The 72,089-nt window shown below is 35.8% G+C and overlaps 1 protein-coding gene and 2 pseudogenes across 1 annotated transcript; 1 reads left to right on the forward strand and 2 right to left on the reverse strand.

Moving 5' to 3' along the window:
* Window positions 1-28,583: 28,583 nt before the first annotated feature.
* LOC149818856 (uncharacterized) lies at window positions 28,584-29,331 on the forward strand (annotated as a pseudogene).
* Window positions 29,332-40,530: 11,199 nt separating this feature from the next.
* On the reverse strand, window positions 40,531-42,839 carry LOC149818857 (uncharacterized). Its single transcript, XM_089984957.1, has 2 exons — window positions 42,644-42,839; window positions 40,531-42,201 (listed from the first exon to the last, which is right to left on the reverse strand). The coding sequence occupies exon 2, from the start codon at window positions 42,040-42,042 to the stop codon at window positions 40,915-40,917; it is 1,128 nt and encodes a 375-aa protein (XP_089841083.1). The 5' UTR covers window positions 42,043-42,201; window positions 42,644-42,839; the 3' UTR covers window positions 40,531-40,914.
* Window positions 42,840-61,559: 18,720 nt separating this feature from the next.
* LOC149818858 (malate dehydrogenase, mitochondrial pseudogene) lies at window positions 61,560-62,165 on the reverse strand (annotated as a pseudogene).
* Window positions 62,166-72,089: the final 9,924 nt, after the last annotated feature.

Here is a 72,089-nt window from a genome sequence, read left to right on the forward strand (position 1 = left end):
AGTCTTCTCCGACCACCGGACGACCGGCATATCCCTCGCTTCCGTACCAGCTGGGCGGGTGGTCCTTCTCTTACTGCCTCCCCTCCCACCGCTTCACTTCCATTCCAGTTGTGAGAGGCGTACGCCTCAGTACCTGAGGCGTACGCCTCAGAGGCGAAGCGCAGGCTCAACGCCTCGCTTTGCCTCATCGCATTTAACGACCTTGATCAGCAGAACTCGTGGAAATTACCCTTTTCTTGATACTATCATACAATTTGCTGGGGCAAAATATAAACTAAAAAGATATGTCTTTAAAATGGAAACAATAGTCAGGTTGATATCCACCGCCTACTTCATGTTACATACATACAAAAATACAACTAAAAGCCAACAAGATCATTAAGGTTCTGTTTGGAAGCCTTGCATTGAGATGGAAACATCATTTCCATGTGTTGCAAAAAATATAGTTTTCCCGAAACGTGGTGTTGAGGATGGAGTTGCCAAAAACATAAAATGTAGTGTTGGGGCTTCCAACTCCATTTCCAATGCAGTGTTTTCGCAACACCAGTGTTCCCAAACTGTCAGGGAGCATGAAAGACTAGAAACTGCAACACACCTCCGATTCAAGGCTCTCAAACAGAGACTAAGAAGATTGAGAATGACTCCAGAACATGATTCAGTATAAGCTTGACGGGGCGTATGACATGCATGGGGTCAAGATACCCAGACAAAAGTTTCACTCTCGCTGGCTCCACAGCAAGCCGGGTCACGGCATCCTATATTTAGATCCAGAGTTTCTTCAAACAATGACCAACTCAGTGTAATAGAGAATGAATTACCACACCTCCGGCAGATGCCTGGTTTGCACCACGGTTGCTGCCGAAGTTCTTTCGGTTTGATTCTCTTGCTATCCTGGAGCCAAACTGCAAAGCAGAGACAGTGGTTAGCCATTTTCAGAGAACATCTTACAGAGATTAAATCCATAGACTTAATCAAGTACAAAGGACTAAGAAGTCTATATCAAATTTAACCAGATGTGTTTCATATAAGAAACATGTAATTGATATCAGTGGGAGTCTTGGGAAGTCAAAACATTTAACAGGTAAAGCAACACCTAAACAGTGAAGAGGAAGAAAGCAAGGTATATATGTAAGGATCAAGCTATCAACTAGGGCTGCACAACCAGCCGAGCCGAGCCTAGCTAGCTCAGGCTCGACCCATCTAAGATTGGCTTGAACTCGTCCGAGAAAATGAGCCGAACTTGAGCAAGAGCTCAGGATCGATACATATAAATGAGCCAAACTAGAACAGGTAATCGAGCTCGGATAAGCTCAATAAGCCAGATTAGGGTCGGTTCACATCAGTGTTGTGAGAGGCGTACGCCTCAGTACCTGAAGCGTACGCCTCAGAGGCGAGGCGCACGCTCAAGGTACTGAAGCGTTGCTGTGATGCGCCCCTCATCAACCTCAGACCAGTGGTGACCACCGACCACCGGAGTTGCTGTGCTGCAGCTGCTGCTCAGTCTTCTCCGACCACCGGACGACCGACATATCCCTCGCTTCCGTACCAGCTGGGCGGGTGGTCCTTCTCTTACTGCCTCCCCTCCCACCGCTTCACTTTCATTCCAGTTGTGAGAGGCGTACGCCTCAGAGGCGAAGCGCAGGCTCAACGCCTCGCTTCGCCTCATCGCATTTAACAACCTTGGTTCACATAGTTTATCCATGTATGCATGAGAGGAAGAGAGTTACCTTTAATAATGGAAAGACAATTTATTTTCACCATCGGAAATTAACGGTCCTCCTCCCTCTCATTGAATGTTTGATAGAAAAACATGCAGCATTTAACTCCTCGTTATAACAGTTGGATCTTAAGAGATCTCCGTTGGATCTCTTGTGATTAGGGAGTAGGTGATCTGGGAGCACCCTATCATTACAATATATATATATATATATATATATATATATATATATATATATAGCATAGTCACAAATATCGGTATCGGCTATATCTCGGCGAAGCTATTTCTAGTGATATTATAGATTTGGTGAAAAATCTCAGAAAAATTTCAAGGCTTAACATATATATATATATAACAAAAGTAGGTAAAAAAATATAATATTTAGATAATAAAATACATATATAATAAAAAAATAAGTAAAAATGCAAAATAAAGAAAAAAAACACATTTAAGATGCAGAAAATAAATAAAAATAGTAACAATAATTGATAACACTGCGATATTATCACAATATTCTCGTAATAATATCATGATATTATCAATTTGGTGATATTTTCAAAATATTACAATATTTTACCTATAATATCACAATATTTTAAAAATATCGCTGTGACTATGATATATATATATATATATATATATATATATATATATATATATATATATATATATATATAGAGAGAGAGAGAGAGAGAGAGAGAGAGAGAGAGAGAGAGAGAGAGAGAGAGAGAGAGAGAGAGAAAAGGGGGATGTTCCACCCACTAAATGGTCTACCCTCTATCATCTTCTTCAAAATCTGTATGTTATATATGTTTTTTGACAAATCTAACCATATGAATGTGATCTTTATGATTGAAACATATGAATAGACTCTTGGATCAAACTTTTTTGATGTGCAGATAAGATTTTACAAGGATCCAAAAATCAATGGTTCTAAATTTTTTGAAATTTTCTATGTTATAAAATCTTGCCTACTCATGAATTTTTTTTGATCCAAGAGTCTAATCAGATGTCAACCATGGAGATTACATCTATATGGTCAAGTTTGCCAAAAAACATATCTAGGATACATATTTTAAAGGTATGGACAGGAGGTGGACCATCCCCTTTGTATATATATATATATATATATATATATATATATAGAGAGAGAGAGAGAGAGAGAGAGAGAGAGAGACCATCCAACCAAAAGAAAGTCCAAAATCTATAACCGATGATAATTGAGCTTTTCATGGACTTTACATATTGGATTTTTATTATTCATTAAGTGAGCGATATGTTTTGGATTATGATTTTTGGATGTTTAGATGCGTTTTTGAAAGCGCTAAAATTCAACGGCCCACAATACTTTGTCTTGTAAAGTTTTAAATGCATTATGAGCTGTCAATTTTTTACATTTCGAAGAACATGTCCATATGTCATAAAGTCTTCTTGTAAAGCATATTTTTTACTAAATAAATTATAAAGAACAAATACACGAGGCACGATCAATGAGATGCTCAAGCGTTGGAGAAGGAGAGCCATCCAATCGTCATTGGTTGTAGATTTTGGACCTTAGCACACTTGTGTGATTGGCCCCAAACTGGGCTGATGGTTGACACAGACCTGTGGGGTATCATGAGTACACCCATGACATAAAATCTGATAAGTTGCATGTACATAACATAAAATAATAATGTCTGATCGGTTTAAACGTACTGGGGCATTTTCTCTGACACTCGTTGGTTTGAATGCACTACGAGCTTGCTAGATGGGTGTTGTTAATATACCAAATAAAAATATGATTGTATGACTACCGCTTTCGTGTAGTCTACTCTATTGTCCTACAAGCATGTTCTCTGTGTACCCTAGTATGATATTTGAAATTTGAATTAATCAAATTAAAAAGATTTGGATACCCATCTAGTGTCGAGCTACCTTGAAGATGGTAGATGATACAAACTTTGTGGGTTGTTGTTGTTGTTGAAACATACCACATTCTTTATCATGCTACGAGCGACAATGACTCGATGGTCCTCCACCCACAAGAGTTAGATGACCTGGACTACCAAAAATTAAATCCTAAGTGGGTAAGTCCTAAAACTTTTGTAGAAGTTGGATGCATTCCATTATCTTGACCTTTAGGGGTTATCTTTTGTCATTATACTGCTCCTTTTGAAGTTCGATTCAGATAGTCAACTGAGGTATTAAACCATTCAAAGAATGATAGACCCCTAGTTGATCTCATTTGTATCGATATATTTAAACTGCACATATCTGCAAAGGGTTAATCAAGTGAAACATAATCATTATTGCATAGTTTTACTTTCTGCATATGACAATTTTTACAAGAATGAAAATGATTGTTGTTATGCCTGTATTAAATGATGTTCGTCTAAAATCCAATGAAATTCTGGTTTGCTCTTATGTGCTGTCACTTTACTCATGTGCCTTGGAAAGAGATTTCCAACTGAGGCTCATAGAATTTGACCCCCAAATATTTACTATTTTTTAGGTCAAGATGATTGAATGGGAGCTATTGCGAGATGCTAGGACTGGAGTCGTGGTGTTCACCTCTTGCTGACCTGGGAACCACTTTTATTCGATTTAGTAATTTATTCAAAATTAGAACTATTTGTTGTAATAATTGTGAAAAACTTGATAGAATGACCTTTTTGCATTTATCTATAATTAACAAAGATTTTTCCAACTTCATAAAATTATTTATGCTATGTATTGATTAAAATAAAATTCTTGAAAATTTGGATAAAATTTTTGGGTGTTACATCAGAACTAGATAAAGGCAATCAAATAAAAAAAAATTATTTATCATTTGCCAAACAACATTTCACCAACAATGAGTAAAACCAACAAAACTCGATGGGCAATTTGGTTGTGAATCCTCTACATTACACATGTCCGCATAACTAACAAATAAAAGAAAGAAAAAGTGTAATGGCACCCATAATCCAGACTCCACAAGAAGAATGAATGTGTTAATGGAATTGAGATAAAACTCCCTGCCCAGTGGGCATCAAAGCAAAGAGAACATGAATTCTCCTTCTATATAACACACGCAACCATCACCACATGCACAAAAGTTCGACTGCGAAAACACAAGGAAAGCAATCAAACCGCGACAACAGACATAGATGATCTATTCAAGAAAGATCTAAAACACAAAGGAATAGGTACTACACTGATGCAATAACACGATGTGGACTCGGTACGCACCGATCCACGATCCAAGATCCAAACGAATCTTGACACACGTGAAAGCTTATACGACAATGAGTCTGAACAAGACTCTGGGAAAACAAAATTTTGGGACCCAAACACTCTCCTTCGACAGATATGATCCAAATAAAAGTTGTGAGCGAGTCACACAACTTTCCAATGAATCCAAAAACACAGGATTCAGATCAGAGGTGTCTGTTTCATAGACTCGGGGCTGAGATGGACAAATAAGGCTATGACAGACTTTCGGATTCTGTGGATAGTCTGTTCAAAGGGGTTTTTGACCCTACAAACAGTGGAGTTTGTAAAAACTTACAACTGAAAAATCAAAGGTCAGATTCAGACCTTTCCAACGAACTAAAATTTAGAATTTTCTGAGTTTTCTACATGGCTCTACTAATTTTTGAATTCGGGAAATGATATGAGATATTATCAAAGGAATTAAACTTCAAATATTCGACAACAACAGAGAGATTAATATTTTTGAGGCACTTAAATGAAGATTCAATTAAAACTCAAAACATAAAATTTTTAGATCTAGGTTCTAGCTTTCAATAGAATCAAACAAAAAGAATTTTCATGCAGAGAATATCCAAATAATTGAAAAATACCGAACACCACAAGGAGTGTTCTGAAACAAACAAGTGACACTGGATTCTTGTTAGTCTGAGACTTTGATAGCACTTTTCAGGTATCCAAACAGCCAACTCATGAAATGGCCTCAACTACAAAGTTTTAGAAAATTTTCTTAGCTTTTTGGGCAGCTAAAGAACGCTAAAAACCGACCAGTATCGAGGCTGATACAATCATTTCTTTGGAGTCATTCTAGACAAGTCAAGATTCGGGAATCCGAGTTTTGACAGAAAATCCGAGTTATATAATAACCAATAGAACTGGATATTTTATGAACAATAGAGTTACTTCGGAACATAAAAGACTTATATTCATTCAATAAAAAAACAACACATACCCTATTGCAACTTACAAGCAATATTTAACGAGAAACACATGAAAAAAAATTGAAAATGAAGGAACAAGTGAACCAGTGATTTTACCCAGAATGAAGATGGTAATGGATGTCGTTGGGAAGCAACCGACACCAATGGGGATTCACGAACAACAGCTTGAACAATTACTTTGAGAGCCATCAAACACAAATCTCAAGCTTTCACAACACGGCATGGTCGATCTTCACCAAAGAGATTCTAAAAAAAACTCACAAACTCGAGCTTTCCACCAGCCAAAGGGGTTGATGCTGTCAACAAGAAACTTGCTAGGGATTTTAGCGCCTTAACCAAGCCGAATCATGCAAAATGATAAACATCAAACTTGTAGGGCAAAATTTTAGCTTTTCAACAAGCTAAAGATCATGCAATTTGGACAGGTATCTAGAGAGATACAGTCAAAATATTGAGTCTGTCTTTACCCTTCAAAACACTTCTTCTCCACTAAGAAAAATTTCAAAATTTCCATCACCAAAGCCACATTCTCTTGGTCGACCTTCCTTGATTAATAAGCTTGAGGAAGAGTCACATTAAAGAGGAGAATGATCTTCCCAAGCATAGCACAACCCATGATTTTGACTAAGTTAATTTTGGCCAAGGGTCATTAAGTGACCAACAACCATATTAACTTGGACTAGTCAAGGATGAAATTTGAATGAGGTCCAAGATGGTCCACTCCAAATGACACCAACTAGAGCTCCATTGAAATGGATCGAGATTTGGATCCAGATTAAGCAGTGAATTGGATCCTACAAAAAAATGCATTAGAAAAATGCAATTACGAAAAATAAAAACTATCCACGTTCCCCATACACCCTCTAGTGCCACAAAAAGAATCCTACAAAGCACCAGAACTATTCGGATCCGTAGAATATGGCTCCTAAAAAAAATAAGAAAAAGATTACAAATAAAAGCACATTTAAGATGATTCCTCACATGCCGAAATGGAGTTGAATAATAAAAATATAATCTCTGAGAAAGATGCAAAATATCTCAGATATTGTAGCACGATAATCAAAATGGGTCTGGATTGACAAAGATCTAATTGGACCCTGATAGTCCTTCATGATTGGATCTGCCCTGGGTCGCATCCTGGATTGGATCTTGGGAATTAAATTTGGATCCAATTCATCTTCAAAGCTCAGATCTTCAGGATGCTCTGCATTATACACACTCTAGCAATTGCTTATTTCCAAGCAGAAGAAATGTAGCATCGTCTTTAACCTAAAATCACTGAACAAAATAAGAGACTATTAGGATAAATCAGAGAGGTAAGTCATTTGCATCTAACACAAAGCTCATCAACAAAACCCTAATTCTAGCAATTGCGTGTACGATGGGCATAAAACTTCTCAGTAGAAGAAAAAAGGGAGAAAAGAAGAGATCATGAGAAAGCATACAACACACAAATCTCACTGATCCAAAAGTAGAAAAGGAAAAGAGAGGGAGGAGAGGAGGTATAGACCACCATAATCATCCTTGGGGGAGGCGATGGTGCTGCAGTGGAGGGTGGGAGGCTGCCTGGGCTTGGTGGCAGAGTTGACAAAGAGGCGTCTGAGACAAGGGCGTCTGGCAAGGGGAGGTGATGGTCTTGCATTTTAATTCTAGGAGGAAGGGGAGGAGAAGAAGGGCATCCGACATGGGCGTTATTTATTTTGGGGATTTAGGGGTTTCAAGAGGGAATAAAAATAAGAAGGGAGAGATCCCTCCCACAAAAACATTTCACGAAAAATGCATGGTAAAAAATAAAGTCTTTTTATAGATGTCACTCAATAGCGGCAACATAACTGTCGTTATAGAGTAAAACCCTATAACGATGAGAGCCAGATCTCACTGTTATTGATCTATAACAACACGATTTTCTACCCATTAAATATAGCTGTTAAAGTATTTTAACACAATATCTAACAGTCAGAAAATCTCACCATTATACATATGTCTTTAGCGACAAGTGTGTAGGGGCAAGACATTCTAGGGGATATCCAACTCACTGTTATTGATGATGCTAATAACTACAAGATTCATGGCTGTAGTAGAGTAATAAGAACGAGATATTTATGTCCCTGCTATTACCTATCAATTAGCAGTGATAAAAAACACGTTGTTATTGTTTTATCAATAGCTGTGAGATTTTTTCTCGCTGGAAAAGAGTCACTGCTATTGACCCTCATCTTTGTAGTGAATATACAATTTGTAAAGCATATAGCATATTGTAAAAAAATGTTAAACATAATAAACACTAAATAGTAAATTTGATGACAAATATTAAATAAAACATCCACAACAACAACCAAATACAAATATGCATGGGGCTACTAAATGCCCATATCTACGAACAAAATAAAAAGTTTGGAATGAAAGAAATAACACAAATAAGCAAGGGGCTATGGAACTCACCTTTCGACCTAACCTGGAAATTCAATACAATGCGAAGGATACCACAACCTCGTCAGAATGCGATGAAAAAAATTTATAGGAATCGCTGCAAGAGAAGTGAAAAAAAAGCTGAGGGTTGTAGAGGAAAAAGGGTTAGGGTTCTTTCCAGAAACAAGCGAGAAAAGAAACAAAATGACTTTATATATGATTCAACGAGTATGCATATTTCACATAACTTTGCAACACATTATATGTGAATTTAGTGAAATATTTGCTAAGTTTCTAGGTTTTGGTATTGAAAGTTTGCATATGTGGTCACACGAACTTTGTACAATATATGTGAATCCTTCAATTCTTCAAAAGAAGTAGGTTATACTACCACCGTGATAGCACAATAACCATCAATATACTTAGGATTAGGTTTCTTGACTCAAGATGACCTGCATAGTGCTGTTTTTTCACTTGATCCTCCTCCTGGTTCTTTAAGTTGTGAAGGTCGATCCTCTTCAATATTTAATCGAGGAATTGGACTGGCTCCAATTCTCCATGCACTTGATCTTTGAACTTGTCTAGGGATTTGTTCTCTTGTCTGAGGTTGATTTTCTTTCTGGAAAGATTCTTGATAGCGAATCATAGCTTCAGGTTCCTCGACATCATCTTTCGCAACTTCAAACTTAATTTTATTTTGAATATCTTTCTCAAGAATTTGAGAATCAGGCAACACTTTCTTGTCTTAAAACCACCAGGATGACGGTTCATCAGAGATGGGTATATGCCGATTCTTTTATTAGGCTATTCCATTCTATTAAGGAGTATTCACACAGGTGTACTAACATCGAATTCTATGTTGGTTTGTATAAGCATTAAACTTAGCATGTGTATTCACCTTCATTATTGGTTTATAAGCACCAAACCTTATAGCCAAGCTCTTTCTCCACAATACAATGAAAATCTTTGAATTTCTCCAATGCTTAAGATTTTTCTTTCATGAAATAGACTTGTGTCTTGAAAAATCATTAATAAAAGTAATCATGTATCTCATACCTCCTGCTGATGGGTCTTGTATTTTCCCAAGAACATCTGAATGTATAAGCTACAGAGAAACTTTAGTTGAGTGTTTTGACTTCTTAAATGGTTGTCTATATGCTTTGCCATACAGACATCCTGCACACACTTTGTCTGTGAATTTTCAATCTTTGGCAAACCAATTAACTGCCCTCGATTGGACATTTCTCAAAGCAAGTTATATCCAACATGTGCAAGCCTCTCATGCCAAAGATATGAAGTCTCATGCCTTTTCATTCTATCGACTTATGCAGTTTCTACTGATAGAATATACACAAATTGAAATTTTCTCCCTTACAAAATGGGAGTACCACTAATGCTTAGGCCTCGAAAGACCTTTACGTCTTATGGTCCAAATAGAACAAAATTTCCTACAGCAGTTATTTGTGGCATAGATAGAATTTTGTTTTGTCAAACTTGAGACACAATAGACTTTTGGTATGATGCAATCTTTTCCAAAAATTGGTTGTGATCTTCATTTCTCCAACACATGCGACTGGATGCTTTGTGTTGTTGGCAGTAACAACTATGAGATTGCCATCATGTCTTCATGTGTACAAATTTGCTCTCATCATCAGTCATGTGATTTGAGCACCTAGAATCAATTATCCAATCAGTCGATATTCTCCTTCATTAATTTGTACCTCTTAACACTTGCCGAATTGCAACGCACCATTGTGTTTGGTTTTGCAAAATCTTTGACCTGCATATAGTACAGGAAGGCATTTTCTTGCTACTCATCTTGAGTTCCCCCATGCTATGAGCAATTGAAAGTCATTGCATTTCCTTCATTGATCTTCACTCTGCAATCTCGAGCAAAGTTACTTTCTTTACCACATCGAAAGCATTTTTTCTTTTCTTGCCACTGTTGAGTGTTTCATTTCTCAGTACCTTGTGTCTTAGGCTCTCTTTTCTCGAACAAACTTCTGTTAAGACTTTGTCATAGGCCTTATACTCTTCTTTGAAATTTTTTCTTTAGTAAAGAGTGTTGTATCATTGCCCTTTATCGAAAGACCTGCCATTTTCTTAGCAATGGTCTCTTGATTGACCAAGAGACTCTCTAACTTGAGCAATGAAGGTTGCTTCGGCCAACTACAAATGGCTGCTATAAATCCACCCTACTCAGGCTTTAAACCTCAAATAAGATTTCTTCTTATTCAGGCTTCACTAATCTTAGATTCAGGATCAATTTGAGATATCTCATTGCAAATATGTTTTACTTTTATTAAGTATTGCGAAGTCGACATATTACCTTGTGTAATCATACCGATCTCATTTTTTAGTAGTTCTAGTCGAGCATCCTTTGCATGAGAAAATAATGTAGCGAATGAATCCCAAGCATCTTTTGGAGTTTGTGCTTCCCGTATGTGCTCCAAAAGCTCTTTTTGAACTGATGCCTTAATAACGAACAATGCTTTGCCAACTTTAACTTTTCATTTACTTCTTGCTTCAGGTTCAGTAGATAAAGAAGTCTCGGTTCCCAATACAACATTCCACGTATCTTTTCCATGAAAATATGATTCCATGCAAGAACTACAGTAACTATAATTATTGTGATTTTCTCAATACCATTTAGGGTGAGGGCCAAATCTGTCATTTTTGTAGGTTGACTAGTCAACTTAAGGGTGCCTAACATAGCTCTCTCTCTCTACAACAACTAGGTAAACTCCACTTCTCCGATGACAAAAAGCCAATCTAGCTTTGATACAAATTAGCACTTCTATCATCTGTGATTGATTCAAAGCCAACACAAGTGGGTCCACACACCAAGTTTTTGGCAGGGCCTAGTGAATTGAGCCTTAGTGTGGATGCGCTAGAATGAACTAAACCAAGCCAAATTGAAAAAATTACTCACCTAGTGAGAAGACCTAAACAATCACCAAGTCATGCCAAGGCCCACCCAATGCTCATGTAGTGAGCGCAATCAAGATAAAGAGAGAAAAGGAGAGAAGTTTCACAATGAAACTTGTACTTCATTTCTAACTTGAATGCTACAAGACTGGACAAACACCTCTGTATATTTATACTAGTAAGAGGCTGTTCACAAAGACCGCGGTGCTAAACATTTCAGATTAGCATTAAAGTTCTTTCTCTCACTATGCTGAAAATGGTAATTAATTAGCGATGGCCCTGCAAGGCCGTCGCAAAAAATACTTAATGGTGATGGCTTTGGCAGTCACCGATTTTATTAAGTGGTGACGGCTAATTGGGCAGTCACTGTTTTTAACTTCTTACCATAACTGTCACCACTTGATACATTTGTCGGAAAAAAGGGAAACCCACCCTCCGTTTCCGTTCTTATTTTTCCTTTCACCGTTCACATACCTAAAGCCAACTCTCCTACCACACCGTTATAATAGCAACCTCAAGAGTTTTTCGAAATTCCCAACCCTCCTTCTCGCCTTATCTTTCCCTCTTTTTGGCAACCTCTAAAGAAAACCCCACGTCCCTCAACGCCTCCTAGATGACTCCTATTCTCATATGCAACCTTGAGGAGCAAGGCAAAACATCTCTCTCTCTCTCTCTCTCTCTCTATATATATATATATATATATATATATAACACAATCATCATGTGAATCAAGGTCACGTCAAATGTATTGTTTCTATAACTGCAAATGCAGTAAAATGGCAAGGTGAAAATGTAATTGAAAATAAGATAAATGAGGATACGAAGATGAGCAAATGTGCTGTTTCTATAACTCCAAATGCAACAAAATGGCAAGGTGAAAATGCAGTTAGAAAGAAGGTAAATCAAGATAAGAAGAAGAACAAGAAAAAATCTTATGATTCCTCCTCTCTCTCAACTTCTCATCTTTAATCTATTTTGTATCTGACGTGAGGGGTTGGACTTGTTTTTTCTACCTCCACAAGTCTTGTATATATATCAGGCTGTTTTTTTTTTAAAATAATAAGAAAGAGTGTGATTGTTTTGGATCGTGGATATAGGTTGAAGAGATCGAACTGCATAAAACTCTAAGTGTTATCCTTTTCCCTTCTTTTTGCTTGTTTTTCTTCATGATATCAGAGCCTTAAAGAGCAAACCTTCCTCCTTTCATAATTTTTTTTAACTCCTTGTTCATGGCTTCTCAAATATCTACCTCCTCTCAATCTCCATACCCATACCCATCGAGTCTAAACATATCAAGTTTTGTTACATTGAAGTTGAGTCAAACAAATTTTTTTGTTATGGAAAACCCAAATTATGGCCTTGGTTAAAAGCCAAGACATGCAAGGCTTCATCAATGGAGAAACTCCCATGCCGATGGCAACCAGTTTTTGAAGCACTATTGCCAAATGAATACAAGTGGTTCCTAATTCATCATACATTGCATGGAGAAGGTCTGATCGTCTTTTAAAAGGCTGGATCCTGGTCACTTTATCATAGAATGTTCTTTGAATAATCGTGGGGCTAGAAACATCACAGGAGATATGGTATGCTCTTGTTGACACATTCACCCAAGAATATTAGGAAAGAGAGCTTCACTTGATGCATCTTATGACAGTCCCAAGAAAGGTACAAGTTCTTTGCTCGAATATATTAGAAAGTTTAAGAGTACTTGTGATGATTTAGCTATGATTGGCAAGCGTGTCAAGGATGATGCAAAAAGTCTTTTAGCTTTTGCAAGGATTGAGGAGTGAGTATGAGTCTTTTGTAACCACCATGTTGAAACCCCACATTCCATCATATAAGAATTTCATCACTCAGCTCCAAAGCCACGAGGTTCGAAACAAATTACATGAAAAACCATCCAATCAAAATCAAGCTGCTTTTGTTGTTAGACGTGGTCAATATAAAAAGAGATGAATCAGATAATACAAGTTTAATTCTAGTGGTTGTGTTTTTTTTCAATCCGGTAGTGTTGGTGAATCTAAGAAAAATGAAAATCAAAATAAGAAAAAAGACCAAAACAACTTTCAAAGAAAGGGAAAAGAGGTCATTATTTGTCAAATATGACATAAAAAAAATCACACGACTATAAAGTGATATAACATATTTAACCATGCATTCTAAGATGATGATGTGCTACAAACTCTGGCAACTATGTCGATCTCAAACAACCAAGATTCGGAGTGGTTCCCGGATACGGGTGCATCGGCTCACATGATCGACAACTCAGGTAAATTGCTTAACTTGAAGCCATTTTCAAGAAATGATTATATCATGGTTGGAAATGGAGAAAAACTCTCCATTACCCATTCAGGTGAAGTTAGCTAGACTTAATTCAAGGCCTAATCCTATTTTTTTAAAAAATGTTCTCTATGTCCCTGACTTAAAGAAAGAACTTCTCTCAGTCAGCCAAATAACTTCAGAATTACTGAAAATGATTGTGTGCTGAAGGACAAGAAGACAGAGAAGATAGTGGCAACAGGGAGTAGAAGATGAGGGCTTTATGCTCTTGATGAAAGAGAAACAACTCCCTATTCAAACCGGTTCAGGACAACTTCCAGGGAAAGATGGCATGCTCGTTTAGGTCACCCTCATTTTAGTATCATTGATTTTCTTAAGAACTGAAGTTTTATTGATGTTTGCTCTCCTTTGAATAAAAATGTTATTTGTTCTAGTTGTCAACTAGGGAAAGCGTGCAAATTACCTTTTCTTAGTTCAGATGCAATGAGTGATGAATTGTTTGACAAAATACATTAACATATGGGGCCCGACTCCCATATTGTCTCGAGAAAATTTTAAATATTATCTAGTTTTTGTCAATGACAATACAAGATTTATGTGGTTTTATCCAATGAAATGTAAATATGAATTTTACGAAAAGTTTATACACTTTCATAAATATGTAGAGTGTTAGTTTGGAAATAGAATAAAAGTTTTCCAATCCGATGGGGGTGGCGAATATATGAGCAATCTTTTTAGAAAGTATCTTGATGATTTAGGAACTGATCACCAAATTTCATGCTCGCACACTCGAACAAATTGAAATATCAAAATGGAATCATAGAAGTATTACAGAACTTGGCCTTACTATTTTATTTAATGCTAATGTCCCAAAAGGATTTTGGATTGAGGCTTTCTTTGTTGCTGTATTTCTAATCAATAGTTTGCCTTCAACATCTCTCAAAATGGATTCCCCATTTTTCAAACTTTTTGGTAAACAACCAATTTATTTGAGTTTAAGGATTTTTGGGTATAAATGTTTCTCATAAAGAGATTACAACATAAACAAGTTTAAACCAAAGTCATTGCCATGCATTTTTCTGGGAGATAATGTCAGGTACAAAGGATATAAGTGTTTGCATCCTAGTTCTGAGAAAATATTAATGTTTCGACATGTCATTTTTGATAAAGATGACTTTTCTTTCAAAAAACCTGAAACTCTATATGATGTTTCCAAAGCCAAAGGGGATTTTTCCACTATGCAGGATTGGGAGATGGAGAAGTCAAACTCCAATGATGTCTTTGTTCAAAGATTTGAGCTCTTGCCAAACATCAGTTTTCAAAACTAGTCTGAGATTTTAAATGAAAATGAGCAAACTGTTCGAAGTCAAGTAGATTTGCTCAGGGAAGGTATTGGAAATGAAAATGAAAATATCCAACGTCCAGTCATTTTGAATGAAATAGAAGTCGAAGAAAATGTTCAGAATGTCATACAAAAAGGTCTTTGAGTGGGTCAAAATGAATCTCCTATCAATGAGAAACCTCGACCAAATAGTCAGTCTATGATGACATGAAGCATGCATGGGATTCACAAGCCAAATCCCAAGTATGCCAATGTGCACATAATGAAGTATGAATCTATTCCAAAAGAGCCAAAATCCATCCATGAGACTCTTAGTCATTCTGGTTGAAAAAGGCCATATATAAAGAAATGACAACTTTGGAACAAAATCACACATGGGACCTTGTTCCTTACAAATCAGATATGAATTTTGGTGGGTTCAAAATGGGTTTTTAAAATGAAAATAAAATCTGATGGAACTTTGGAAAGATTAAAGACTAGGCTTGTTGAACGTGGTTTTAATCAAGTAGAGGGTATAGATTTTTATGAAATTTTCTCCCTAGTTATCTGACATACTAGTATTAGAGTTGTTTTAATCATTGCTACTATCAAACAAATGAAAAATATGTCAACTTGATGTAAAGAATGTTTTTCTTCATGGGGATCTAAATAAAGTGGTCTTCATGAAACAACCTCCTAGTTATAAAGATAATTTTTTTAATCATGTTTGTAAATTAAAAAAGGCGCTTTATGGTCTTAAGCAGACCTCCCAAGCCTAGTCGGCTAAGTGTCTTTCTTATGGATTTTGGATTCATGTATAGCATGGCAGATTCGTCTATATTCATTTATCACTCTAATTAAAAAATACTAATTATTTTGCTCTATGTTGATGCCATGGTTCTTATAGGGGATAATGAATTGATGACGAAAGGTTTGATGGCTAAGTTACAAAAGGAATTTGCAATCAAAGACTTGGGAAAACTTCACTACTTCTTGGGTATAAAAGTTATGCATTCGAATGAGGGGTTGCTTTTATGCCAAACCAAGTATGCTTGTGTTCTTTTTGAGAAGGCAAATATGCAAAATTGTAAACCCGCTTTGACGCTCATGTCAACGAAAATGCAAATAGATAAAAGGCCACACAAAGATACTACAGAAGTTTGGTCGGAGCCCTCCAGTACCTAACCATCACTCGTCCTGAACTCTTTTTTAGTGTGAATTTTGTTAGTCAATTTATGTATGAGCCCATGATTGGACATTTTCAAGCAGTCAAGAGGATTCATATATACGTCAAGGGATCGACATACCTCAATTTAAAAATCTTGACTCAAAGTACTTTAGAATTACATGCTTTCTCTGATGTTGATTGGGCTGGTTGCCCCAATACCAGAAGATCCACAATTGTTTCTTTGAGAAACCATATTTGGTGCGTTTCGTGCCTAAGAATGCTATTTAGTGCCAAAAAATACCAGCTAGAGCTTTAACCAGAGCTTGGTTGGCGTTATTAGAAAAGAAAACTCAAGTGTTAAATAGGTAAACTATTATGCTTGCAAGTTGGTGCTATGTAATCCAAAAGATGAAAAAATAGAGCAAATTTTTTAATGGTGTTCTCCTGTTATCCTCTGTTCTTTAGTACCCTATTTCCGTTCTGTTTAAATATTTATGCTGTGTTTTATAGCAGACATATTTTAAGGCTGAATTAACATTATGATATCCGGTCTTGCTTAGGTAGTGATTACTCATCATTGGCTAGACTATGTACATGATCATCTTAGATGCAGAAAAAACTAGAGGGTGATATTGGTCACGACAATGACAGTTCCTACACAGTAAGAACAAAGATTGCCTTTCACCTTGATAGAACAATCTGACTTTGTAAACCCTTTCAGCAACTGATAATAAATTCTTTTATATATCAATTATAAAACCTATGATTTTTTGATATTTTATGAGAAACAAAGGCAAATCTTAAAATATTATTTGAAATTAAGATGAGATTTAAGTTATAATTAAGCTTTAATTTGAATTTAGAATGAATTTTAAATTTAGAAATTTATTCTGAATCGAGTTTTTGATTTTTAATTGGATTTAATCTGAAATTAAATTAGACTTTATTGAAATTTAATTTGAGTTTCAATTTAGTCAGGATTTGAATTGAGTGTGCATGTGAATTTGGAGTCTCATTGAATTTTAATTTCAATTTCTAAAATTTAAATCCGGATTTGGATTTAATTTGGATTTAATAAATGGATCTTTAATATTCTACATGGATTTGGATTTGATTCTAATTCTCATATAAACTATAATTAAATTAAGTTTCAATTCAGAATTTGAATTATACAATAATTTGAATCTTTGTCAAAATTAAACTTGGAATTTAAATTGAAATTGGATATAATACCTATGATTCTTTAGGATATTTTCAATGAATAAAATAATATTAATGATGATTTTTTTTAGAAAAGAGTATAAAAGTGTAAATTAGCCTACAATGAATGATAAAAAATATCTTATAAAAAATTAAAGTGATTCAAGTTGATTTTTAGTGAAATTCGCATTCAGAATTGAATTTATGAAAAAGATCAAATTTAATAAAATAAATAGTAAATTTTATCAAAATAAAGTAAAATATGATTTCAGACGAATTCAGAATAATTTGATATGTATGTAATGTAATTTCATTAAATTTTAATTTAGTTTTATGAATTTGAAATCCAAAATAAAAAATATGTTAATTAGTAAATTGATTTTTTATGGAATGAAAATTTTGATTTAATCAAGCTCTATAATTTAGTAGAGGTTCATAGGTGGGGCATTCCCTAGGGGGCCCAACCTATGTGAGCACCTCATCTCAGGTGGCACATGAAGTTAAAATTGTCATTCTTAAAGTTAAAAAAAACACAAGAAATTTGAAAACTTTCCAAAAATTAAAACAGGGGAACTAAGTCAACGGTTTCCAAAACATGAAAACCCTCCCAAGGGGGGAGGCATCCCATCCTAAAAGGTTCTCTAGGATGGGCTGATACATAAAAAAGAAAAAAATAAATATTATGGTAAGTATGAAAGAAGGAAAGAAAAAAAATGGCAAAGTCAATTGCTTGCCAAACAAGCAAGCCATGTTAGCTTGCCTTTGAGAATTAGTTAGTAAGCTAAGGAGCGGGACACCCCATGCTTGTGGGCTTCCATGGGCTTACTTGAGCGCATATAATATATATATATATATATATATATATAATGTTATACATATAGTTAATATAACTATATTATATAAGATATAAAGTATCATATATGTCATATAAAAAATAAGGTTAGAAAAAAAAAGAAAAAAAGAGAAAGATTAGAAAAAAGAAAACAAGGGCTAGAAGTTAGGGAATTTGGAAAGCTAAAGAAGGAAGAAATTTTATATATAGGCTGGCAATAAGGGGTTGCGTACTTATTTTCCATAAAATAAATTGACGTTCTTGTGTTATTCCTATTATTTGTGGTATATGCTAATAATAAAAGAAAATTAAAAATATAAAATAATGACCATGCAAAATAAATGTATATATTTATGAAAAATACCAAAAACGTTTCTAAGGAAATTATTTTTAGGATGACAGATCATTTTTCGATTTAATGGCTGTAAAATTATCATTTATTTGTAAGAAATTATTTTTGTTCATAGTTGAAATTCTTTTAATGGTGTATGGCATGCTGTGAGTGAAAAACAATAAAAAACTCAATTCAGTTTGAATATTTCTGCTCACCCGAATGCATATTATTCGCTACTGTGCATAACCAACCTGACCCATGTTTGGTAAATCATTCGTATCTCCCTCGTTTAGAGAAGTTTTTATCAACGATTTACTGTATTGGAAAGATAACAAAATTTCACATAATCTATGAAATTTTGGGTTCTATTTTCAAACTGTGTACAAAACAGTGACAATTGGAATAGAAAAGTGATAGTCGAAACAAAAAAAATATAGGCAAACACTAAACTATTCGTATCTCCCTTGTTTGGAAGAATTTTTATGAACAGTTTGTGGCATCAGAAAACTAATGAAATTTTCTACAATCTATCAGAAACTAAGCTCTATTCACAGATTCGCAAACTGTACATAGTACTATAACAATCATAACAGTAGGACAATTTGAAGGTCCAGCGGGTCCCAAACCAGCTAACGACTAGAATAATAGTGAACTCATATAATTAGGTAAAATGAGCACATGAAAGGATCATGATGAAAAATCAACCTAATTTGTGAATATCAATGGTGATATATCATGAAAGAAAAGTCCAGCTGCCTATTCCACTCTTTGCATTCTCTGTTGATACATAGTTGGACCAACTACTTATTTGTGGCTGCACCTTCAAATAGAACCTCGTTCATGTGTGCCCATACATGCTTCCACATGGTGACTACCCAACACCTTCATTCATAGTCATTTTCCCTCTACACCTAATGTTTTCAATAGTGGAGAATAAATGTGACTGGGCAAACTTATGTTCCAAAAAACCTAATGCAGTTTCTTGACTCATTCATACACAACAAAGAGGTGTGTCAATTGTGGGTCTTCCATGATGCAGCAGCAGCCATCTTAAAAGCATTGATCTTGAAGGTAAATTGCCCTCCAAAGGTTGTGGTTAGGTAGCCAAATAACTGAGGGAGGTCCTTGCACACGATAATGGGATGCCACCGTGAAAACCTCATCTTTCTCATGTTTCCATCATAAGCGATCTTCCCCAACCGACAATCAAACTACCTCCAAATCACCCATTATCATAACAACTGTTGTATAGAGTCACTGGTATGACGACATCCCACATGTAGTTGGGATCGACCAACTCTCCCCTACTTTTCCCCCTATTCCTCTACATATTTGAAATATGTCCAGGAACTTTTATCATAAGGAACCTCCATGCATGAGCCATACATCCCTTTAAAAAGAGGTCTTACTCCCATTTCTAACTTTCACCCTAATGCTAATTATAAAGAGTTTATAGACTTTTGTTGTAGCCCCTTCAAAAAACTGGACCCGGACTTTCATTTAAAAATTTCAACCCAATTTAAAGGCCAAAATCATGTAGCCCGTAATTGCTCTTCATTACCTCCCCCCCTCCTCATTGGCCATTGTTCACCACAATGGGTTATTAAAGCACCTTAGGTCCTTAATCCTCAACTCACCATGCAAGAGAGTTAATGTGATTACCTCTCAATTCATGGGGCGGCCTCACCTTCTTATCTTCTTTGGCCCTCCAAAGGAACCTTCTAAGCACCTTGTTGATGTTCTTAAGAACCGATTTGAGCATTAAAAAAAAAAAGGCTCGTAAAGTATTAGGCAACCGTGGCAAGGGCATGCTTCACCAAAATATATCTATTAGCTTTTGATAATACCTTTGCTTTCTACTATTTCACTTTACTATGGATTTTGTTTTTTACTCATGTCCAAAAACAAGCTTTTGTCACCCCCTCTATGCAATGGTATTCCCAAGTGCTTCATATATAGGTAACTCTTTTTGTTCACACTGAAAAAACCCTCCGGCCTCCATATTCTCGCTTTCATCATTAAAAAAAAAAACACGAAGTTGCTCTTCTCAGAGTTCACTTTCAAACCAGAAATTTCAAAAAAGATTTTAAGAATATGCCCCAAACTATACATATTTCCTTAGAAAGCTTCACCAAAGATTAATACGTGGTCAACATTTTGACCTTCATTGTTAACTTCTCTCGTGCATGGTTTAATTCTTAGTGTTGTATCAGTCTACATCTTTCTAAAATATATCAGGCATGGCTATATTATTGTTTCAGTACTTGGAAACTTCGAAATCAGATTATTTTTTGTCATCAATCTATGCCAAATCAGATGTTTTGGCTGAATACTATGAATAGGATCTGTGAACATGTGTTAATGTTACTCTTGATAATTTTAGTTTTGCATCATCCAATGGGTCAGCACAAATAGATGGCCTCCTCCTCCTCCTCCTCCCCAAGGGTGGTCACAACTTTCTATTTCTAACTTCTCTTCACATAAGCTGCAAACTGGTTTCACATTGCAGAATCGTCACGGTGCATTTCTGTGGTTGGGTTTTATAACAGTTTCTCACTCTTAATTTTTGGTTCAGTGGATATGTTGGTGAAGTTTCTTCTCAGGCTAAGCTGATAATTCAACTGTCTGGCATCAATCAAGTCCACATTATTAACGATTTACTTCTGAATCAAGATGGAAGACATGCACATCTTCAGCAGCTTGCTCAATGTTTTTGAGCTAAGACTTGTAGCATTAGACCTTGCACATGTGAGAGCAGGGGCGTAGCTAGGATTCATGTGAGGGGTGGGCAAACAGGGGTGTAGGAAAAAAAAAAATTATTTGTGCCATAGTCGGGGGTTCGGGGGCAGCGCCCCCGAAAAATTTTTTTTGAGATAAAAAAAAATGGCTACAATTATTAATAAAAATCTATTTCATATGGACAAATCAAACTATTTGCTGCAGTCAGGGCTGGGCTAGGACCGGGCTGGGCTACAAAAATGGATAAAAATCTATTTCATATGGAATCGGGGCTGGGCAAGGACTGGGCTTTAAAATTTTTTTTTTTTTTTTTAACTGTTTCGGGAGTCAGGACTGGGCTACAGCCCAGTCCTGCCCCCCCCTAGCTACGCCCCTGTGTGAGAGTATATCTCTGAAATCTCAATCGATGGGAACTTCATTTGGCATCACTTGAAACTCAAGTTGGGAAACTTAAAGTCTTATTTGAATTTCCATTCTTATTTGGATCCCATGGTATATATATATATATATATATATATATATATATATATATATATATATATATATATATATATATATATATATATCATGAAATGGAGGGTGAAGGATACACTTGGCATGTGTAGCTAGAACGTAGACCAAAGTTCATGAATTTCAACGCCTCAAGACCAAAGTTCATAGAAGCTGATATATGGATATATTCAAAGATATTCCAAGATGAGAAACTGAGATCCATTGGTTAAGACATTGTCGACTTCATGATCCAGCTATCACATCTGAATTTGAGTTCGAAAATTTGGTTACGTTTTCAGAGACGGACCTACATTAGGACTGGGGGCCGAGCCCCCCAAAGAATTTAAAACTTATATTGAAGCCTTTATGATCTGGCTGCTCACAATATAGGTAAAACAATTAAAATTTTCTGCCCCCCCTAAAGAAAAAAAATCTGGCTGCTCACCATACAAGAGAGAGAGAGAGAGAGAGAGAGAGAGAGAGAGAGAGAGAGACGATATGAAGAAGGTACGAATGTCATTTAGTTGGGGAGTTGGATCCAGGTCCTTTTATTTTTCCCATATCCTGGGATGGTAAAAGTGAAAACTAGGGGTTTGTTTTTCTGTTCACTGATTTGGATCTAGATCAGATTTTGTCCAATCTGGCTCCAGTTCTACCACCCGTTGAATTCTATCTAGCGACTGCAAATCCAAACCATTTCCTAATCCAAAACCTTTCATTATGTCTACATCACAATGAAACTTCCAAAATAACAAAAAGCAACCCAATAGGATATCAAGAAGAAGGGGATAAGGGTCACTTTCGGGGCGTGGCTGGGGGACCATAGCAAAGGGTGTGGTCCAATTGGAGGAGGACCACAAGGAGGTCTTTTGGGTCCCCTCTTTGCTTTTATGGACCACTCCATGCCAGAAAGTATATCAATCCTTTTTGTTCTTTTAGATCATGTGCTCCCAGCCTAAGGGAAAGAAACAAATATTTTCCTTGGTCATGCTCATGTCGTCGTACCATCACAAGCCCAGATGACCAACGGGGGGCTCCGTTTGGTTCGTAGGAGGTGCTCCTCTCCCTGTGGTGGGACGTTGCAGGTTCAAAACCCTAGTGGTACGTTGAATAATCACTGCTGAGGGTCTGCCTAACCCCAGCTTGCCTTTCACATTTGACTTAGATCAACTCGATCCCAGCTCTGTTCAGTTTGGCTTGGTCAAATCCTCTCCTATATCTTCATTTACTTTGCTTCGAAGACTCTTTTAGGTTGGTCAAAACTATACCACTAGAGTCTGGGCTTGGTAAAGAAGGAAGTTGCTAATAACTAAGCTCGGTTTGGTTTCATAATGAGCTCATGAAATGGAGTCGTACTTAGCTTGAAACTATTTTTTTATGCTTGTTCCATAAATATTGGAATCTTAATTTAAAAGGGCTTTGGAAGCATGCCTCCCAAACAGAAAAACTTTGAGCATCCTCAAAATAGGGGAAAGTGTGAGGAAATACGTTTTTTATTTGTGGCACTACAAGAAATTACTTTTTTACTGGCATGGCTCTTATAAAGCGCCAGTATAAAGGTATGTTATGCGGGTGTGACATACATTGCGTTAATATAACATCTTTACTGGCGCAAAACAGGCTGATGTCAGTGAAGTAAACAACTTTACTTTCGCAAAATAAGCTCATGCCAGTAATGATGGAGAGGGTGGTGTATGTTCACCCCCGATGATTCACTGAATCCCACGTCTGTGTTCGGGGGTCTCAAAAAGCACCACGTATATAAGCACATGGTGCTCGTATTCCCGTGTATGTTGACATAACTCAGCATTGGAGTCTGGTTCGGTTGCAAAGACTTAAGTACCCTTTCTTGCTATTCTTGCCATAAAATGATGGTTTAAGAAAATGACAAAAATGTCCTTCATTCAAAAAAAGAAAACAAACGGTTCAAAAAAAGGACAAACATGTCCTTCATCCAGAAAGTCGAGGATGATGTTGACTCTTCAAAGTCTACACAGCGAAACGAACCTTAGCCGACGATCCGATGGTGATCTGGCGAAACGATGGTGAACCGACGATCCGATGGTGAGCCAGCGATCCGATGGTCATCCGACGAAACGAACCTGAGCCATCAAAAATGTCTGTTTGAACTTTTCATCGTCATCTTCTTCTTCTTCCTTCTCCGTAAAACACTACAAAACCCTCTCTCTCTCTCTCTTTCTCTCTCTCTAGAGAAGAAATCAAGGGAGGCAAAGAGTCCCTCCTAGAGAAGGCCATGAATATCAACCCTCTCACAATCTCTCCCTTCTCTTTTTACTTCTGTGCACATCCAGCAGACGATCCTACATGCGCACTGACTGTAGCATCGTTCAACTTGATTCATTGTGGAGCCTGATTCAATGTTTTTGCCCTTACAGGAGAGGGGTTTGGGGGCTCCTCCCAGCGTGGGTAGCATCATTCAACTTGATTCGTTTTGGAGCCTGATTTAGAGTTTTTGCCCTTACAGAAGGGGGGTCCGGTGGCTCCCCCTTCGACGCGGGTCCCTTGTATAATTTTTTTGGGTCCTTGTATAATTTTTTTTTTATTTTCTTTCCCTCTTTTAACTATCGAAAAAGTGCAATAAAGCATTTTGTTTAATCGTGAGGCTCATGTTTCCTTCGGTTGTTTCTTGCTCGAGATTTTCGTAACACCCCTTTCCACGATTTTTCTATTTTTCTTTTTCTGTTTCTTTTCCACCATTTTTTCAATGACTCCTCTACAGCGATTTATAGTGTTTTCGGGTCTCCAACGAGCCCCACAACGATTTATAGTGTTGTTGGATCTCACTACAGCGATTTGTAGTGTCTTTCGCAAATCACTATAGCGATTTATAGTGTTATTCAGTAAACAAATCGCTATAAATCGCTACCCGAATCAGGACCAACTTGTTAGGGCTATATCTCCCTAACCGAAGGTCATATTCCAAATCCGTAAAAAGTGGTATCTTTGTTATTGAGTCTAGTTTATTTCTGTAAATTTGTAGCAATTTCTATGGCCATTTCATTCTCCATTTTAACTAAAATCTAGACCCATATTAAGGCATAATCTCCATTTTTTACTAGAAAACCTTCTCACACTGAAGCCAACTTTTAAGGCATAATCATTGTAAAATTTATATGCACCTTCCTCATTATTAAACTGCATTCCTTCTACCGAAACATAGTCAAGTGTACTTTCATGTACATTCCCAGTGCCTACACTTTTGTAGTGTTGTGCAACTCAAATAACACAGAATAATAGGGATATAGTTTTTAGTTAAAATAGGGAATGAAATGACCATAGAAATTGCTGAAAATTTACAGGAATAAACTAGACTCAATAACGAAGACACCACTTTTTACAAATTTAGAATATGACCTTTGATTAGGGAGATATGACCCTGACAAGTTGGTCCTAATTTGGGTAGCGATTTACAACGATTTGCTTACTGAATAACACTACAAATCGTTATAGTGATTTGCGAAAGACACTACAAATCGCTGTAGTGAGATCCAACAACACTATAAATCGTTGTGGAGCTCGTTGGAGACCTGAAAACACTATAAATCGCTGTAGGAAGGCCCGACAATGCTACAAATTGTTGTTGGAAGACCAGACAACACTATAAATCACTGTGGGCTCGTTGGAGACCCGACAACACTAAAAATCACTGTAGGAGAGTCATTGAAAAAATCATGAGAAAGAAACAGGACCCGACAACACTAAAAATCATGAGACCCGCGTCGGGGGGGGGGGGGGGACCCCCCGGACCCCCTCCTGTAAGGGCAAAAACTCTAAATCAGGCTCCACAATGAATCAAGTTGAACGATGCTACCCATGCTGAGAGGAGCCCCCAAACCCCCTCATATAAGAGCAAAAACTCTGAATCAGGCTCTATAACGAATCAAGTTGAACGATGCTACAGTCAGTGCGCAAGTCAGTCGATGTTTGATGGAGCAATGTAGGATCGTCTGCTAGATGTGCACAGAAGTAGAAAGAGAAGGGAGAGAGAGTGAGAAGGTTGATGTTCATGGCCTTCTCTAGGGGGAACTCTTTGCCTCCCTTGATTTCTTCTCTAGAAAGAGAGAGAGAGAGGGTTTTACAGTGTTTTACAGAGAAGGAAGAAGAAGAAGATGGCGATGAAAAGTTCAAACAGACATTTTTGATGGCTCAGGTTCGTTTCGCCGGATGACCATCGGATTGTCGGCTCACCATCGGATCGTTGACTCACCTCCTGTAAGAGTAAAAACTCTAAATCAGGCTCCATAATAGTCAATGTACAGGTCCGTCGGTGCTTGATGGAGCAATGTAGGATCTTCTGCTGGATGTGCACAGAAGCAGAAAGAGAAGGGATAGAGAGAGTGAGAGGGTTGATGTTCATGGCCTCCTCCAGGAGAGATTTCTTTCTCGGATAATCCTGCAGTGCAGAGACTTCGTATTAAATAATCATCTTCGGGGCACTTAAGTCTTTACAATCACTCTTTTTCTAGAATCGTTATTTTTTTTGGCACCAATGGAGGAGAGGGTACTTAAGTCTTTGCAATCACATCAAACTTCAATGCTAATTAATGCTGACAAACATGGGGATACGAGATGTACATGCTTAAATACGTGGTGCTTTTTGGGACCCCCCGAACATGAGATGTGGCTATCGGCCTTGTTCAGAGGGGGAACATATAACCTGCTCCGGTAATGATGTATGTTATACTGACACAACAATAGTTTGTGTCAATATAATGTTATTATTTTGGGCATATTTTTATACATTCTTATGCATGATCTTGTGCATACTTAATGTTTAAATGCCCATGTTTTGTTGTTTTATGTGTGTTTTCTATTAAGAAAGTTTTGGTTCAAATTTTGCAAGAAACGAAGCTAAAACAATCAATTTGGAGCAGTTTGAAGGTATCCAGATCAAATCCTGAGGTAAATACTAGTCAAAATCCAAAATTTGAGGGTTGATCCATTTCTAGAGGGCCTAAAATACCTTAGTGGAGAGTCAACCACCTTTTAGAATTAGTGTAAGTTTTAACATTGTTTTAGAAAATAGTTGTTGAGTTGAGGTGTTTTATAAATTTTGAAAAACAAGCCTTTCTTTAATAATTTTACAAAACTAACTATCTAACCCTAGAATAGCTCATTTAAGCTATGATGGGACATGTGAGAGCCATCTTTGCCTCCTCCTTCTAACCCAAGGCCCTACCTCGTTCATGGTGCCATTAGAGCCTCTTCTCCAGCCTAGATGCTGTCATGATGTTGGCCAAACCCTTCTTTCTGCCTAGTTGGCATCCTCTTTTCTCTTCCACATCCATTGCTCAACGAATAAGGCCACACGCAATCGAGGGAATGGTGAACCTTGTAGATTTCAACTCAGAAGAAAGGCAGCCACGTGCGTGAATAGGTACATACCACTTTTTTCTCCCCCAAGCTTCTCAAAGACGCCAAAAGGTACGCTCTTTAACCCCTTCTTTAGTTTAAGTGCATATAGATTATGATTTTTTTTTGTTTTACTTTTCTCTTCTTTTTTCTGCACATCGCATTGTATATATTTCATTGAGGGTCACATATTTGCATATGTCTTTACATTTAATTACGCATTAAAATTAGTTTTTTTTATTTTGTTAAAATATGTTTTTGAAAATCGACAGCTAGGGTAGCCAGTCGGCCAGGTCTGATCAGCCACAAATGGTCGACCCAACCTGCTTGTGTTGATTTTTTTTTGTTCTAGTGGACAAGTATTAACTTTACTATTTTTTTAGGTCAGCATAGGGTAATGATTTTAACCAAGATTCATGCGAGTTTAATGATAAAAATTTGGATTTGAACAGATTTCATAAAACTGAAACTGAGTTTCACGTGTTTTATGAAATCAGTTTTGGCAAAACTGAAACTGAGTTTCACGTGTTTCATGAAATCATTTTTTTGTTGGCAAAACTGTGCCCTAGACTTTTCCTAGTTAGAGTTATTTGTTTTCTTAGATTTAGTTGCAGCAACCTGTTATAATTTGCTTTATTTCAATTATTTGTTTTACTTAAACTAACCGTAGCTAGATTAGATAGTCTAACTTGTCTTCATTTTTTTTTTTGTGTTTGTTTCATGTTTTGCAGGTGGTCTCGGGAGTTGATTGAGTTTAGGTCATCCCAGGGTTGAGGTGGACATACCGAGGCACGTCCGTACACACGAGGACAACAAGAGCGAGTTCACATGCAAACAAAGATTTGTTATTTTTTTAGTATTAGGGCATTAGGCCAATTATTTATGTTGGGTTGTAATAAATTTTTTTATTTTTGCTCAAACATTTTAAGACCACTGCAGATCACCTATAGGCAAGACTTTCCCTAATGAGCAGTTGTTGACTGTCCAGAGCACACGTGTTCCTTGGTTTGCACACATTATAAATTATCTGGCGATCGGATCCATACCTGAGCATTGGTCTAAAAGCGAGATACAACGCTTTAAGGATCAGGAAAAGTACTATTTCTAGGAGGACCTAGAGTTATTCAGAGCATATGCAGACTAAGTGATTTGCAAATGTGTACCAGAGGTGGAGGTGGAATCGATCTTGAGTTTTTGCCATTCCTTAACATGTGGAGGCCATTTTAGTGGTCACAAGACGACTGCTAAGGTTTTATAGTTTGGATTTTATTGGCCAACACTACATAAAGATGCAGTGAAGTTCTGCAAGAAATGTGTCTGCTGCCAATAGATGGGCAATTTGTCCAAGCGAGACATGATGTCATTGGTTTCCATTATGATTGTAGAGATATTTGATGTGTGAGAAATCAACTTTATGAGACCATTTCCACAGTCATTCGGTCATTTATATATATTATTGGCAGTGGATTACGTCTCAAAATGGGTAGAAATGGTATCCACCAAAACCAATGACCACAAAGTGGTGCTTAAGTTCATTAAGCACAATATTTTTAGTCGGTTTGGTGTGTCATGTGTGATTATTAGCGATGGGGGTAAACACTTTAAGAACATCTACATGGCTTCCCTTTTACGAAAGTACTTGGTGTTCCACAAAATTGCTACCCTATATCACCCACGGATGAGTGGCCAGGCCGAAGTCTCGAACAAGGAGATTAAGCTCATTCTGGAAAAGATGGTTAGACCAGACTGCAATGATTGGTCACAGAGATTAGATGATGCACTCTGGACCTACCGCACTGCGTACAAAACTCCCATTGGCATGTTGTCCTATCAATTAGTTTTTGGAAAGTCGTGTCATCCACCAGTTGAGCTAGAGCATAGAGCATTCTGGGCAATTAAGAAATTTAATTTCGATATTGCCCAAGCAGGAGCAGAGTGATGACTGCAGTTGAGCAAGTTAGAAGAGCTACGTAATGAGGGGTATGAAAATGCCAAAATCTATAAAGAACGAACAAAGGTGTTTCATGACAAGCACATTCAACGAAAGTCGTTCATCCAAGGGCAAAAAGTTTGACAGTGTTTGAGCCACATTGTTAGAGAAGTATTCTCATATGGTGTTACATTAAGATGAAATTGACAGACTTTTCAACAACTAGTTACAACTCTTCCTAGGAAAGCTCAGATTGAGATGGGATTGACCTTACATTGTTAGAGAAGTATTCTCATATGGTGTTATGACAGTGTTTGAGCCACATACGAGGAGGATATTCAAGGTCAATGAGCAGAGACTGAAGCCCTACATCTCGGATCTCACTACGGGGCAGGATATTGAGTCTCTGGAACTCATCGATTGCCAGGACTAGGGCAAGCACTTTTATTTGTATCATAACTTAGGATAGGATTTGTGTGGTTTGCATTTTGTTCTTTCTCTTCTAGATAGGGTTTTAGTAGTGTCATGTATATATGAATCTTATGTATTTTTTTTAGTGTTATGAGTTTGTAGGTATAGGACAAAAAGGAGCCTCATAGGAGCAATTGCAAAGCCAACTCAGCAAAAAACCACACATCTGAGAATGCATGGTGGTGGTGCAAGGACATAGTGACAACTAACTCAAGTGGGTTCCAACTCATGCACAAGTTGTATCTATCCTTATCCTTACATTCCTTAGGTGTGCATTTGCTTTTTCATTTTGCATTATAGTATGCCACTTAGGATAGTGTCATTTAAGCATGGGAGATTGTATGGTATGCACACCCCAAAATTTTTCTATCCATGTATCTGTTTTCATTAAAACTCATAGAAATTAGGATTTGAGAAAACAAGTTTCAACATTATATTAGTGATTTTTAGAGGTTGTGATATTTTAGAGGATTTTTAAGCCCCATATAGAAAAATTTTCTGAAACCAATCTAGAGTTAGTGGTTATTTATGTGGAGTTCAACAAAAAAAAAATGTATATGAATGTTAAAGTTTATTTTGAACCATATGTATGCATATGCATAGATTGTGTGAAAAAGAACAAAGTAATGAATATATATAAAAAGAAAAGAGCACACATGTAGTTTGTTTTGATTGTCTTAGTTGATCCTTAGTAGCTGGGTTCAAATACAATATAAATTGTTTGCGCTCACGCGAACGGACAACTAGGATGGTCAGACTTTTTGTCTAGTCAACACCTGTGGCCTTTTGGGTTTGAGCAATTAAGCTTGAGGGGTGTTCTACACCTGGTGCCCTAAAGCCAACTGGTTTGGGAGCCTCGACCCAAAGCACAGTACATGGACCCATTAGAAAGCCAAAGAGGTGTAGGCATTGCACACGATAGGGAGAAAACTATACGTAGCTATGAAAATCTAGAGCCTAGTGACTCGAGCAATTAAGTCTGAGGGATACTCTATATCTAATGTCTTAAGGTCATTTGGCCTGAGAGCCACTGACCCAAAGCTTGCTACGTGAGTCATGAAAGCTTAAAAATTCACATAGTGCTCAGAAAAGAAAAAGAAAAGAGCCTAATGAAAATTCATTGCTTAGAAAAACTTGTGAAAATCTGTGCAGAAAACATATATGTGAGGATAAATGGGTAATAATATGAATATGCATGATTTTCTAAGAGAGAGACATAAATAAGTGCAAATTTTAAAAAGGTAGAAAGAGAAATTTTACTGTTGTGGTGGCGTGATTTGACTTTAATTTATTATGAGAGTGCAATTTCATAAAATATGTGTCAAACTAGCTTTCTTGAATGCCTGATATTTTTTAAAAAGATTAAATGCATACATGACAGAGATGTTTGTGGGTAGCATCACTGTAGACCCTCACAAGACTTTACTCATTCATTGGGATAACCTAGGGGTTTAAAGGGCTTGTTGCATACGCTAAATGCAACCGTGATTTCTACGAAAGTGAGTTAGGTTAGTTAGGTGTTGTACAATAGTTTTTGCATTTAGGCCTTTGCATTGCATGTCTTGTTCTGCTTTCTTTTAGTTTAGGAATAAAGTTTTGCTCGAGGACTACAAACAATAAACAAGGGAAAATTTGATCATGCATATTTTGCGCATATTTTTATACATTCTTATGCATGATCTTGTGTATACTTAATGTTTAAATGCCCATGTTTAGTTGTTTAATGTGTGTTTTCTGTTAGGAAAACTTTGGTTTGAATTTTGCAAAAAACGAAGCTAAAACGAGCAATCTGGAGTAGTTTGAAGGTATTCAGACCAAATCCCGAGGTAAGTACCAATCCAAATCCAAAATTTGAGATTTGATCCATTTTTAGAGAGCCTAAAATACCTAAATACACATTGTGGGGAATCAACCACCTTTTAGAATTAGTGTAAGTTTTAACATTATTTTAGAAAATAGTTGTTGAGTTGAGGTGTTTTGTAAATTTTGAAAAACAAACATTTCTTTAGTAATTTTACAAAACTACCTATCTAGCCCTAGAATAGCTTATTTAAGCTATGATGGGATGTGTGAGAAACATCTTTGCCTCCTAGGAATTGCCACCCCCTCCTTCTTCCGCTTCCCCCTTCTGACCTAAGGCCCTACCTCATTTGTGGTGCCATCGAAGCCTCTTCTCCATCCTAGATGTTGTCATGATGCTAGCCGAACACTTCTTTCTCCCTAGCCGACACCCTCTTTTCTCCCGCACACTTCTCCCATATCCGTTGCTCGGCGAAGAAGGCCACACACAATCGAGGAAATGGTGAACCTTGTGGATCTCAACTCAAAAGGAAGGTAACCACGTGCGTGAATAGGTACAAAACACTCTCTTCTTTTCCAAGCTCCTCAGAGACATCGAAAGGTATGCTCTTTTCTACCCCTTCTTTAGTGTAGGTGCATATAGATTAGGATTTTTGTTGTTTTGCTTTTCTCTTTTTTTTTTGTATATTGCAGTGCATATATTTCATTGAGGGTCATGTATTTGCAACTGTCTTTATATTTAATTTAGTATTAAAATTAGTTTTTTTATTTTGTTAAAATCTATTTTTTAAAACTGGTAGCTAGGGTATCTAGTCGGCCAAATCCAATCTGTCGGCCAGGTCTAATCAACCACAAACGATCGACCAAAGCTGTTTATGTTGATTTTGTTTTTTTCTAGTGGACGAGTATTAACTTTACTACTTTTTTTAGGTCAACATACGGTAACGATTTTAACCAAGATTCATGATAGGTTAATGATAAAAATCTGGATTTGAACATATTTCATAAAATCGAAATCGAGTTTCACGTGTTTTATGAAATTATTTTTGGCAAAATCGAAACTGAGTTTCACGTGTTTCATGAAATCATTTTTTTTGTTGGAAAAATTATTCTCTAGTTTTTTCCTAGTTAGAGTTATTTATTTTCTTAGATTTAGTTGCAACAGCCTGTTATAATTAGCTTTATTTCAATTATTTGTTTTACTTGAACTAACCATAAATAGATTAGATAGTCTAGCTTGTCTTTATTTTATTTTATTTTTTGTTTTCTTGGTGGTCCCTAGAGCTGATTGAGTTTAGGTCATCCCAGAGTTGAGGTGGACATACTGAGGCATGCCCGTACACACGAGGACAACAAGAGCGAGTTCGCGAGCATAAGTAGATTTGTTATTTTTTTTAGTATTAGGTTATTAGGCCAATATTTATGTTGGGTTGTAATAATTTTTTTTTTGCTCAAATATTTGTAATGAGTTTGATTGCACATTTGTTTACTTTCAAGACAATGAAGAATGTGTTTTGTTTGGAGTACAAGGTTTTAACCCATTTTCCTGTGTTCGACCTAGACTTCACCACTAGTGTGAACCGATTATTTATAATTTGATGCATGGTTTACACTGATAATTTTTTACTAAAAATATATTTTAAAAATACTTTTTAGAAAAGTTTTATCAATTGCCTATTTTGTGATTTATTTATTAAATGCATGCTAAATATATTTTTTTTAGATAAATGATTTAGATTTGGGGGTTTTGTATTTTAATTACCTATATTATGATTTATTTATTAAATGCATGCTAAAAATATTTTTTTTTATATATGATTTAGATTTTATGAGTTTTACATTTTAATTGCCTATTTTGTGATTTATTTATTAAATGCATGTTAAATATATTTTTTTCTCATATATGATTTAGATTTTAGGTGTTTTATATTTTAATTATCTATTTTATGATTTATTTATTGAATGCATGCTAAATATATTTTTTTTTCAGATATATGATTTAGATTTGAGGGGTTTTGCATTTTAATTGCCTATATTATAATTTATTTATTAAATTCATGCTAAATATTTTTTTCATATATGATTTAGATTTTAGGAATTTTACATTTTACTTGTCTATTTTATAATTTATTTATTGAATGCATGTTAAATATTTTTTCATATATGATTTAGATTTTAGGGTTTTATATTTTAATTGCTTATTTTATAATTTATTTATTGAATGCATGTTAAATATGTTTTTTTTATATATGATTTAAATTTTAGAAGTTTTATATTTTAGTTATTTGTTTTGTAATTTATTTATTGAATGCATATTAAATATATTTTTTCTCATAGATGATTTAGATTTGAAGAGTTTTATATTTTAATTGCCTATTTTATAATTTATTTATTGAATGCATGTTAAATATATATTTTTTAGATATATGATTTAGATCTTAGACATTTTATATTTGAATTGCCTATTTAGTGATTTATTTATTGAATGCATGTTAAATATATTTTTTTCATATATGATTTAAAATTTAGGGGTTTTACATTTTAGTTATTTATTTTGTGATTTATTTATTGAATGTATGTTAAATATATTTTTCCTCATACATGATTTAGATTTGAGGGGTTTTATAGTTTAATTACCTATTTTATGATTTATTTATTGAATGTATGTTAAATATATATTTTTTAGATATATGATTTAAATCTTAGATATTTTATATTTTAATTACCTATTTAGTGATTTATTTATTGAATACATATAAAATATTTTTTTTTATATATGATTTAAATTTTAAGGGTTTTATATTTTAATTACATATTTTATGATTTATTTATTGAATACATGCTAAATATATTTTTTTTCTCATATATGATTTAGATTTTAAGGGTTTTACATTTTAATTTTTTATTTTAAAATTTATTTATTGGATACATGCTAAAAATTCAGGTTATACAATGTCATTAAACTATAAAATTATTCTATATATATGTGTGTGTATGTGTTCATAATTCTTTCATATATGTTTATTTACAGGGCTTGCATAGAAGTGTGGTGCACCTCAGGTTCTTAGACTGTCTATTCTTCATTAAGTTTTTGAACTTCAAAATTATTTGTATATATTTATGACAAAACTTGTTTATTTTTTTGTTTGTTATTTGATATTGTTTATATGTATAATTTTTTCCATACTGGTTTGACTTTTAAAATTGTCTCATCATTCAACATGCTTTAAATAATTTATAAATGTTGTAGTCATAAATGTTGGAGTTATGGAGAATGCAATTATAGAGGGTTGATAAAAGAAATATAGAGATGGAAAGATTATTTTGATAAGCTATTTAATGATAGTCATGCTCAAGATCTTGGAGACTTCTCCATTCCTTTTCATGAGATAAATCGTGACTTCATGCGCAAGATTCAAAAGAAAGAAATTGCAGAGGCTTTGAAGAAAATGAAATCAAGAAGGGCAGTTGGCCCAGATGGTATACCTATCGAGGCTTGGAAATGCTTGGGAGAGAAAGGTTTAGAATGGTTGACAAATCTTTTTAACTTGATTTGGCGAACAAATAAGATGCCTAATGAGTGGAGGAAGAGTACTTTGGTGCCTTTATATAAGAATAAGGGTGATATACAAGATTGCACAAACTATCGTGGTATAAAACTCATGAGTCATACTATGAAACTTTGGGAGAGGGTGATTGAGTCTAGGTTGAGGAAGGTTGTCATGATATCGGAGAATCAATTTGGTTTTATGCCTGGAAGATCAACTATGGAAGCTATACATCTTCTTAGACAACTTATTGAAAGATATAGAGAGAGGAACAAAGATTTGCATATGGTTTTTATTGATTTAGAGAAGGCATACGATAGAGTACCTAGGGACGTTCTCTGGTGGACAATGATGAAGAAAGGTGTTTCTCTCAAGTACATTAGTATAATTAAAGATATGTATGAAGGAGTAGTAACCAATGTCCGCACTTGTGGAGGGGTGACAACCAATTTTCCGATAACGGTTGGGTTACATCAAGGATCTGCTTTAAGCCCTTTCCTATTTGCGATAGTGATGGATGAGCTTACGAGATCAATTCAAGAAAATGTACCGTGGTGTATGTTGTTTGCTGATGATATTGTTTTGATTGATGAGTCTAGAGCTGGGGTTAATGCTAAGTTAGAATTATGGAGACAGACATTGGAAGCTAGAGGTTTTAAGTTGAGTAAGAGTAAGACTGAATATATGGAATGTCGGTTTAGTAAGCAACGAAGTAGTGATGGGAGTGTAGTGAAGCTTGGTGAGCAAGATATACCGGTGAATGATTATTTCAAATATTTGGGATCCATCATTCAAAAGTATGGAGAAATTGATGGAGATGTAAATCATAGGATAAAGGTTGGGTGGATGAAATGGAAAAGTGCTACTGGAGTGCTGTGCGATCATAGAATGCCATTGCGGTTGAAGGGAAAGTTTTATAGGACGACTATTAGACCCGCTTTACTATATGGTACGGAATGTTGGGCTGCCAAGAGACATCATATTCAAAAAATGAGTGTAGCTGAGATGCGGATGCTTAGATGGATGTGTGGAAATACAATAAAAGATAAGATTCGGAACGAAGAGATACGTAAGAAGGTAGGTGTTGCACCCATTGAAAATAAGATGCGAGAGAATCGTTTACGGTGGTTTGGACATATTCGGCGAAGGCCTAATGATGCTCCAGTTAGAAGGTTGGAGAAATGGGAAAATATATTAGTTAAAAGAGGTCGGGGTAGGCCTAGGAAGACTTGGATGGAGATGATAGGAAAGGATATGAATGCTTTGAACCTCACCGAGGACATGGCGTTGGATAGAAATGATTGGAGGAAAAGGATTCATGTGGAAGACCCAAAATGAATTTCTTTTTTGGTTCATATCGCTGACCCCAATTGTTTTGGGATGAAGGCGTAGTTGTTGTTGTTTGTTGTAGTAGTGTGTATGAATGCTTTGCATATTGTGTTTCTTGCAGAGCTTTAATTATGAATGTTGAGGTTATGAAAGATGTAGTTATGGAGGGTTGAAGGAAGAAATATAGTAGTGTATATATAAATGCTTTGCATGTTGTGTTTCTTGTAGGGTTTCAATTATAAATATTAGAGTTATAGAGGACTAAATGAAAAGATATAGCAGTGTTTGTATGAATACTTTCATGTTGTATTTTTTGTAGGGTTTCAATTGTGAATGTTGGAGTTATGGAGAGTTGGAAGAAGAAATATATTAGTGTGTGTATGAATGCTTTGCATATTGTATTTACTGCGAGGTTTTAATTGTGAATATTGAAGTTATTAAAGATGTAGTTATAGAGGGATAAAAAAAGAGATATAATAGTATGTGTATGAATTTTGAATAATTGAATGAAAGAATGAATGTGTAAGCAAGTTTTGTAGTCAACGAATGATTTGATTCATAAATAAATGAATGTATAAATACTTTTTGTATTCAATGAATGTATAAGCAAGTTCATGAATCAACCAAAGAATAAATGAATGTATGAATATATGAACAAGTTCATGAATGAATGTATAAGCAATTTTTGTATTCAATGAATGTATAAGCAGGTTTATGAATGAATGAATGAACAAACATGTATATATTATTAAATGTATAAGTAGGTTCATGAATGAATGAATGAACAAGTATATATTATTGAATGTATAAGCAGGTTTATGAATGAACGCATATATATTATTGGATGTATAAGAAAGTTTATAAACGAATGAATAAATGAATGGACATGCATATATTATTGAATATATAAGCAAGTTCATGAATGAATGAACATGAATACATTATTGAATTTATAAGTAGGTTCATGAAGAAATGAACATGTATATATTATTGAATGTATGTATGAGCATGTTATGAATGAATGCATGTATAAACAAATTGATAACCAGAAAAAAAAAAAATCTTTACTGGTGCAAAAATTTTTGTGCTAGTAGCGACCACTTTTTTGAAGCATTTTTCGTGCCAGAAAACATCACTTTACTAGCCCAAAATACATGCTAGAAAACAACACTTTTTTGGAGTTCAAATGTATCAAAAAGAGTTATATTTACTGATGCAAATTTCGGGCTAGTTAAATGATATTTTCTTGTGCAAAAAATGTGCCAAAAAAGAGGCCTTTACTGGCGTGAACTTTTTTCAAGTAAAGATGTTATTTTTTTTAAATAAAATGCCAAAAAATCTCTTTATTGGTGCCATTTCTACGTCATTAAAGAGATTTTTATTGGCACAAATTTAGCACTAATAAAGACAATGTTTACTGGCTCTACCATTTCGCACCAGTAAAGGATATACCGACATGACCTATTATGTCACACTTAGACGTATCAATAGCGCCAGTGAAACCCTTTACTTGCATGATTTTGGTGCTAGTAAAGGTTGAATTTCTTGTAGTGTGGGGAGCACCCTATGTAGTGGGAAGAACCTTTCTCATGTGCTCCCCAATTTCCTACCATTTGATATTCAATCGCTTCTAACTTGCTTCCTATTTGCTTCTTAGTTCTACGTTATGTCACAATATTACAACTAAAAGGATAAGAGATGCCATTTCTTTGTATTTTTTTCATTAATAATAGTATATAAGTACACACGATGTGAGGGCAAGTTGGAGTATCCCTGTGATATAAGTTCAATCTCACTTTTATCTTACATTATTAAATATCTTTTACTTTTGTTTGGATATTTCGAACAAAAAAATCCATCACCGACGGCACATGGGCTGGCCTCCGGTTAGTAAAATCCTTGATGTCCCCTCACCCACCGGGGAGCTATCGCATTTACTATTCGATTATAATTTTACGTTCCATGTTGCTTCTTACATGTTTCCTTTATCGCATCCTACAGTACTTCATATACGTTTCAGACTTTATTTGACAGCTACTTATCTGCTTCAGCTTCACCTTGAAAAGGCACTTGGTCCTTGTTCTCTGATCCAATTAAGAGCCCTCTCTTGAAGCTTGCCAATGCTCTCTCAGCTTATCCAATAAGACCTAGCTGGAGTGAAGGTAGACATACAATTAATCCAAGTGGACTTCAATTAGAAGAGGAAACTAGGTCATTGCCTCCATGGATGAAACGAGCCCTTTTAGCTCAGGAACTCACAAACTTGTTGGACCACTGGTAGTATGGTCTCTATGTCATCTTTCTAAAGTTCAACGTATGCAACTCCAGGTCCCAGCTACAGACCAGGATTAAAAGCTCTCTCTCTCTCTCTCTCTCGATATATATATATATATATATATATATATATATATATATATATATATATGCATTGCAGGCCGTTGATTTTTAAGCTTTAAAAAAACCTGCATTCATATCATATTCATTTTTTTTTGTTTTAAAAGGTCATTCACATCACATTCAGATCATCCAAAACGCATTTTGTAATAAACAATGGATAGATCACATATGTAGCGCTTAATCAACAAAAGAACTCAAAAAAGTTAGCCCACAGCAGGACTTCCCTCTGCACTGTAAGTTGAACTAAGCGTACCGATGTAGCCCTCCCTTCAAAAATCTTATCATTTCATTGGAGCCGTATTTCCCATCAGACCTGAAGTAACCACCATCACTTTAAAAAAAAAAATGCATACAAGTGTATCAGTAGCTTTCAGAGGTGGGCCACGTAAGGCATGATAGTCACGGATCTCCACCCAGGGTTTTCCTCACTTTGGCGATGATTCCTAGCTCAAAAAATATGAAAAATTATAGTTTCTGCTACGAGTGTAAGAACACTGGGTGCACACTATCATTACTATTTGTGCATGCCCGCATGTGTGTGTGTTTTTGCTTAAAGGGATGTGTCATTCTATTTTAGCAACAATATATATATATATATATATATATATATATATATATGACAAACACTAAATTTACCCTCCAGCTACGATGTGTTTAACATGCATTATTTGCCACAGCTAGCTATTAGGCTACTAATATTAAATTTATGATATTGAATGTGTCATACGAGTGCTACGTGCATCTAGTTTCTCACTCATACATGGGACCTCATTATGCTCTCTCTCTCTCTCTCCACATATGTGTATTATATCCTATAAATCCATTTATTTGGCAAGTTTCCAACACCATGCTCACACTTGATAAGGTCATAAGGGTTTCTTGAGACGTATCATTTTTCCAATTTCTAGCGAGAAGCAACTTTTAAAGATCCGTAGCTTGGCTTTATAAATTCATTTTTTGGCAAACTGGTTTCAAAATCAATGTCATGATATAATGGCTGTTTTTTGCTCTCAAATGCAGATGGAGAAGAGGGCATCATGTTAAACCAACAGTAAAAAACATATTGAATTTGGTTGAATCTAAGGGGCCTTAGAAACTGAGATATCTGTGTGTGTGTGTGTGTGTGTGTGTGTGTGTGTGTGTGTGTGTGTGTGTGTTTAACATGCTTTATTTTCTACATATCAAATGTTTTACGGATGTAAATGCAAATTTTTTTGATTCATGAAGTTTTGCTACATTGTGGGCTATTGATTCTTTGAAACCCTTGAAGAACCTTCTTACGTGTCCCAATCACATTATTCAAACCCATTTCATACTGAAAAAACCATGTTATTTTTTATTGATAAGTTGGGGTTTGGCAGACTGACATTTGTAGGGTAGGATTCTTACACACACACATGATTGGTTTTGTCCTCCACAATTTTAGTAATCAGGGTATCGCCTTGTAAAGTGCATTGTTCATATATGAATATCACAGAAAATGACTGATTTTTCATGAAACTTAAGCTTTAGCGCTTTACTGATTGGATCAAATGATTTAAACAATGGTGTTTTAATACTTGGACTTGATAAGTTAGATGTGGAGAATCAATCTTCGATCATGGGCATTGTGTGGAAGGCCAACCTCTAGCATCTCAAGTACCCATTATATTCACATATTTCTTGAAGTTGAATTCATCCTGTTCATAATTTGAGGCAAAATGGTTTCAGCATTAGAACCCCTTATATAAATAATCTCAAGTATTCTGATTTTCCTTTTCTTTTTATCTTAATTTACACAGGATGGAGGACTAGCTAATTAATAACCACATGCACAACTTCACAGGCTTTTTCGCAAGCATATGGCTCGCACGAGAGAGAGAGAGAGAGAGAGAGAGAGAGAGAGAGAGAGAGAGAGAGAGAGAGAGAGAGAGAGAGAGAGAGAGAGATTAGTTCATTGATGAAGGTTAGTACCATTGAACATGATGATGATGATGATCCTTAAGCAAAAGTAGTTATGTTTCTGCAAAATACATTTGGTGTGAGAAAAAGACCAAACAACTAGTTAGCGTATTGATGAAGGTTAGTACCATTGAACATGATGATGATCCTTGAGCAAAAGTAATTATGCTTCTGCAAAATACATTTGGTGTGAGGAAAAGGTCAATCAACTACATTTTGTCTCCATGTTGCACAAATTTCAGTCTGACCATCTTTCCAAAAACCACAAAGCAAACAGATACAAGATATTAATCTTTTACAAGAGGTAAACAAAAGTAGGAGTCTCAAGCTCCAACAAATACCATACAAATTGCATCTCTATATCATATAAAGTTTTAGCCAACACACAGTGTTATTGTTTAGATAATATCGAAATCTTTGGGGTAGGCAGAGTATTATTTTATTTCTGCCATCTATCCCAACATGATAAAGTAGAGGTTGGTCTAGGACTACTGCCTTAGGAATCACTTGAAGGAGGCCTGCAGCCACACTCATGCTGAAACATTCTTTCCTTTCTCTGATGCATCTGGAGAATGAGAACTGCTATGTTGGTAATGGTGAAGATTGGAAGTTATATTGCCATAAGGTCTGAGAGACTGGCCAGTGGTGCCAAAGGGTGAAGAAATAGAACTTGGTTGTATGCTTTGTGAATTCATGTTCAGCATTTGGGGGTGAACAAACTGTCTCGAGTCAAGTTCCAACGGGGTTGTCACATATGAGGGGTTGGATGATGGACCTGCTATTGGTTGGTAAAGGAGGAGATGTGATCCAGATGATAATGACAATGAGGAGGCGAGAGGACTTCTGTTGTTGCTATGGGTTTCTTCAGATTGAACTGAATGCACTTGGGTGCCTAAATGTGACAGAAAAGGATTTGGATCCCTTTGGATGTAAGGATTGTATGAGAGTGCATTGATGAATAGGCTTGGGTAGGAAGGTTGGTGGGAGACATGAAAAGGGTTGTGAGCCATTATTTGTGGGTTATGAACTTGAGTAGTAGATTGGTTGCCTTGTTCATACCTTTTACCTAAATTGCTTCTCTGATGGATGATTTCTTTTGCAGCATCAAGTTGGTCAGACCTCAAATTAGCTATATCTGGGCTGCCAAACTGAAGTTTGGTGAGGCTCTTCTCATCAACTCCAATAGTAACTGCACCTTGCCTAGCATCACTCAGCCTGTTTGAGAGTAAACTCGAAGATTGAACTCCAGAGTACTTCTCATCAACCAAATCTGCATTTGAAATGGATGCTGCGAAATTATTGACATCATTTTCTTGTGGAATTGGAAGTGGGGGAAGTTCATCAATTTCATGTTGGGCAGATTCAAGCAGCCAATCAACAACCTTGCTGGGCTGACTGAGACCGAGCCTATCTTGAAGGTCATACAATTGTATAGCAGTTGAAACAGAAAGCCTTACACGCCTGTCTCTTAGGCCTCTTATTGTCCTCACTTTGCTATGTCTGTCTTTTCCTCCCAATGAACGCGAAACACGTACAATTCTTGGGTCCTTTAGCCCAGACCAAGCCTTCAAGCTATAAGATCCTTTGGTGTTTTTGCCATCTTCAACACATCCTTCCTCCTTTCTGGGTGTATCTTTCTCTGCTAAAGTCCTTACCATCTTATTACCCTCATGATGTTTAGGGCAACAATCCTATCCAAGAAAACAAATGCTTTCCTTTGGAGAACAATCGGAATTCTTTGTTATTCTATGCTGTTAAGAAGGATCATCAAATATTTCCCTCTATCTCTTTCTCTTCAACTACCACTCCACCGATATCTGGTTACAGATGTACCCAATATATTAAATTTTTTGTAGATGGAAATGAAATTGAATTAAGCAAACGCAAAGATTTTCAGTCCTATCTTAGACTATCAGCACTATATGTTATAGGATGCTGTGCATGTATAGAATATGAGATCTAAAAGTTTCTGTAAGATCTCAAAGCAAATATCATGATTTTTTTTGTATAATTGGTAAAATATGTACCCATAGGTATGATAAATTCATCAATTGAGGAATCATTACTAGTTTGACATCAAAGATAGATATATAAATCTATACAAGATTAATGGGCAACCTAGAAATTCTCAATCTGAAGATCCTCCAACGCCTTTATATGTTCAAACTATGGCGATAATAAGTGATGAAATGACACATAAGAAATACATCAATTCAAAGTAACATGCATATGAATACTAAAATCTTGACTTGTGCTTACTTGTATGGTTGAGATGAATAGATAACGAAATTGTTGTTGAGCACTCTTTCTGTTCTTCCTTCTGTTCATCGTACAGTTTCAGAATTTGCTGCAGGAAAAAAGGAAATAGAAATACTAATGTAACTCACAGTTTTCTATTTTATAAATAGAATTTGAGAAAGGTCAGAATAATGCTTGATATCCAAGATATGAGCTCAAAGAAGAAAAGGAAGTGTGTGGTGCATTTTAATGCACATGGCACACATCGATGCCTAGGAGAAAAAGCCTAGTCACCGTGTTATGTCATCATCACGTCATCGCGGTAATTTTCATTGGCATGGCATGGCATGTCGCTCCACCTATACTTTATCAAATAATGTCAAGCAGACTAGCATATCTGCCCATAAGGGCTCGGCACACCTGGCTAAGTGAGTCGGCTTAAGGCCATCAAGTTGAAGGACGTCACCAGTTCAATTTCCAGACCTTTCTTTTGTAAATGTAATTTCTATTCAAGTAACTTAATGAATTTTACATCACCTTTATTTAAAGGTTTCTGCTGTCTGAACTAAGAAATTCTCTTGGTTAAATGTCCACTTGGTCTTTTTTTTACCCAAGATTCTGTTTGCATCAATTCTTACTATGAGATAATCGCCATTGGAATATATGCAACTGTTGATTGGTTGTCACTGTTGTGCAATGGAATATCACATATGGTTTAGTTCATGGAATGAGGCCATTAGTGCACAGCACCTCAAGAGGATGCACTAAGGATCCCTACCGTTAGTAGGTGTGACAACTTTTATAAAGCGATATGACTAGCCTTAGCACTCATCTTCTTCTTATAACATAGTTGCACACCACTTTTTTTTTATTAATACCTGTAAAATGCACTTGATATTAACAATATCATTGCAAATGTTCAGGACAGGTTTATTTTCCCATTCTCCAGAATTGCTTCATACATTTATGATTCAACTGTGAAAATTACTTTGGTGATATTGGGTATAGGTTATAATAATGCATTGTGTTTTTTTTCTAAATAGTAACCAAGTTACATTCAGATATTCTTAATAGCTTATTGAGTGATCTGGTGAACTTCATGACTGCCTTGTTTTGTAATAATACCAGCTTTTGTACCATCTTGCCGACATGACAAAGATCCAAAACCAGTATGAATGAGGTAAAATGGAACCCAAGTTTAGAGCATTAAATCTTTCTTTAAGTAGATGCATTTTAAGCCACCTATAACAGAAGAATTTCAAAACAAGAAAATCAATCTCACAGGGACCAGCCTATGGCTTCATTAAATTCTCCATCCATATAGAAAGAACCACTCTTATGTTCCATAGCTTCATAGGGCTGAGAAGTTTCCTAAACTAAAATGTGCGTCAAAAGAGGCTGAAATCTCTCAATCAATCTATCTTCAAATCAACCGTCGCTTGAACTATCAGAAAAAAAAATGAAACAAGAACCAATGGACAGAAGAAATGACCAGCTAGTATCCAAGGATAAAAGTTTTCAGTTCATTGATTTCATGGCAGAACCAGTGAAAAGTAGTAGAATCTGATAATGTATGATTCACAGGCCCCTTTCAAGTTCAAAGAAATCTTCCAGTGTCCCAAAACTCCCTTGTTATTTCTTCATGTGACTTATCCTTGGGAGCTGACCAGACAAGGGAATCCCCATAAAACTTCAGAATCCCGATTTATTAATAGGTGGTAGGTCTGCTTTTATATCACTTAATGCATTCAAATTCAATACAGAAGGAGATATCCTAATATTTCCTTTTCTATTTTATGCAGAGAAATTGGAAAGGAGGAAGAGGTGATCTCCTCAAGATGACACTTATATTAAAATCCCTTCATGGTTTTAGGTATGCTGCAACCAAAAGATTACCACAAGGATGAGGGTCAATAGTGGTGATTTTTCTTGCCACTATTGCCTTATTTATCACCGCTATAGGACTATAACGGCGACAAAAAATGTCCATCAATTTTTGGTCTCAATTGAGTAACAATGGCAAGATTTATAGGTTGTCATTAATGTGTGATCCAACACCGGCAAAGAATCTCATCAGAACCGAAAGCACCAATAGCGGCGAACCATACCTATAACAACGATATTTTGGTGTCACCTTTATAGCCTATAACGGAAATAATTAACTCATCGTTATAGTCGATAATAGTGAGAAGTAAGTCGCCATTATAGGTTATAAAGAAGACAATTAAGTCACCGTTATAGGTTATAACCGCGACATAGGGTTAAGGCCGACAACGACGACACAAAAATGTCACCGTTATAGGCCTTAAACCTATAAAAATAAAATTTTAAATTAGTTTTACATTTTTTATATTATATTAAACAAAATGGCAAATACAATTCAAATGTACACTTCAAACATCCTCAAATATACATCTATTCAAATATAAACATACACTTCAAACATCAATTCAAATATAAACATACACTAGTGTTTATATAGCCTGAAATATACATTCAAATATAAATATACACTTATCCAACCTCCTCAAACTTTCATCATCGCTAACCCCCCTCAAATATTCAACTTCAAACATACATTCAAATATAAACATATACTTCAAAAAATAAATACACTTCAAAAAACAAACATACATCATCTCCAACCCCCTCCCCTATATCATCTTCAAACCTGCAACAAACACACTTAAAAAATGAGTACAATCTTATAATTAAAAAAAATTATAGAATAAAATAATTATGACAATGTTAATGATGATGACAACAGTATGAGAATTCAGTGTGATAACTTGCAAATATTTTCATCACATTATGATTGAAGACTCGATAATGCTTTCGCCTTTTTGTGCACTTTTGTGAGAATCTGAAAAAGTATAAAGACAACATTAACAAAACATTTTTTTTTATTTAAGGAGTATATCAACTCAATTCAATATATATATATATATACCAGTTTATATATTTAAAATCAGTTTATATATACATATATATAATCATTTTCATACTAACTACAACATCTCATTATGATAAAAATTAATGCATACAAAAAAAGAAAAAGATATAAACAGACACATGTCCTTAAAATATAACATGACATAAAAAACTATGACACGTTTATCCAACAATTAGGCATCTGGTGGTCCTATCTATAAGAAAATAAGAGAGATCTAGGATGCGAAGTTATGATTGAGAGAATCTATGAAGATTTGTATCTGCTCTTTGAGTTTCTTAGTTTCTTCTCTTTTTCGCTTCTGGTATTCTCTCTCACTCCAGTTACTGAAGGAGTCACTTCTGTTCCTCTCTTTCTCACTCGCGTTGAATTTGGTTCATCCTTTGTTCTTCTCTTATTACAACGCCGACATATTTAATGGCTATATAATGTTGCAGTTATAAACATACCGATAACGATGATACATAAAGGCACCATGATAGATATGTCTTTAATGGCGACGTTTGTGTGGGGTCAAGGCATTCACAGGGATATCTAAATTTGTTATTGTTGCTAAGTTAATAACGATGACTTTTTTTGTCATTGTTAAAGAGTCTATTGACTTTGTTCTTTGTAGTGGATAGCTCATTACCATGGTCACAATCCAATTTAGCCTTGAATCTCGATTTCTTATAGTTTTCTTAAAACAACACAATTAATTCAATACTGTAGATTGTAAAGTGGCCTAAGTTTTAACTTTAGATAGACAAAAATAAAGAAATATGACTTGTAAAGCCGACACTATATAGTTGAGATAAGGCTTGATGATGATGATGAATTAATTCAATACCATCCTTCAGATAAAAGGAAACGGATACGTGACTTTATATTCATACCAAAATCCTTTACAGCTCCTGCCTCCAATTTTAAGAAAACGATGGGTGCAGTAAACATCTCTTCAGATTCCATAACTCTTTAGACTCCCCCATCCAACTGCGTATAAAGAGAAATGAGATAATACACTCTTCACCCCTCTTTGAGTCCCTTCCACTTGACTAGTTGTTCCAGCTTGAGATTTCAAGAGAAAATGACATATTCTATCAAGAGAGAGAGTTTTGGTGAGAGAAAAAGAGGGTTTCCAAGAGAGAGAGAGAGAGGTACAATTTTTGAAGGGTCCAACTAAACCAACCTATGTTCACATTTGACAGCCATTGAACCTCCAAACCAATTCTCTCTTGCTTGTGATTATCTAAAGGGATTGAACATGTGCAGCTCAGCGTGCCAACTAAATAAATCCTTTTTACATTCAAATAACTTGAGCCACTGTATAAATAAAAAATATGATACCCCATCCACCCACCTCCAAAAGAAAAAAAAGGTGGTGGTTTTTTTTGTTTTTTTGTTCCGTTACTACTTCCACTTTTCTGCTTTTTCCTCTCATCTTTTTGACTGAGCGTGCCGCAATTTTTGAGGTAGGGCTTGAGGGTTATCTCTTCATGGCTTCCAACTTAAAAGCATGCTTGAGCAAAGGGGTGGTGATATATGCATGCGAATGCTGTGTGATGAGGATTGATTGGTGCCCTCTCTCTCTCTCTCTCTCTCCTTGCCAACTTGCAAAAGCTAAAAAAGGATTGACGTTGGAAGGAAAGAAGCAACTTTGAGATTCATCTCTATCGCGAAACAGATATCCAGTACGTCCCTGGTCCATTTATTGCAGCCTTTACTTAAGTTGGTATTGCTTCTACTAGCTTTTTGGGACCTTTCTTTCTTGTGTTTTAAGAAAAAGCCTAATTTTTTGCGTTTTCTGCCTTCCATTAAACCATCAGAGAGAGAGAGAGAGAGAGAGAGAGAGAGAGCACGTCCTTTCTTTTGCAGAACCAATTAAGCCAAAAGAAATGGTCCCCCAACAGCAGTCACTTCCACCTCTTTGTACAACCGCCCATCTATTGGGCGAGGCGATCACGATTTACCTTTAACGTATCTGGGGGGTAAATTGCCGGAAACCCATCGCAAATTTTTTTTTTCGATGGTTAGTCGTCAAACTTCCTTGCCATTTTCCGACGAGCAATCTCATTTGGTGTCAAAAAATTTAGATAATCATAGTAATAACTTAAATTCTAAGATGAAAAGTACCAGGGGCCGAATGAGATAGCTGGATGGTTAACTTGCACTAACACAACTGAGAAGGGTCGGGTTCGAATCACACGGGGTACGATATTCCTCACAGCTTGTCTGTGACAAATAAAAAGGATGAGAAATACTTAACGTAACAAGTTAATTCAAACTATTAAAACCAGATAAATAAAAACAAACCTTAAAATATGACAGTAACATAGCTTGTGCTTGGTAAATGACGAAGAAGGTGCAAGTTACCAAAATCTTGTCTAATACTTGCTGAGTAAAGTTTCTGTTTGTGTTATTTATTTGCGGGTAAACAACTAAAACTTTTTTTTTTTGAAAATTTTCTTTTTCCTATTCTTCAAATTTCTTATTATATTCCAATATTCCAACACAAAAATATTATAATCATCATCAACAACAACATAATAATGATAATAATAATAATAATAATAATAATAATAATAATAATTGTTTTACTGCTGTAATATATTTTTAACAAATAAAAGAGAAATAATTATATTTAGAAGAAGTATGGAAAATCCGAGTCTTATTCATAAGGCCCGACTTGTAATTTAATCTTGTCTAAGACCAATGTCGATCATTTTTTATGTTATTTTGATCTATTTTAAAATTATTTTATTAGTATGCACAAGTCTTCCACCCATAATAACTTTTAGGATTCGACGTACAGCGTGCTATCGTCAGCAGAGAGAGAGAGAGAGAGAGAGAGAGAAAGTCTAAAAGCTGGAATCTTTTCTTGTGATCATTTTAGACTTCTAACTACTAGTATTTTTCGGGTTTGTTGCTCGATCGTAACTGTAAGAGAACGATAGGTGAAAATTGGAGAATAATTACTTGGTAACCACAAAATAATCGGCCCGAGGAATTGCCGAGGAAAAATATCGTCATCTGTGTGATTCTGTCCCATACGTCTGCAACTGCAAGAAGAGGCATAAAGCAATCTTATTTTTTTTTTGTAATTCAGACTTTCCTTTTTTCTTTTCCAGTTTAAGGGTGATGATGGGTAGTCATAAATATTAATGGCAGATTGCCCCCATATGGATCTCTGCATTATTTAGTGATTGGCGGCAGACTGAGAACCCTTTTGCATGCATTGTGTTGTCTATTTACACTATCTTTTCTTTCATGATGCTGCAACTGTACATTTATCATGCTTTAGTTTAATCCATGTTTTTTCACGTTTTTCATGCCCATAGGTTATTACATCATCGCATACAAAGCACGGATGCATGCGTCATGCGTGTATTGATTGAATAACATATTGCCAGATCCTTCATTATGATCATGCATGATACATGTGCCCGGATGATAAACATCGATCATTAATCTCAAAGCCTGTCGCAAGTCATCACTTTCATCATCATCTGATCAATGGTATCCATTACTGATTCCTCTCATCATTATCATTATGCATGTCTTGACTTTCTTACTTTCTTGCTATGTCACAAATCCGCTCGAGACATGACACGATTCGATTCGTAAGTTTGAAATTTTAAAAGAAAAAAAAATAGGACACAAAGATACAGAATTTTTTAATTAGTAAATAAATTTTTTTATATTTTAATATTACAAAACATATTTTTATTTTAAAAAATTAAAATAATAACCGTATGTGTCGATGCCACCAAGGACACAAACCCAATATGGCTGGCACCCTCATTCATGCCATCATCATTAAATCAGCATGCCATCAGAAATCATCATCTTCACCACCACCATGATCATCATTGCAATTTATATGGATTGACAACATTTATAGATGGGCTAACTATGCATGTCAACGTTCTGATAACTATGCAATTTCACTTTAGAACAAGTTTGGCCATAGATAGGTTGGATTCAACAAAATGAGACTGGAGCAGGCCTACTGTGGGTCACTGGTCAATGGGACCCAAGTCCACACATGCAAAGTGCCGCTTGGTTTAGGCCCAAATCTAGTTAAGGGTCCAAAATGTCCTGTCAAATCCTGCAAAAACCATTGTCACAAATATTGTGGATAATTTGAAAATATCATGATTTTATCCCAACATTTTCAAATCATGATATTATACCAAAAAAAACTTGGTATTATCAAAATATTGCCTGTTTTGAAAATATCACATTTTTCAAAATAGAACAATAAAAACATTTTTAAGAGTTTTCACATTATTTAGGTTTTCTATATTTTTCATATATTTTATGTATTTATATGCACCGATATTTTCTCAAGATTTTCTTGAGAAAACTCACTTTGCAAAATTATAGCGAGATTTTCCCTTGCAGATATTTTCCTAGGAATGAGACCTGTGACTTTGCGAAAAACCAACTGAACTGCTTACACCCTATTGATTGAACCAAGAATAGAACTCTGCATATTTGCATGAATCCAGTTAAATGAGAAAACTGGTGTTGGGTTGGGAGACCTGCTGTATCGGACGCCTTGTTGAGCTACCAGTGGGCACCCTGACAGCAAATCAGGTGCAATCACATTGCACGTACTTTAGTGTGCGGCGCTGCACCATATCCACCAAAGATGGAGGGTGGATCAGGTGCAGCGCATTGCTAAAGTGTGCAATGTGATTGCACCTAATCCACCAACATCTTACTTTCTCCTGCATGCAAAGTGTACTCGAAGTATGTCTTAATAATAAAAGTCATGTATGAAACTATATTTTTGCATGCTAGTTAATTGCATGAGTCATGCCTCAACCTGCTAAACTTTGTCGAGTTGGTGTGATGGCTCCATATTTGATTGACCAACATGCTTAGACACATTTTCACAAAGAAACAACACGATATGGAGAAACTGGCATCATAAGAGTCAGGTTTGCAAGTGTCTCCACCAAGTTGATTGCACACGATGTTAGTGAACAAGTTAAACCTGTAAAATGGCAAGAGCAAGAAGATGAGAGAATACTTGATTCCAGGATACAAGAGAGTACAAATACAAGAATTTACAACATGAAAAGGAAACAGCCTGACCGTCCACTTTAAATCTAGCTGATTAAGATCACCATCCTAATCAAGAGTGATATATATATATATATATATATATAGAGAGAGAGAGAGAGAGAGAGAGAGAGAGAGAGCTGTGCAACCCTTAGGTGTGCAGCTACAGTATAATCGTGCTGGCCGTCCAGCACCCAAAAAGTGCAAAAAAAGGCAAAAATGTGAATTTGCTCACTTTTGCACTTAAGAGGTGGTAGAAACTGCCGCTAAATGCCCTCATAAGGCATCATTAGTAAAATTGTATTTAACGCTTTTTCCAACCGCCACTAAAGGTCCTAGTTCCGCTGAGACCTTTAGTAGCAGTAGAAAACCGTGCTATAGAGGCAAAAGTGCACAAATTCCTGTTTTCTTTCCTTTTTTGTGTTTCTTGGACTGTGGCAGCTACCTCTCTCTCTCTCTCTCTCTCTCTCTCTCTCTATATATATATATATATATATATATATATATATATATATATATATATATATAGCCAACATGTACATTAATAGGGAATGAGATACAGTAAAAGGTAAAGTAAATAAATAATAAAATTATAATTTTACACTCTAATACTCTCCCTCAAGTTGGAGTGTGTGGATTGAGCACACCCTACTTGCTTTTTAACTGAACAAATTGGTCTCCCAATGCTTTGGTAAAAATGTCAGCACATTGGTTGGATATATGAACATATTTTGTTCATATCAATCCACTCTGAATTTTGTCTTGAATGACATGACAATTGATTCTATATCCTTGGTGTGGTCATGGAATACTGGGTTAGCTGCTATGTGCATGGCAGCCTGATTGACATAAAAAAACACCAAGGGTTGTGAATGCTCAATTCCAAAATCATGAAGCAAGTATTTCATTCATGTCAGTTCACATGTGGCTATAGCCACGGATTGATATTATGTTTCTGCCGAGGATCTAGCCACTGTGGTTTGTTTCATTGTTTTCCATGATATTGGGCATTCTCCCATCATAATACAATATCTAGATGTAGGTAATGGCACATGTCGCCCAGTCTGCATCACAAAAGCCGTTAATGTGGATCTTGCTGCTAGATGATATTAAAATGCATTGCCCCGGGGTGGATTTGAGATACATCAATAGCCTTAGGACTGCATCGAAGTAGGGCTTTTGAGGTTGGCTCAAAATGTGGGTCTACTGATAGATACATAAGACGTTGATATTGGCTACCATCCTGTAATTAAAAGATCTCCCATCTTGATTATTTAATCTCAATTGTTTCTCCATAGAAAATTCACGGGGTGTGCTCCACGATAGCTAATGTTATTCAAGATGTCTAATGTCTACTTTTGTTGAGAGAGAAGAATACCTTCTGTTGACCTTGCCACTTCAATGCGAAGAAGGTACTTAAGTTGGCCAAGGTCTTTGAGACAAAATTTGCTATTGATATTTGTTTTTATATTCTCAATATGGCCAACATCATCTCCAGCAATGATTATGTCATCGACATGAACTAATAAGAACACACAACTATTAGACTTGATTTGGTAAAATAAGGAATAATCGACCTTTGATTGCACGTATATGATTTTCTTGAGACAGGTAGACAACTTAGAAAACCAATTTTTTGATGATTGCTTAAGTCTATAAATTAACATGTTCAGGTGACAGACACATCACTCCCCCTAACTAAAGAATCCCAGAGGCATTTTCATGTATACTTCTTTGTCTAAGTCTTCATGAGGGAAGGCATTGTTGACATCAACTTAAAAAATATGCCAATTTTTAATGGCAGTAATAATGTTGCATCGGCCCGAATCTTCGATGTAGATGGTTGTGAAGGACCTGAAGGTAGGTCCGAATTTGATATGGATGAGTATTGCAGTTGGAGTCCGACGAAAGCGAGTGATTCCTAGGCCTTGGGGCGTGTGGCTGGTGTATGAGGATATGAACCCAGATTGACATGGTAAAAAAGTAGTTTAAGGTTTCTTATCATAGCGGGTTAGGAGATATATGGTTAGACTGTGTCAATCGGCTAGCCGGGTAAATGCGATTTGGGTTCAATAAGAGATTCAGGTAATGATTTCAGTCAAGATCTGAAAGAACTTGATTCGGGGATTTTTAAGTTACCTAGGGACGTGTGTTAGGGTTTGATATAGGTGCAGAAGGTCAGGCTAGTGAAGGTGAACGAGTCAAACTACTCATCTACTCGAATTGGCAAGGTGCACATTTGGTTTTTGGGGTTCCAAAAGGATTTAAGGACACGGCTAAGGATGTGCTTAGGGATTAGGGGGTATTAAAAGGTTTGTAGTAAGAGAGAGAGAGAGAGAGAGAGAGAGAGAGAGAGAGAGAGAGAGAGAGAGAGAGAGAGAGAGTTAATCAATCGTATTCATAATTAAAATATGGTTCTTCATACCTCTATTTATAGCTAAAGGCCTAGAGTACAATCCTAATCCAACCATGATTTTCACAATCCACATGAGAGACGTACTATGAAACAAAACTTGACTAGAGTGAGGCTTCTAGAGTCCTTCCTCTATCATGACTCCACACAAGAATAAAAGTCATAATTAATTAATGTGAGAAAACCTAACAAGACTCTACTATCTAACCTTCCTAGAAGATCTAGGAATGCTTGAGAGGGGGAGGGGAACATCCCACCCTGGACTTCTTAATTATGTGGGCCGCCCCACCTACTGACCATGGTTGGCTTTCTTAGAACTCAGTATTGGATCACCCATTTGCAACTTGGTGACTCGGATGAGTCAAGGTTTTTCTTTTAATTTATTAAAAAACTATAACAAACTCATATATTATGATTTTATACCATAAAAATCAAATAACCTAAGATCCTAAATCAATCATAAAGACTATAAAAAACAAATTTTGCTAAATATAATTCATACTTAACTAATTTTAACATCTAAAATGCAACATCATATATTTATCAAAAAATGACCGCAATGTACAACTAATTTTATATGTTTTTCTAAAAACACTACAACTTTTACTATTCTCCCGATGTCCAAAATCGCAAATACCCAAACTTATTAGCACCTTTTTACCCTTCGTAATTGCAAATTGATTGGATATTATGATAAAATTGTACCGCTCGTCGGCTAGTGCAAAGTCCAACTTAAATCCAGAATCATATGTTTTCTTATGCAAACCTCATGAACTCATATAAATTTATTTGTGAACATTCGATGAAACTGAAACCACTAAAATCATAAATATTTTATGTATTCGCATATACTTCATAAATTTGCATAAATATATTTGTGTAATATTTGTGCACATCCAATTACATTAAAACCACTAAAATCGCAAACATCCTACTTATTCGCATATGCTTCATGAATTTGCAAAAGTATTTGTGAGAACCTTCACTTAAACTGAACATCGCAATATTGCAAATATCCATAGTAAATATTTGTGAATCTATTACATATATGTGAGTTTTATTATTATTTGCAGAGTTATCAAATCATATATAAACTCTTTTTTATACTTTAGGGTTTCTTCTTTCTGTTTGTATATGTAAAGATCTTCCCTGTAGTACCCTCTGCATTGTTCCTCTCCCCTTGTAACGATTCCTGTGTAATTTTGCACTACATTATGAGGAGGTTAATCATGATAACATCCTTATCATTGATTTCTCCATCTACATGTTCAAAAGATGAGTTCCATACAAATAATATGTATATAAGTAATGTGTTTCTTAGGCCTCCTTTTTCGTTAGGTCTCATTAGGCTCCTTCAAAAATCATAGTTTTAAATATTTTTTATCACATCTAATATCATTGATGTAATCTATAGGTTTTTTTAGTGGGAACTACCTTTTGGATCACCAGAATCTGACCTATATACAGTTTTTTCCAGTGATCCAAAATCAATGGCTACGAAGGTACTCATTTTTTTTGGCTCATAAAATCATGTTTTTTCATCAAAAAACCATGATCCAAGAGTCTATTCCCACTAAATCGATCATGCTAAACACATCTAAAAGTTCATATGTATCATTAAACACTTAAAATCTATAGGGCATAATGTGGAAGAGCGAGAAATGGGGCCTAATATGTTCAGTTCTCTCTCTCTCTCTCTCTCTATATATATATACATATATTGTTTATTTTTTACTCCAAACTTTTTCCATTTTTTTATAGATATGATCATTTAATAGTCTTATGCATATTTCTATTTGGTTGTTGCTATGGATGTTTTTTTTTATGTTTTTTATTGTTATCATCAACTTTCTCTGTCACCAGATTTATAGTTTAGGGTTTACAATGTTTAGGGTTTTTTCATATATATATATATATATTGTAAATGATTTATGTTTGGTTTTTTGTCCTTAAGTTAATATTCGATGTTTGTGTGTTGGTGTAATGGGTCTAGGGTTTACTGTGCACAACCATTAAATAGGGGTAAAGAGTTTATTATTGTTTGTTAGTTTTAGAGTGATTGTGTATCATTATGTTAATTGAATATACAAAGTGTATATGGATGGTCTTTTCTCATATGCTATGTTCATTAGATAAATGATATATTGTGTGGTTAACATAGGCAATTAATGATGAAATCTGAAATAGTTAGAGTACACTATCGTAGCACTGATCACCCTACTGGGTGATCTATAATCATCTTAAAAAACAATTGTTACATGAAATTTATGGCTTTGATGTATCATAAAACCAGATATGTGAAAGAGTCAATGATCCTCTGATACAGTTTTTCTTCGAACCAAGATATCTAACATATATGGATGGTTGTGTTGGACGAGAATGATGTGAAATCAATATTATTTTATGGTGACATTTACTTAGTTGCTCACTAAGCTAAATAAGAAGTGAAGAATGAGCATTTATCTTAGACACCATCTATCGAGCTAAGTCCTTTGTCGATCATCCAATTATCCTAAACATTGAATGCTATTGATGTTGTATATGATCAAAGGATGACTCCAAAGGATGTGGAACCATGTGGGCAAATCAATTCTAGTGATCTTTATCATAGTAATTTGAATGAAATACAACCTTTCTGAACCTACGACAAAGCTAGGTACAAGTTATAATTTTGATGTAATTTATGGATGAGATGTAGGTGTGATCATGATGGTTAATATTGAATATTGGAAATACAGAAATGTTGCATACATGGAAGCAAATAAAGTGATAGATATAATGAATTTTGATTTAGTTTGTATAATCGAACAATCAATTAGTGGTAGCAACGATCATGCTGACAATAAAGAATCAGATGATATCGATAATGATAACTATACCATGTTGATAGGAGAGGACAAAATCAGTGATGACATGAAAAAATATTGAATGTTGAAAATGCAAAAATGTTGCATGCATGGAAGCAAATAAAGCGATAGATACAATGAATTTTGATTTAGTTTGTACAACCGAATAATCAATTAGCGGTAGCAGCGATCATGTTGACAATGAAGAATCAAATGATATTGATAATGATAAGTATACCATGTTGATAGGGGAGGGAAAAGATAGTGATGACATGGGAAACATAATGGCAGGTTTAATCAATGCACCATTGACATTTGAGAAGTTAAACCCTTTCTTCTCATTCAATGGATTATTATACAATAAGGAACAATTAAAAATCATTGAAGTGGAGATATCTCATTTGTATGACCAATTGCATAATAAAAAACTTAATGATAGTGCAGTGGCTAACAACAAACTCCAACGATCGAGAAATGACTTTCGGCAAAAGGTTTAATGATCTTCAGTACTGCCATGAGTTTTTAAAAGATCATGTGATAAAAAATAACTATAAAGCAAAATTCTTAAAGAGTTGCAATAACATAGTCACTGTCGTATGAACGAGGAAGAACTCACAAATGACGGTTGAATGATCTTGGAAGTTCCATTGCACAAAAGTGCTTGGAGCAAGGTTTTTTCAAGTAAAGAAGTATCAAAGCAAGCATACATATGGTGGATCATTAGGCAACCTTGTAGTAGAGAAAGTGTCTTTCAAGTGGATTTTAGGTGTTATTCACAAATGCATGCACGATAACCGGAATGATAACTCTAAAAGAAATCATGAATGATATCAATCGTGAGGAAGGTGTAGATGTTACTTACAAACCAGCACAATATGGATAGAAACAGACTAATGAGACACTATATGGTTTATTTGAAGAGTTCTTCAAGATGCTTCACACTTATTTGGATCATCTGATGAAGGTTAACCGATGATTGCTAGGGTACATTCAGACCGATCAAAAAGATCAATTTCAGTACATTTTCTTATCCTTTTGTCTAAGTAGTGATGGGTTTTTTAAATGATGCACTCCAGTTCTTATGGTAGATGGCACTTTCCTAAAGAAAATATATGCAGATATATTGTTGTCAGCTCATAGTATTAATCTTTGTGCTAAGATATTTTTTATAACATTTATAATTGTTGATAAGGAGTCCAATACGTCATTGACATAGTTTTTAGAGCATCTAAAGTATGAATTGATATACTTTGATGAGTTTAGAGATATAGGATTATTGACATTTATTTCAGATAAGCATAAAGGTTTAAAATATAATATCTCCCATACATGGCCTACATGTCATGTTGGATTTTGCATGAAACATTTGATGAATTTTTTTTTGAAGAAATTTGGTTCACCACTCAGTTCACATTGGTAAAGTAAAGTTTGAGCAACTAGGAGAGAATAATGCACTTATTTTCTTCAAAAAATAGATGAACAAAATAAAGATGCATACAATTATATTGCCACTGATGTGAAACTAAAACATTGGGTTAATAGTTACTTTTCAGCAAAAAGATATGGTTGCTTAATGTCTAATATAGCTAAGAGCATCAATTCGTGGATTCTCACCATACATGACAAACCCTTAATTTTTCTTATTGAAAAGCTTTGTCTCATGATGATGAAACTTTTTGGAAAAAAATAAAGAATGTCGGGTAGCATGTGACAGGCATTGTGGTGTCAAAGGTAAAAGAGGAATTGAAGAAAAATGCACAACAAATGCATGAGAAAGTTATGCATTGCCTCTAACATTGATACGAAGATCACAATCAATCTCACAGTTACAATGTTGATCTTAAGAAGCACTTGTGTTCATGTGAAGAGTGATAGGTTAGAGGAATTCTTGTGAACATGTGATCATATGTATTTTGTATAAGGGCAACCTACCAGAGGATTACTACAACAAGTTTTGCACAATTAAATCATATTGAGCTACATATAATCAATATTCATTCTTTTCGATGGTAGATAATGTTTCACACATCATTTCAACTACTTTTAAAGTTGTTTATCCACCAAAAATGGTTTGTAAAACAGGGAGACCTAAGGTTAACAAACAAAGAACTAAACACAATGATGTTGTGCCATACAAGTATAGTGTATGTGGTGAGGTTCACCACAATAGCCAGAAGCATGAATAACAGTATATTAGAGTATGAATTGCTTTGCAAAATATAGAATTTATCGATTGTTGTTTAATGAATTGCTTCTTTGTGTGTATATCTAGTATTTTTTTAATGAATTACTTGAATGCCTTATGTCTTCTATGTATATCTTAGGTAGTCCACGATGTATAGCTATAGAGGTTATTGCGACAGAAAAAAACCAAATTACCATGAGTTTTAAAGAGCACAAAACAAATTATGGTGCATAAGGTATAATCAATATCCTGTGTCATGTGTGTATATTTGTCATACTATATGTGTATGTGATTATATACAATTTATTTTGTTATTAAAAATAAGTTAATGAGAAAGAAAAAGATGTATAGGAGAACACATAAGAGCCGAAAGAGTATGGATTTGGCAAAGAAACTTTGTTGGCAAGTGACATAAGTATTAGGATTGCACGTTCGTTTGTTTGTTCTTTTGTTACGTTTTCATGTAGACTAATTTGAATCTAACATAAATGTACATTACTGGATTTATACTATATAGCATCTAGCAAGATTTGTAGATAGACTCCAAGCGATCCATAATCATGATAGGGAAAAAACAACTTGTCGAAGACCCTTTACCTTAGCATGTATTTCTCTATGAGTCTGAAAAACAATGTTTATTGTATTTTTCTACTGATTATTAAAAACTAACTAGAAAATCTTGTTTGTTCACAGCTAATGGTCACAACTAAAGGGTAGTGAAGTGGGACAACTGACTGCTTGGAGAGCACGTTCATGTTGTATCATTTTCTTGAAGCTGACAATGTATCACTCACACAACTTTTCATACTTATAAAACTTAGATTTTCAGGTGCACAACAACCTTAAACAAGATTTATGTTGCAACTTAGGGAGGGGGCCGAGCCCCTCCTACGACTCCCGTAACACAGGGAGGGGGCTCAGCCCCTCCTTGATGAAAAAAACATAGGGAAGGGGTCGAGCCCCTCCCATGACTCCCGTAATAGAGGGAGGGGGCTCGACCGCTCCTTAACGAAAAAAACATAGGGAGGGGGTCGAGCCCCTCCCGTGACTCCCGTAACACAGGAGGAGGCTCGACCCCTCCATAACGAAAAAAACATAGGGAGGGAACCGAGCCCCTCTCGCGACTCCCATAACACAAGGAGGGGGATCAACCCCTCTTTGACGAAAAAAACATAGGGAGGGGGCTGAGCCCCTCCCACGACTCCCGTAACGGCCCCTCCCTGACAAAAAAAATATAGGGAGGGGGCCGAGCATCTCTCGCGACTCAATTACACAGGGAGGGGGCTCATCCCCTCCTTGACGAAAAAAACATAGGGAGGGGTCCGAGCCCCTCCTTGACAAAAAAAATATAAGGAGGGGGCTGAGTCCCTCCTGTGACTCCCGTAACAGAGGGAGGGGGCTCGACCCCTCCCCGACAAAAAATTTAATGGCCGACCTAAGCATCGGGTGTCGGCGAAGGGGGAGGTCGGCGGAAAGAGGCAGGGGAGTCGGGGGGTACCTGAGCATCGGGCGTCAGTGAAGGGGGAGGTTAGCGAAGGGGGAGCGTCGGGCGACGACCAAGGGGCGGCGGGACGGGGGGTGCGGGCGGCGGATCGGGGGGCCACAGAAGGCAGGCCGGGGGCGACATGGGGCGGGCCGGAGGGCGACAGGAGGCAGGTCGGGGGGCGATGGGAGGCATGCCAGGGGGCGATGGGAGGCAGGCCAGGGGGCGACGGGAGGCGGGCCGGGGGCGATGGAAGGCAGGTCAGGAGGCAATGGGAGGTGGGCAGGGGGGTGGCGGGAGGCGAGCCGGGGGTAGACGAGAGGCGGGCCAGAGGTAGACGGGAGGCAGGCCGAGGAAACACAACGAAAACGAAGCAGAAAAGAGAAAGAAAGGGGAAAAATTAAGGATTTACGGGAAAATTAGTGACGGATCCACGATTGCCAAATTCCGTCGCTAAGTTGTCGCTATTTGGTGATGACTTAGCGTCACAATAGTTTTGTCACTAAGTTGCAACGGATATGGCGACAAAATAAAATTCATCGCTCATCTGTTGCAACGTAGCGACAGATTATCGACAGAATATTTTTCATCGCTAAAATCGCAAATAAATGATATTTTAGCGACAAATATCTTTCTGTCGCTACACCATTGCCAATTTGTGATGGATTTTGTCCATCGCAAATGTCTGTCGCTAATTAACAATTTTCTTGTAGTGTTGAACTTTTGTTTCTATTAATGAATATTAAAAGTTATCATATATTTTTATTTAATTGTGTAATTGTGATTGTTTGAATTGTTATTGTTTGAGTGATTCCATTTGCATTGTTATTGTTTGAATTTTGTTAAATGTAATATTTGAATTGTTATTGTTTGAGTGATTCTATTTGCATTGCTATTATTTGAATTTTGTTGAATGTAATGTTTAAATTGTTATTGTTAAATTTTGTTGCATTGTTATTGTTTCATATGCAAATTCTGTAAAAAAAATTAAACTAATATAAAAATTTATTTTTTCAGGTTCAAGGCCTATAACGGTGACGTTCTTGTGTTGTTGTTATAGGTCTTAAACTCGTCATAGCCTATAACAACGACTATGAGGTCACTGTTATATGCTATCACGATGACTATGAGGTTGTTGTTATAGCATATAATAGCGACTTCATGCTTGCCGTTATAGGTTATAACATAATTTAATTCTCGTTGTTATCTCCTATAACACAACTATTAATGAGTCACCGTCGTTATAGGCTAAATCATTGCTATTGGGATGTATCTTTTAGCAACAACCTATAACTGTTGGTGTTAGTACTCAATAGAGGCGAAAACTAGATGGCCACTTTTTGTCACCGTTATAAGTCTATACGGCGACAAAAAGAGCAATAGTGGTGCCTTTCGTGGCCGCTACTTACCCTTATCCTTGTAGTGAAGTAATTGAAATGCATTCCCATAAAGTAGGTGGTTGAATAAAACAATCTAGACATGGACAGGTGAGGTAGCCTTTTCTAAATTACCCACTACATATTAACCTTTAGCATCATGTGAACATGTCCAAGTTCTTAGAACGTTATTATTGGTTGGTGTTAGTGGTTGTACTTCTGCAGGAGCACCAAGCAAATGTCTAGAAATGATAGGAGCTCATGCATCCCATCATCTGTTATATTATATGTGATTTTACAATTTTAATTATTTAATTAAACTATGAAATACAATAACAATCTTTTCCCTAATTGCCCAACAAAAGAACCAATTTTGTTTGTGTTATCTGGTTGCTTGATTCAAATATCCATGAACTCATTTTAAATCGGTTATAGAAGAGGGCAAATATTAGACTTAATTATTGTATACAACAAAGGTCATTTTTTGAGCAAGGATTTTAGATGATTCATACAATGGTCAGTGCTTAAAACGTAGTGAAAATTGGCGGTGCCTTCGCAATTACCCATTTATTCAAGAAAAAATGGGATAAGCTATGAAAAATCGCATTTTGGTAAGGAAATAAAGAACACAAAAATCAGATCAATGGGGTGATCATACAGAGACCACAAAAACTCACGTTTGGGTAGTATTTGGCGATCGCGGTGGTGAGGGACTTAACGATTTTGACATCGATGTTGAAGAGATCATCGCGTGTCATCCCGGGCTTGTGGGGGATGCTGACCGGGATGACGACCACATCAGAATCCTCCAATGCTTGCCCTAGCAGATCCTCACCCATGTACCCAATCACCTGAAACACATCTTTCTCCCAAAACGTAAGACACCAAAAAAAAAATGAGATCTGCAATCTTATCTCAGGAAACACCAAAAAGATCGTGAAGAAAGAAGAGTAGGGGGAAAGGGAAGAAGAGGCCGACGACCTGCACCCTGGAGTTGATGTGGCTGACATCAACAGCAACATCGGGGGTTCCGGTGATATCGTAGAGGGCAAGGCTAGAGACAAGGGGGTTGAGCTTCATGAGGAGGGTGAGCGGTTGCCCGATACCTCCCGCCACCCCAACACCACCACCTTCCGCTCGGGGGTGCTCCCCGAGGAGGACAAGCATCGATGTTGAGTGAAGGAGGAGGAGGGCGACCTCCTCAGAGCCATCCTGACAGATCGGACAATCGCACCCTTCATCTTTTTCCTTTCACTGCAGAAACCTACACGCCGAGAGAAAATAAGAAAGTGAGTAAGGTTTTTTATTGAAAAGTAGAATTTCGCGCTCTAGATGGGTTGGTTTAAATAAAAAAGTAGCGACAGAATTAGCGACAAAAAAAATCCATCGCTATTATGCCGCTAATTAGCGATGGATTCGTGATGAAAAATTGTTGTCGCTCATCCATCGCTAAGTTGCGATAGAGTTTGCGCCAGAAGTTTTCTGTCGCAAAGTTCCATCGCTAATTAACATTTTTCTTGTATTGAGATTTAGGGACGGAAAACTTTATGTCGCTAAGTTGTGACTGAGTTTGAGACATAATTTTTCCATCGTGAATTCCGCAAATATTTCAAATGTTAGCGACAGATAGTTTTCTTCCGCTAATCTGTCACAATTTTACGACCAAAAAAATCCATCACAAATTTTTGTCGCTAATTAGCATTTTTCTTGTAGTGCTACGAAATGAGGAAGTTTGCATAATTGTCAATTTTCGCAAATACATTATGTGGTCTTCTTCTTTCCTTCTGCATAAAATAATTGTGACACTTGATATTCTACATAAAATATTTGCAAAAGTCAAAAAATATTTGTGTCATTATCATCACAAATATTTATTAATTTACGCAATTATTTTATGTGACATGTCTCATATTTGCAAAAAATAGTTGTGAAAGTTGATATTATTCATAAAACAATTACAAAAACTGACAAATATTTACGATAATGACATAAATATTTGTCAACTTTCATAAATATTTTATGTAGAATATTAATTTTTGCAACTACTTATCGTAAATATTTTAAAATTTTTGCAATTATTTCATGCGAAAGGAAGAAGATCGCATAATATATTTGCAAAAATGAATTATTTTATGTGGCATGTCTCATATTTGCATAAAATGGTTGCAAAACTTGATATTTCGCATAAAATATTTGTGAAACTTGATATTATGCATAAAATAGTCATAAAAATTGATAAATTATGCAAACTTCCTCATTTTAGTAAATATTTGCATAAAATCCATAAAAACTGAACATGCTCGCATATATATTCATCCATACAAGTGTGTGTCTGTATGTACAAACCATATAAATTGAATCTAAACACTAAAAACAATAACAAAAGAACAACAATTGTGTCAACAACTCATATGTGTGTATGCATTTCCATTCTTAATGTCTAGATCTTAATGTTTGAATTTTACAATACAATTTTACATAGACCAAAATTTTGTCACATGAAGTCAATGTTGTGGATGTTGTCAATGGTGTGATCGTAGCTCCTTGATAACCTTATTTGTGTTCTTGAGAAGGTCAGGTTGACTTCGTATCATATCCTTTAGCATACATATTTTTTCAAGTGCAAGAGCCAAGTCTGCTTTAAGTTTACTTAAGGTCCTCTGCTTTGTCCCAACTTTCTCCTTCTTTTGAAAGACCCTCTTTGCGGAGAGAGAATATGCAATCTACTGGGCAGCTACAAAATCATCATTGGTCGCACGTACCATGGATAACAAGTTAATGTCTTTGCCACCCTCGTGCCAGTATTGAGGTTCAGAGAAGAATACCGTGGCGTAATCCTTCGTCTGATCCTTCATAAAAAGTGACAAAAATTTACTAACTGCGTGAGGGTGACTGGGTGGTTACTGAACAAACCCAAACTATCAGACAACTCACTGGCCATTTGGCACTCAACTTTATTAATGTTGTGCAACTAAATGTCCTTCCTCGTGATGTTTATCGCTCTCACAAGCACATCAGCATTCTCCTCCTCCTCCTTCATGCCTTCATAGGGGTACGAGTTTACCTGCATTTCCTTGTTGATTAGGCCTACTGACATACATTTATAAAAAAATAGAAAATATCAACAACAATACTTATGTCTGCCCTGGTCAGCTTGCGAAGCGATGCAGCGCATTCGACACGTGACATGTGAGGACCCACCAATCTTCGATCATGACCCTCTTTGAAGCAAGGTTGACTGCATATTACGGCACGTGTAAATTCATTGACAAAGTCATGCATTTGGGGTCTTTCAATAGATATATGCTCTCATATCTAAACTTACAAGGATTAATACACAATATGTATCTATAAATCAAAACTTTAGGATTAATACATAGCATGAAAGTACAATGTTAAATAATGTATAAGTATAACTCAAAAGTTTAGATACAATAAAGGAATAAATACCTCCAACAATATCAACATCCTGACAATATTTTTTCTTCTACTCCTCGTACTACTCAAATTTGCATACAAGTATGCAAGTGAGGTTGCTCTTCATGTATATTGATCGATGCAAGCCAGGTCCACCAACAGTTCAATGTATGATGCATGAATCGACTTTCCACCAGTGTCTATTAATAAGCATGAGCCAAAGAAGTATAGTAAGAATGGTCTCACCGGCTTGTCCACCCTACTACCCTCAATATCTCGAACACACGGTAGTTTTTTCCTCATCCTCCTCACCCTACTGGGGTCATAATATCTTCTTATCCATAAAAATGTGATCTTTTCGCCTTCGAAAGCATCACCATTTGCTTGCAAGTAAATATCACACAAGTGTTTGAAATCTCTCCATCATTGTCCACTCACTAGCTCCCCTTGGCACTTTATTCTGGTGATTTGTGTCACATCCTCCAATGTAATGGTCATCTCAAGATCTCTGAATTAAAATGTATTGGTTAGTGGATTCTAAAACTGCATAAATGACCTCTAAGAGGAGTGACTAATATTCTATGGTGTGATCTTCAAGAATTTTTGAAAATGAATTTGCACCAATAACTATGTTGCTTCCTCCGTTAGTGTTACAAACCATTGGTGTGCTTGGTTCCAGTAGAACTCGTGCATGTAGGATATTGGTTCTTATGAATCAATTGGTTGTGGATCCTATAATCAAAATTAATTTTACTGAAATTATTCAAAAAAAATAGATGAATTACACACATGTATTTTTATATGTATTTTTATATGTTATTTATATATATATAATCAATAATTGAATGTAAAATTGACAATGATTATAAATTAACAAATCAACAAAATATCTGTTCATGAGCACTGGACCATCTTCCCCACCGCAACCTCTTCCTTAGAGTTTGCACTTTCTCCTCTGTGACATCAACTTCGGACTCCTGATTAAAGTATATAACAAAGAATATCACCAGGTGTGGTGGTTATTTTCAAAAAAACAAGTTTAATAGAGGAGTGACCCCAACAAAATCAACCTAAAGACCTTGAAGAGAAGTCACCACCTTTTCCTCTTCCTCTCCAACCCATGACACTGCTTCCAAGAACTCTAGGCATGACTGAAGACCTGCACGAAAGCCAAGGGACTATGAGACCTACATGGTAGCCATTTCTCGGAGTGACCAATAAAATATAGAGAAAAATCCTAATAGCACAAAGAGTGATAAGCAAGCCAAAAAATTTAACAGTGAAATATAACTTTCTAAGCCAAACATATGTTAAACAAGAAAATCGACAACTCATAACATTCATAGGACAAGAAAATCTACAGCTCATAACGTTCTAAGATTTTTACAACTCAGATTTGTAATTTTATGTTAAACAAACATGGTAACACAAAAGGATATGATCAATTGATACCAAAAAAAAGACCAATTGATCATATCTCAGCAAGGTGGTTCATACCTAAAAAAACCAATTGATCTATAAAGGTGAATCATAGCATCATTAAAAAAATAAAAATAAAGAAATTCAGACTCGAAATTCAGCATCCAATAAAGTAATTCAGACTCGGCAAGCACCAATCAAGAAAAAATTAAATCGTTTACTCGTCTAGCCACACTTGAATCCAACAAGACAAAGAAAACCCTTAAAAAAATAGTCAGGGACCCAAAACCCCCCTTACCTTGAGAGCGTTCACAAGTCCCACCCGATCCTTGGCAGTCAGATCTACACAACACGAAACAAAAAAAAAAATTAATGTTCTACAGAGAGAGAGGCCAGACCTCTGTACGCATCAGATTTGGAGGTTGAGGGTGCAATACGGATTGGTGGAACATGTAATTCTGGCGAGGCTCCCACGGCCGTAGGAGGATCTCAGAGGGCTGTAGAAGGAGAGGTGTGCAGAGAGAGAGAGAGAGAGAGAGAGAGAGGCGTAGGTGGGGAATGAGAGGAGAGGAAGAGCGGAAACACACACCAGCGCGGGTTGTGCTCTGCTCCTCTGGCGGTACTCGTCTCAGGGGTGAAGAACGGACTGTATCTCGATGACAGTGGGAAAAGGGAGAGAGAGAAAGAGAGGGAAAATGAGTTTTAGGTTTTTAAATAATAACGATGTTGGCCATTGGATCTAACTTGAGTGTGTTTTCATTAAGCACTCAACGATTAAACTGTTACTAGTCTCTCTCTATATATAGATATTTAAACTGGAATATGTAAACAAAAAAAGTACGTAAACTAATATGAAGCGAGTTTTTTAGAAGGTTTTTTATAAATCTAACCTTGCAGATGCATTGGACGTGGTCGACTATTGGATCATTGCAATCAGATTAAGAAATGTGATTGTGTATGCTTGAATATTTACAAAAATTTTGAGTCATTAATTTCAAGCCTTAAAAGGTCCTTCTCATACATCATAATCGGATGATCTAAGTCTGTTTCTATAAAATCAAACATCTAAATCGCATCTATAAGATAAAATTTTAGAAAAAAAAAACTATGAAAATCCTGATGCATACCAATTTACATATTTTGCTGGTTTATATATCGATATAAGAAAACTAGAATATGTTTACCAACCAAATATGTTTGTTGGTATGAATCGAGATTTTCATAGGTTTTTTTGTAAATCTAACCTCTGTTGAATCATGTAATCGGATCAAGAAATGTGATTTTTTATGCTTGAATATTTATGAAAATTCTAAGTCATTGATTTTCAACCCTTAAACATCCTTCTTATACATCATAATTGGATGATCCAAACTAAGTATCTAGATCATATCCCTATGATAAAAAATTTGAAAAAAAAAACAAAAAAATATGAAAATCTTAGCTCATATTGTAAACATATTTTAGTTACCATATATATATATATATATATGTTTGTCAATTCACTTTCAAAACTTACTCCAATTTGGTCAAGGTGGCAGCATTTCACAATCAGCTTGATTTTTAGGTTGTTTCTCCTGACGCCGTGTCAGTTCTCCTAAATTAAGTCGAATCACCACGCCTAAAAGAGCTCAGATGAAGAGTTAGAACAGTTGTAATGAAACTTAATATGGATTATGATGTCCCTTCCTATGCGAACTGGAGAAGAAAATCGCCGAGTAATTGAACGTAATCGGCCATGAATTGTCAGACAGACTGATGGGCTCTGAGCATCTGCAGTGCATGGTTGCTGTCGTACAGAAAGGGCAGATCCAAGATAACGATGTAGAAAAGGAAATCTCTCTCTCTCGTGGAGGTATGCCAGCAGAGTTGCATACGAAGACAAACATGACAGCCTCCCTACTGGATCAGTGTCTTTAATGGACTTTCTCTCTCTCTTCTTAATTGGTTTTCCTTTCTGCTTTCTGCTTTTATTTTTCGGTATTCGTGTTGGTTTTTGTTTGCTGCTTCCTGCAATTTGCTCGCTGATGATGCCTTGATTGAGGAAGTTTCTTCCCATAAAAAAAAAAGAAACTTGCTTGTAAACTCAAAAAATACAGCTTATTATGGACAAATGGCAGCATGATATGGTGGAACTTGAGCTTTGAATTCTGATATAGGACAACATATCAAAACCCTTCTTAAATTATGAGAACGGAGATTTTATGCACTGAACCATTGTCCAAGTGTCAAAATCCCCAAAGTTATAATGGTTCTAGCAATACTGTCTATTAATCTTAAAAGATTTTCTTCTAATTCCACTAACATAGAAGAAACCTCTTTATTACAAATAAACTGTGTGGATGGAAAGAAACAATAGAATTTTTAGAGGAACACAAACATCCATCCTTGGCATGCTACAAAGCATTAGATGCCTACTAAAGAGAGACTATTGATCAAATGTCATGAAGCTGACATTAATTGGGTTGGCGAAAAAAGAATCGGACGGTCAATGGTGACTGATCATTAGCTCTTGTATTATCTAATTTTTGTATTGTCTTTCTGTTTTCTTTTTCTGATGTGTCATTTTGATTGTCATGGCTGCTGTATTTGGAATTTGGTGACTACTCGTTACCTGTTCCACTTTACACCCATAAAAAACTAAATATATTATCTTTTCTTTAAGAAAAACAAATTTTATTGATCTTTTTTTTTGGGTAATCAATTTTTTGATCTCATTAGGTAAACTTTTTCTTAAACGTACCGCAGGCTGACACGTGTCAATACACCAGCATGTTGTTGGCCATTCACACCCTTACTGTTGGCATCTTTATACTAGCTTGGAGTCTCACAACGTTCAGACTAACCATCAATTCAGATCATTTGTAGACCCCTACTGGCAATTTGGCATCATTGGTATTGCAGCTTTACAAACAACAGAGCTTTTCAGAACCAGAATTAAATTCTTCATTGATCACCTATTGAGTCAGTTAACCAAACCAATACTCACTTGTCCAAAAGTTATGGACCTTCCTTTTCTTTGAACTTCTCCATACAGATGGCAGCAAGGATGCATGCTCCAATAATCAATGTTCGATTGAGACACATCCTGCTTGCAGTGGGTCAGATTAAAAATTCAAATAAGCTCAGAATCATATGCGCAGGCTAGTATTCCAAATAAAGGTCCAAGCTCAATATGGATATATGTTTACATTGTAATTATCAGTCACAAATCACGCTCCTGACAAAAGCTCTGCAAAAGAAAATCTCACGAAATTTTCAAAAGTATGGTTGGTTAAAACCACTTTGAAAAGATTGTGTACCAAAATGTAAAATATATAACAAATTATATGATAAACATATGAATAATAAAATTTTCACAAAAAACATTTTAACGTGATATTAATGCTTTAAAAACACTGTTTTCAAAATTGATAAATTTTTTAGAATATCATATTAATGGTTATTGAAAACATCGTCTTGAATTCAAGATATTTTCAAAAATATCGGCAATATGTGTGGCTATGGTTATAACATTATGTTTGATTCACATATAAATGGAAAACTCCTACTAATACTACAACCATTACAATGGGCACCATTTGGCCCAACCCCTCGATAACTCCAAGCTTAAGCATGGCAGGAGAAAAGAACATTAGGTTTGACAGGTGACCTTCCTTCTAAGTGAGCTTTCAGATTGCACCCCACATCTCACCAACTTCCCAAAGAAAGAATGAACGAAGGAAAAGAAAAAGAAAGAACTTGAGGTTTCACCTCTATCAATCTACCACTATACAACTATGATATCACAGGTGTCATCTCCATATATATTTTTTGAGAGAAACGTTATTGTTTCTCCTCTTCCCCTTGGCTTATTAAGAGCGTAGTTGTCATAGTTTGTACATATCTCAGACATGATGACTCTGGTTATCTGATTTCCAACAGAGAAAGAAGCATGATGAAATAAAGTAAAAGTTTTGTCTTTGTCACATCGAGGTGAGAAAAGGAGTGTAAGTCCTTTTATTTTCCCTTTTATTTTCACAGCCACTAAAGAGAATGGTCCCAGCAGCAGCAATACCTCTGTCCTAAACTGCTGATGTTACAGTTACCGCCAACAAACACTCTAATTAGGCAGACCCCCACCAGATATTATTCAATGTACCACTGGGTTTTGAACCTGCAACGTTCCACCACAAGGAGACCCTGACAACTCCTACCAACCACATTGGCAAGACATTTAAAACGGCAAATATCACCATCCTTTTTCTCATGAGAAATTGAAACAATTTTATTTGTTTGAGTTTTTTTGCAAAATTTTAAAAATAAAAACCAAGTTTAAAAAAGAAAATTAAAAGTAAATTTCTGGGGATATTTATATTTTTATCAATCGGCTACTGGGTAGGCAATTTCTCGCTTTAAAAAAATTGCCAATATTTGTCAGTGCGATTAAAACTCCCCTTGGTCTCAAAAAAAGGGAGAATAAAAAAACAGTGGAATGATCTAAATAAGGAGAGATTTATACACAAAAAATATGCAATGCTAGAGGAAGCAAGAACATATTTCGTATTTTGTTTGGAATTAATATTTATTTTCGTTACAGGGTGGTCGATGGAGTAGATGGTCATAAAGATAAATGGTAAATGAATTCGTCCCATGTGGGCCGTGGGCGTAAATGATAGAGAGTCTGAGAGCACTTTCTGCATGCATGTAAAGTCTCTTTATATCGTTATTGCATGCTGCTGCTGTAAATGCTTTAGCATCTCAGGCTTCCATCCACGCTTTTTGCCTCTCTCTCTCTCTCTCTCTCGTGAATATATATATATATATATTCACGAAGAGTGTACATTTTTTGGATAGAGGTATCGATAACCATCTCTCTCTTTCTCTGCGCCATCATGACTATGATATATTGGAAACATTCCAACGTATCCATCTCCCGGATTATGTCATTCCGTATCATGTAGGATTTGACAATTTCTGTATGACAATATCCACACAAATCTGAACCATTTACATTCCAGTTAGAATGTAGAGCATAGATAATTAGGCAGTGATACAATGACATGACATATGGTCTTTTATAGTCAGCCAAGCCTTATGGCCATATGTGCACTGTCAAGAATGGTAAGGTGGATTCATTTGGAGAAAATGTCATTATTGGAATGCAGCATCAGAACTTTTTTTTTCCTTTTTAGAAATTTTCAAAATCATACCTAAATTTTGGGCGTTAATCAAGCCACACCTGAGTTCTCAATGTTGTTAAAAATACACAACTTTTTTATGGTTAATAAAAAGACCTAGGGTTTACGTTTGTCAAAGTTGTTGTTAAATGTGTGATGTAATTGGCAAAAAGCTAGGTAAGTTCTTCATTATTGCCAAAAATTTTAGCTTTGTTTTGGAAAAAAAATTGTTTGAGGATAAATCAGTAACTTTATCCTATTTACTCAACTTGGGTAGTGATAACCCAAGTTGAATTGACAGAAGTGTATTTTTGGTTGAGGGAACATAAATTTAAGTGCACTTTTAACAATATATATATATATATAGCTTAGATGTGTTGTTTATTAATACCAAAAATTTTCCTTCTTTTTTTTTTTTGACAATTAAGGTTGCTTTGGGTGTTTCATTACGAGCCAAGAGGTGCCACAGACAGTACCTTTGTTTTGTTGCCCGTGAAATAAAACCCCACGGAGTACAGCTCCTACCCCGGGTATCGAACCCTTGATGTCCTTCAACCTGAACATTTTAAACCGACCCATCTAGCCAGATGTATGGAGTTTTGGGGTAGCAGCAGAATTTATGGGACAATTTTTCAAGATGATTTTGTAAACGATAATTTATTGGAATCATGCAACCGTCTTTCATTATCTCTGTCTTCTTACTATCTAAAAGGTAAACACTTGAATTACATAGCAATTGATGAAGCACAATCCTGGAAGCTGGAACATCTTTCCCACAAAATGTTACCAGAACTCAAGCTAGAAATGTTCCACTAAAAAGAGTAAATGAATTCTACGAGCCAAAAGAAGGCAATGGAATAATGCCACCGAAGTCATGATATATCTCAAATTGGAAATTACCTTTATGTCCAAAATGATGCATTTTCCAAAATACCTTATAATTTTCAAAATTCTCTTGTAAATATTTGAAAGTAAAAAAACTGTTTGCATACACGAAATTTCCTCTCAAATATGCGCCCAAGTATTGCATCCAAGATCTATGACAGACTTTGCCACTATTTTCAACCTAGAAAATGAAGGATTTTAGGAAAACACAAAAAAGAACAAAAAAACTAAGCAAAAATACATTTCCAACGATACCTTATTCGTTGAAAAACGATGAATAAACACTGA

Source organism: Nuphar pumila, chromosome 13 (genome assembly GCF_984573655.1).
Source record: "Nuphar pumila chromosome 13, dmNupPumi1.hap1.1, whole genome shotgun sequence".
Lineage (NCBI taxonomy): Eukaryota > Viridiplantae > Streptophyta > Magnoliopsida > Nymphaeales > Nymphaeaceae > Nuphar > Nuphar pumila.

Bases quoted from the DNA above. Each gene is read 5' to 3' on its own strand.
- LOC149818857 (XM_089984957.1), bottom strand. From the start codon at position 42,042: ATGGTAAGGACTTTAGCAGAGAAAGATACACCCAGAAAGGAGGAAGGA.